The following is a 60,948-nucleotide window of genomic DNA, read 5'->3' on the forward strand; positions in this document are numbered from 1 at the left end:
TACTTTTGTCATATACTGGAATAAAGACTCTGTTTTCGTTAAGTCGCTTTTGGGTCCTCATTCACCAGCATAACAAATACACCATTGTAATATTAGTAATGCCTTTCGCTCTCCTTGCAGGAGATTAGACAGATGAACTACAGCTCCCAGATGCCCAAGTCTCAAAACATGAACCGCGGGAAAACATCAACTCGTCATTTCTTACCAATATGAACCCTTTTAGAGGTTTTCCTCTATCCGTGCAGTAATTCTTGGAACAAATACTCCATTGTACAAAATAAGTCAAGCATCAAGTTGTATTAGGGTGTACATGGTGCAACAAAATGATTACTTGCAGGTTCCTTCTAGACAATGCAACAACAATAAGAAATAATGCATTAAGAACACAAAGTAAATGGCTCAGTAGAATATAATAAACATTTTAGCATCTCCAAATGAGGTAAATCAAGGATATTAACATTCAACATGTATAAGTTATGTAAATGAGGGCAACATTGTGGCATGACAGCCACATATTTACTATACACAGGAAAGGAGATCACCGTTTTTTGTTCCAGCCCTTCACTAACACTTCATTCAACTAATTGTGGTCTAAATTGTAGACCATTAACATTTGAAAACAGTGTTTTTGCTAGACAGGAATAAAAACTTGAACACAGTGCAGTACCACGAGGAAGAAAACACCAACATCTGAATTTTACACTATATATACAGTTGATGTTGGAAGTTTCTGACATTTAATCCTTGTAAATATTCCCTCTCTTAGGTCAGTTAAAATAACCACTTTATTTTAAGAATGTGAAATGTCAGAATAATAGTAGAGAGAATTATTGATTTCAGCTTTCACATTCCCAGTGTTTCAGAAGTTTACATACACTCAATTAGTATTTGGTAGCATTGACTTTAAATTGTTTAACTTGGGTCAAACTTTTCGGGTAGCCTTCCACAAGATTACCACAATAAGTTGAGTGAATTCTGGCCCATTCCTCCTGACAGAGCTGGTGTAACTGAGTCAGGTTTGTAGGCCTCCTTGCTCACACACGCTTTTTCCGTTCTGCCCACACATTTTCTATAGGATTGAGTTCAGGGCTTTGTGATGGCCACTCCAATACCTTGACTTTGTTGTCCTTACGCCATTTTGACACAACTTTGGAAGTATGCTTGGGCGACCAAGCTTTAACTTCCTGACTGATGTCTTAAGATTTTGCTTCAATATATCCACATAATTTTCCTACCTCATGTTGCCATCTATTTTGTGATGTGCACCAGTCCCTCCTGAAGCAAAGCACCCCCACAACAAGATGCTGCCACCCCCGTGCTTCACGGTTGCCTTCAGCTTGCAAGCCTCCCCCTTTTTCCTTCCAAACACAACGACTGTCATTATGGCCAAACCGTTCTATTTTTGTTTCATCAGACCAGAGGACATTTCTCCAAAAAGTACGATCTTTGTCCCCATGTGCAGTTGCAAACTGTAGTCTACATGCTTTTTTATGGTGGTTTTGGAGCAGTGGCTTCATCCTTGCTGAGCGGCCTTTCCTTTTTTGTTATGTTAATATGGGATTCGTTTTTACTGTGGATATATATACTTTGTACCTGTTTCCTCCAGCATCTTCACAAGGTCCTTTGCTGCTGTTCTGAGATTGCTTTGCACTTTTCGCACCAAAGTACATTAATCTCTAGGAGACAGAAAACGTCTCCTTCCAGAGCAGTATGACGGCTGTGTGGTCCAATGGTGTTTATACTTGCGTACTATTGTTTGTACAGATGAACGTGGTACCTTCAGACATTTGGAAATTGCTCCCAAGGATGAACCAGACGTGTGGAGGTCTACAATGCTTATTCTGATGTCTTGGCTGATTTTTCAAAATTTTCCCATGATGTCAAGCAAAGAGGCACCGATTCTGAAGGTAGGCCTTGAAATACATCCACAGGTACACTCCAATTAAGTCAAATCATGTCAATTAGCCTATCAGAAGCTTCTAAAGCCATGACATAATTTTCTGGAATTTCCCAAGCTGTGTAAAGGCACAGTCAACTTAGTTTATTTAAACTTCTGAACCACTGGAATTGTGATACAGTGAATTATAAGTGAAACAATCTGTCTGTAAACAATTGTTTGAAAAATAACTCGTGTCCTGCACAAAGGAGATGTCCTAACTGACTTGCCAAAACTGTAATTTGTGAACAAGATATTTGTGGAGTGGTTGAAAAACAAGTAAGCGTCCCACCTGGCCTACATCCGGTGAAATTGCAGATTGCGGAATTCTAAATAGAAAATACGTAATATTAAACATTCATGAAAATACAAGTGTCTTACATTGTTTAAAAGCGTAACTTCTTGTTAATCCAGCTGCTTTGTCAGATGTCAAAAAGGCTTTACGGCAAAAGCATACCATGCGATTATCTGAGGACAGCACCCCACTTACAAAAGCATTACAAACATTTTTCAAACAAGCAGAGGCATCACAAAAGTCAGAAATAGCCATAAAATAAATCACTTATCTTTGAATATCTTCCTCTGTTTGCAATCCCAAGGGTCTCAGCTACATAACAAATTGTAGTTTTGTTCGATAAAGTCCTTCTTTATATCCCAAAAAAGTCAGTTTAGTTTGCACGCTTGATTCAGTAATCCACCGGTTTCCCTCGTTCAAAATGCATAAAAATTAATCCCAAAAGTTACCAATAAACTTAGTCCAAACAAGTCAAACAACGTTCTACTCAATCCTCAGGTACCCTAATATGTAAATAAGCTAAAGAATTTAAGATGAAGAATAGTATGTTCATTACCGGAGATAATTAATGAAGTGCGCACCACAATACTACTGCCAAAATTGGAGCCACCTAGAAAAACTACAAATTCTATCTCGTTTTTCAAAAAACAAGCCTGAAACTCTTTCTAATTTAATTTTACCTTTATTGAACCAGGCAAATCAGTTAAGAACACATTCTTATTTTCACTGACGGCCTGGGAACAGTGGGTTAACTGCCTGTTCAGGGGCAGAACGACAGATTTGTACCTTGTCAGCTCGGGGGATTTGAACTCGCAACCTTCCGGTCACTAGTCTAACGCTCTAACCACTAGGCTACTCTGCCGCCCCTAAGACTGTTGACATCTACTGGAAGCCCTGGGAACTGCAATCTCAGAGGTATTCCATTGATTTTCCCATAGACAGCCATTTCAATGAGTGGTGAGCTCAACAAAAACTAAATTTAGTATGGATTCTACTCAGGTTTCTGCCTGCCATATCGGTTCTGTTATACTCACAGACATTGTTTTAACAGTTTTGGAAACGTTAGTGTGTTTTCTATCCAATACTACCAATTATATGCATATCCTGGGCCTAAGTAAGCTTAGGGCCTAAGTAAAAGGCAGTAAGCTTCTGGGCCTAAGTAAAAGGCAGTTTACTTTGGGCACCTAGTTCATCCAAACTTCCGAATACTGCCCCCATGACTTCAACCAAAGTGTATGTAAACTTCCAACTTCAACTGTATTTGCCTTATAGATCCACAACATGTAAGATCACACATCATTCAGATTACCACAAGAAGTAAGATTCCAAGTAATTCCAATTAGAATCCCTTTTAATGAACCAAAGTGTGTGTGTGTGTGCCTAATGGTGTTTTTAAAAATTTTATTTAGCCTTTATTTAACTAGGCAAGTCAAGAACAAATTCTTATTTACAGTGATGGGCTACCTGCGGGACCAGGGGATAAAACATTTAAATGTAGGACAAAACACACGTCACGACGAGAGACACTACAACACTACATAAATATAGACCTAAGACAACACAGCATGGCAGCAACACAACATGAAAACAACATGGTAGCGACACATGGCATCTCATATGCATATGTATATACTGTACTCTACATCATCGACTGCATCCTTATGTAACACATGTATCACTAGCCACTTTAACTATGCCACTTTGTTTACTTTGTCTACACACTCATCTCATATGTATATACTGTACTCGATACCATCTACTGTATGCTGCTCTGTACCATCACTCATTCATATATCCTTATGTACATGTTCCTTATCCCCTTACACTGTGTATAAGACAGTAGTTTTGGAATTGTTAGTTAGATTACTTGTTGGTTATCACTGCATTGTCGGAACTAGAAGCACAAGCATTTCGCTACACTCGCATTAACATCTGCTAACCATGTGTATGTGACAAATAAAATTTGATTTGATTTGATTTGATTTGGCAGCAGCACAACATGGTAGCTGCACAAACATGGTACAAACATTGTTAGGCACAGACAACAGCACAAATAGCATAAAGGTAGAGACAACAGTACATCACGCAAAGCAGACACAAGTCAATCAATCAATCACATTTATTTATAAAGCCCTTTTTACATCAGCTGATGTCACAAATTGCTGAACAGAAACCGAGCCTAAAACTCCAAACAGCAAGCAATGCAGATGTAGAAGCACGGTGGCTAGCAAAAACTCACTAGAAACACCAGAACTTAGGAAGAAACCTAGAGAGGAACCAGGCTCTGAGGGGTGGCCAGTCCTCTTCTGGATTTGCCGGGTGGAGATTATAAGATTATAAGATTATAAGATGTTCAAACGTTCATAGATGACGAGCAGGGTCAGATAATAATAATCACAGTGGTTGTAGAGGGTGCAACAGGTCAGCACCCTCTACAAGCACAGTAAATGTCAGTTGGCTTTTCATAACCGATCGTTCAGAGTTAGAGACAGCAGGTGCGGTAGAGAGAGAGTCGAAAACATCAGGTCCGGGACAAGGTAGCACGTCCAGTGAACAGGTCATGTTCCATAGCCACAGGCAGAATAGTTGAAACTGGAGCAGCAGCATGACCAGGTGGAGTAGGGACAGTCATGAGGCCAGGTAGTCCTGAGACATAATTCAAACAGTTTTAGAAACTTCAGAGTGTTTTCTATCCAATACTAATAATAATATGCATATATTAGCAACTGAGACTGAGGAGCTGGCCGTTTACAATGGGCACCTTTTCATCCAAGCCACTCAATACTGCCCCTGCAGCCATAAAAAGTTAAATTAGAAATTCTAGGAACAGGAAGGAGGCCTGCGTCTTGTGACTGTAGCGTACACATAGGTATGTACAGCAGGACTAAATCGGAAAGATGGGTAGGAGCAAGCCCATGTAATGTTAGCAGTAAAACCTTGAAATCTGCCCTAGTGTAAACAATAGTTGAAAACAATAGTTGTCCTTAAACTTAAACTTGAGAAACACTGAAAGTTACAGTTGATTTGTCAGAAGACAAACCATCCACAAAGACAAACTGATATCTTTCTGACAATAAGACCTTTAACCAGGCCAGAACTTGTCCTTGTAGACCAATTTGGGTTTCCAATCTCTCCAAAAGAATGTGGTGATCGATGGTATCAAAAGCAGCACTAAGGTCTAGGAGCACGAGGACAAATCAAATCAAATCAAATCAAATGTATTTATATAGCCCTTCGTACATCAGCTGATATCTCAAAGTGCTGTACAGAAACCCAGCCTAAAACCCCAAACAGCAAGCAATGCAGGTGTAGAAGCACGGTGGCTAGGAAAAACTCCCTAGAAAGGCCAAAACCTAGGAAGAAACCTAGAGAGGAACCAGGCTATGTGGGGTGGCCAGTCCTCTTCTGGCTGTGCCGGGTGGAGATTATAACAGAACATGGCCAAGATGTTCAAATGTTCATAAATGACCAGCATGGTCGAATAATAACAAGGCAGAACAGTTGAAACTGGAGCAGCAGCACAGTCAGGTGGACCGGGGACAGCAAGGAGTCATCATGTCAGGTAGTCCTGGGGCACGGTCCTAGGGCTCAGGTCCTCCGAGAGAGAGAAAGAAAGAGAGAATTCAGAACCTTGGTGTGATGCCATTAAAAGGTAATTTACCACCTTCATGAGTTCAGTCTCAGTGCTATGATGGGGTCTAAAACCAGACTGAATGGTTTTGTATACATTGTTTGTCTCCAGGTAGGCAGGAATCATTTTTGAGAGAAATGGGAGATTCGATATAAGCCGATAGTTTTTTTTAATTTTCTGGGTGACGTTTTAGCTTGTTCAAGAGAGGCTTTATTACTGCCACTTTGAGTGAGTTTGGTACACATCAGGTGGATAGGAAGCTGTGTATTTTATTCAATATAGGAGGGCCAAGCACAGGAAGCAGCTCTTTCAGTAGATTAGTTGGAATAGGGTCCAGTAAGCAGCTTGATGGTTTATAGGCCAAGACTATTTTCATCAATGTGTCAAGAGATATAGTATTAAAAAACTTGAGTGTCTCCCTTGATCCTAGGTCCTGGCAGTAATGTGCAGATTCAGGACAACTGAGTTTAGGAGAAATACCCAGATTTAAAGAAGAGTCCGTAATTTGCTTTCTTAATAATAATGATCTTTTCGTCAAAAAAGTTCATGACTTTATCACTGCTGAAGTGAAAGCTGGGGAATGCTGCTTTTTAGTTATATTTTCGACAGTATCAAAAATGCATTTTGGATTGTTCTATTCTCCTCAATTAAGTTGGAAAAATAGGATGAAGGAGCAGCAGTGAGGCTCTTCGATACTGCACGGTATTGTCTTTCCAAGCTAGTCGGAAGACTTCCAGTTTGGTGTAGGGCCATTTCCGTTACAACTTTCTGGAAGCTTCTTCAGGGCTCAGATATTTTCTGTATAGCAGGGAGCTAGTTTCTTATGACAAATGTTTTTAGTTTTTAGTGGTGCGACTGCATCTAGGGTATTGCGCAAGGTTACTTTTAGTTCCTCAGTTAGGTGGTTAACTGATTTTTGTTCTCTGATGTCCTTGGCATCTCGCAATCTTTGGGTTGTCTGAGAATTTATAGCACAGCTTTTAATTATCCTTGGTTAGGGTCTGAGCAGATTACTTGTTGCGACTGCAAACGCAATAAAATGGTGGTCCGATCGTCAAGGATTATGAGGAAAAACATTAAGATCCACAATATTTATTCCACAGGACAAATCTAGGTCCAGAGTATGACTGTGTCAGTGAGTAGGTCCAGAGATGTTGGACAAAACCCACTGAGTCAATGATGGCTCCAAAAGCCTTTTGGAGTGGGTCTGTGGACTTTTCCATGTGAATATTAAAGTCACCAAAAATGTGAATATTATCTGCCATGACTACAAGGTCCGATAGGAATACAGGGAACTCAGTGAGGAACGCTGTATACGGCCCAGGATGCCTGTAAACAGTAGCCATAAAAAGTGATTGAGTAGGCTGCATAGATTTCATAGAAGCTCCAAAAGACAAACGCAATCATTTTTTTTGTACATTTAAATTTGCTATCATAAATGTTAGCAACACCTTTGCAGGATGCGTGGGGGATATGTTCACTAGTGTAACCAGGAGGAGTGTTGGTAAGAGTGTCCATGATTGGGTCTTTAAAGGTAGAGATAGAGATAAAACTGTCCAGTTTGAGTGTTTTTTGCAGCTCGTTACAGTCACTAGCTGTAGCGAACTGAAAAGAGGAGTGACCCTTGGATGTGTGTGCTTTGTGGACCTTTAACCCAACGTTCACAGGAGGTACATGGTTGCATAGGCCATTTGGTGTTTGAGGTGAACTGAGGACCAGGGCATTGATGGATATCAACCGATAAGAGAAGCCATAGAGTTATTATAAGATCTCCACCATTAATTTGAAATTTCAGACTGGCCTTCGATGATCGTTTGGGTTTGTGCCAAGGTGTAATGAAAATTTGGTATATAACATTCCTTCCAAATCCGAAGTGCTGGATGCCATCAAAAGTGTTTGCATCACTGAGAAGTTGCTGAGAATTTGCCGTTCTTCCATCTAGATTGCAAATGCAAATATTTACAATGATGTTTAAAACAAACCCATCAAGTAAAAGTGCTGCCACCATGCCAAACTTGACGTTCTCCATCTTCCTCATACATCCATAACAATGAGCTAATGATGCTAAATTTTTTCCTGGCATAGAAAATGCGCTTTTGTCAGGATACTATTGTTCAGAGGAGCTAGCCAACAACACAGCTAACACAATCACTTCAAACTGAAGCTGGATAGACTGCAAACCAGCTGCACTTTGTTTCGTTTGACCTTTTTTTCTACTGAGAATTATTTTTATATATCCATTAAATGATGCCAACTGATTCATGATTTTGACTGGCTGAGAAACGCTGCCTGTCTTGTTACGACCCCTGCCATGTCATTACTATGGGACAGCTGGAGGTTTATACAAATTTCCACTGTTGAAAACTAAATGTTAGTCCAAAAGAGATGTGAGAATGTCTAGATGCTTTTTATAGTGGAGATCAAATGTATACATTGCCTGGCTGGGCTGATGAGACAGCGTTTTGGCGCAGTCAGATGCAACAGAGTGAATAGGCATTTTAACGTCATAGATTTAGCCGGTGGTAACTTGCAGAATAGACATCGGCTGGAATGTGTTTATTTAATTTATTTTAAATTTATAATAACATAATTTATCATTTTGGGCTTTAAAATTGGCAAAAGGAAAATGCATTTTTGTTTCTTGCTTTGGTTTGAAAAATTCTAAAATGATTAATTTGCTCTTGTTTCGCCTTGCCGAAATGAAATGAAATATTAATTATCAATGAGTAGACGGATCAATTTTCCAATGTCAAGCTCTTTATAAAAGCCTAATCTCTGATAAAGCAAGCTAAATTACATGTTGTTTGCTTAGCTAGCTACCTTAATGCTAAATGGATAGGCTACTTCACGTATCTGAAATTACATGAACAATTGATGTTTACTGATCATGAAAATTCAGTTACTTGCTGTATAATTCTGATGATAGAGCTAATGTGGATTCTGAAACAATCTGACTATGCTCTTCAAGAAGTGTTGATATTAAAACCATAACATTTATTTAATAATCCCTTGAAAACGGCACATATTTGTCAATGGTTTTAGCAGAGCTGTGGATCTCCTTGCCCCCGAGCAGCTAAATCAAACACTCTGCACCGTATTGTGGCGTTTTATTGATAACGACCTATATGGAAATAATTACGCTCAAATGTAAAATCATTTGAATTTCTAACATCCAAATCGAGGTGTCCCACTGGGCACAAGCTGCTTGAATCAAGTCAATCTTCCCTTCAACCAACAATAAGTTCATTAATATTGTCAGGATTTGGCCAGGGTTGTTCCGGTTTTTGGTCACTAGATGCCCCCATTGTGCCTTTTGACCTTTTGTTTTCCCTTGATCCCCATTATTATTTGCACCTGTGCCTCGTTTCCCCTGATTGTATTTAAACCCTTTGTTTTCCTCTGTTCTTTGCTCTGTGTTTGTATGTTAGCACCAAGCCCTAGTACTCTTGTTGATCCCGGTGGACTATCTTGTGGAATTCTGTTTTTTGTTCTTGTTTGTTTGTTTTTTGAGTATCTTTTGAGGCTTTTTGTGCTTTACCTTCCACCTTGTGGATTTACCTTTTTTGTCTTGGAGGATTACCTTTGTTCTTGTAGGATTCCTTTTGAGGTTGTGGAGTTACATGTTTTCCTGAAGAACTTCACTTTTTACTTAATTAAATACACCGTCTCAAGTACTGCTGTGTCTGCCTCATCTTCTGGGTTCTGCCGACTATTCGTGGCTCAGTTGGTTAAGTGACTGTTTCTCACTCCGGAGACCCGGGTTCGTAACCGGGTCCTGACAAATATGACAAAATCAAATCAAACTTTATGTTAAATTCATTTCAAATTGGATTAGATTAAGTCCTATTCTTCAACTTAGATTTTGGGTTGAGATGGAGGCGTGAATCCAACATATCAATTATTAATTTATAGCCAAAATGGATATTGAATTGCGTTCCTTTAATATAATAATAATAATATATGCCATTTAGCAGACGGTTTTATCCAAAGCGACTTACAGTCATGTGTGCATACATTCTACGTATGGGTGGTCCCGGGGATCAAACCCACTACCCTGGCGTTACAAGCACCATGCTCTACCAACTGAGCTACAGAAGGTGATGTATCTTCTACTTGGATAGCTCCGTCTGTGCGATTTGGTCTGGCTTTAATTCCATTCTCAACCAAATAATCAAATCAAACATGTAATGCAATTTAAATTAATTTAGATTTGTTTTATACCTATTATTTAACTTTGATTCTTGGTAGAGATGGAGACGTGAATCCAACATTTAAATTATTAATTTGGAGACAAACAAGAATTAAAGCCAAAATCAGTGGCACAAAAGATGTATCTCCAATATTGATATTTGAGTTTATTTGTATTTTTTTTACATTGCATTGACAACCAAACACAATTCAATATAACTTTTGCAATACAGTAAATAGCCTAAAGTTAAGGCAATTTTACAAACTAATTTACAAACGAATGAAACAGTATTTATTCAAACTTAAAATGAGTAAAACATTCATGGCCACATTTGGAGGTCATCCCACTGTAACTTGAAATGTCTTCTTATGTAATCACAGAAAGCGTGCATGTTCAAAATGGCATGCAAATGTCGCAAGTCTGTGGAGATCTTCACAATTGCTATAATGACCTGTGCAGAATCTTGAACACCATTGATTACTTGCACTATGTACTTTTAATGTCATCTCAACAATCCAGGTCATGTGGTTGCTATTAGATGAAGCATAGTGATAACACATTATAAATAAAACATATGACATCGTATTACCATTTGAACTTTGTTGCGCTTTTAAATGGTTGAAAGTGCAATGATAACACATTTAGATGGCTAATAAACTAAACAAATCAGACATTGTTTTTCCATTGGAATTTGGTTGTGCCTTTAGGTGGTTGAAATCACAGTGATAACACATTGGGAATTCCACATACCTCTGGCCGTCTTTTTGAGTGGGTGAACAAATGTTGAAATCTCATTGATCAACGTCGCAACCAAATATTACCAAAATGTCCATGTTGAAATTATGTGGTGTGCCCAGTGGGGTATTTTACATCTCTTACATTTCAGTGTGGCTGCATGGGATTTATATTAATGTGACTCTGTGCAGCCAATGGCAATGTCCGCTTTAGGTATAATGCCGGGAGCCACTTGTGGATTTGACAGCTCTAATGCAGTTCCACATCCGACACCGCCAAAACAACTGCCATGCGGATGTTGGCTAAAGCGGATCTGATTGAACAGAGTCCAAATTGTTCCAAAGACTGGAAGGATGACTCAAAGTATCATGTCATATATGCACACACACACACACACACACGTGAGCACTATACTGTAATTTACTCTGGATGATCAAAAACATGCTCAAATTTACACCCTTAATGCACACAAGGCAAAGTTATTTCAGGTGGGACTTGTTGATTATGATCATATGAGTTTTTCGTCTACTAAATGCTGATATGTCTAACTATTAATCAGTGATTAGAAGTTTTGCCCGTCACTGTTAGTCTATTCTATTGTTGTCGTGTATTCCACTCCAGCCTTAACAGCCGTGTCACCATAAGATCAGAGTGGGGTGTTAAGCATTCGCCTCCGGGGTCATACATTTGAAATTGAGTGCTGCTTGCTGAAAGAATGTGCCGATGCATGGGCGGAGCAATTTTATTGACCGATTATGTGACGGCTTTCAAATTAATTGTGGGCGGGGGGACGAGTTAGCATTCAATTTCAAATGTAAGATTGAGGCCATCTGCACATATTAACATTTGTTTTGTGTTTATTGTTTGAGGTAGAGCGAGCTGAAGATATAGAAAAAATAATAAGACGTGTGTGAGATTTCAACAAGCACACGAACAAGAGTATGCTGGATTTCTAAAATGTTCTTGCTTTCAGCAACTACACTAATGATACTTTGTGAGATTTCTAGAGTGTTCTTGATTTCAAGAAGCACATAAATTAAGTATATTTCACAAGGATTTGATGAGGTACCACGTTTTATTGAATTTATAAAAGCGGTCACATTGTTTAGCCAGTGCGGGACAATGACATTGCAAATATATGGCTTCTCAATGCATTCAGAATGTGTGAAAATATATCTTATATGTGCTACACAACTGTAAAAGTCACCCATCGTCAGTCTCCTCTTATTACCAAGATTTAAGTCTAGATAATCAAAGTCAGCTTGATACCACCAACAGCCTCATCTCAGACTGACAGGAAAATAGCCATGAAAATGATTTCCCTTATTACCCAACTAGAAAAACACTTCGGTGATCCAAAATGAATAATAATGCAGATACCCTTTACATGTCAAAAATAATAGTAGGCAAGAGCGATTTATTCTGTCTACACTTTGGCTGTGCTGCTGTTCGCCTCAATGCTGACAGACAAAAAACATGTCTGCGAAGAATTAAAGACTTTCATGTTGCTGAGAGCCTATATGACATAAGATTCTGCATCCAACACTTTACCAATCCCAAACTTGACAACATAACTCTTTATTCCCTTTATTGTCATAAAATTGCTTTAGTATGCATTCCCAGTTCTCTGAGATTTTTCAATAGTTGTAACAAAATATCGAAGTCTGTATAACTTCAAAGAAAATTGGAGAGGCATGAAGGAAGTGTGGTCTAGTGACGCAATCTTGAGGAGCATTTCGGACATAGCAAGACATGACACAAATGACTCCAAACTGCAAAGCAAATATTTATGGGATCATTCTAGCGATATCACATCTCAATCAGAATGTGGGCTTCACAGCTAAACAATAAGAAGTATAAAACAATACTTTTTCCTCACAATTGTACTTTTAGAGGAAATAAAAGTAATATACAGTGCATTCGGAAAGTATTCAGACTCCTTCCCTTTTTCCATAAAAAAAAAAAAAGTTACAGCCTTATTCTAAAAATGATTAAATAAAAGCAATTCCTTATCAATCTACACAGAATACCCATAATGACAAAGCGACAACAGACTTTTAGAAATGTTTGCACATGTATTAAAAATACAGGCAGAAATACCTTTTTTACATACGTTTTCAGACCCTTTGTTATGAGACTCGAAATTGAGCTCAGGTGCATCCTGTTTCCATTTATCATCCTTGAGATGTTTCTACAACTTGTTTGGAGTCGAACTGTGGTAAATTCAATTGATTGGACATGGTTTGGAAAGGCACACACCTGTCTATATAAGGTCCCACAGTTGACAGTACATATCAGAGCAAAAACTAAGCCATGAGGTTGAAGGAACTGTCGTAGAGCTCCGAGACAGGATTGTGCTGAGGCATATATCTGGTGAAGGACACCAAAACATTTCTGCAGCATTGAAGGTCCCCAAGAACACCATTGCATGGTGGTGTGCTCAATTTTATACACCTGTAAGCAATGGGTGTGGCTGAAATAGCCAAATCCACAAATTTGAAGGGTTGTCCACATACCTTTGGCCATGTAGTGTACCTTAAAGCTAAAGCTGACAGTCTGCACTTTAACCTCAGTCATTTCAAATCCCAAAAATGTGTCACTGTCCCAATACTTTTTGGAGCTCACTGTATGGCAATGATGTCTCGAGTAATAAAATGTGAATACGGCTTTGTAACAATGTTTCATTTCAGAATATGGATTATAACACGTTGCTTCCTAAACCTGCTGCCTGCTCAAAAATGCTTTATTAACAGAGCAGCTTCGCACCTAAATTGTGCATTATCGTTCCAAGATGGCGAAGCAGTAACTCGTCCTGTCGTATCGTCTCTCTGTAAACATCGTCTCTTTTTCGTTTTAGATATTTTAGATATTTTTTTCTTCGCATATCTTTAAAAATATTTTGCTAAACCTAAGCTTCCAAATACTCTTCTGCAACCCGCCAATGTAGCTACTTTTCCTAAAGTAGTTATATTTACTTCGAAACCAAAACCGGAACCCTTCAACTGAAGCTAGCCGGCTATGCTAGCGTCTTCAGCTAACCTTTAGCTCGGAAAGCTCTCGCCAGTTCGAACAACGCGACGCTAAGCAGAGCATAACTGACCTATTTATTTTTTACCCCCGGATTCCCACCACAAACGGAACATTCTTCAGCTGGATCTTCACAACTAGCTATCGAGCTAAACAGCAACCCTGGTTGATCACTCCTGGCTAGCGTTTCCACCCATGTAGCTTGAAGCTAGCCCGGCCAGAGCTCCTAGCATACTCCTGGGCTGCAATACCTTGACTACGACCGGTCTAACGATGTCACCGCATGAAGAGGAATAAACAGACTCACCCCATCGCAACGTCCTCCAAAGGCTAACTCTCTAGCCCTCGCTATCTCCTTGCTTGCTAACTCGGCATGCTAACTGCTAGCTTGTTTAGCTTGTTTAGCCCAGAACACACCCAAGAACCTCCAGAAGCTAACCAGCTAGCTACAAGCTATTTAGCTACCAGCTAGCTAGCTACAAGCTATTTAGCTAGCAGCTAGCTAGCTACAAGCTACTTAGTCATTGTTAGTTTTCTTAACCTGGATAACACTCGCCAGCCCCCCTGCCCCTGGACTCTGATCACTTGGCTACATAGCTGAGGCACGCTGGACTGTCCATTAATCACGGTACTCGATTCTGCTTGTTTGTTTTATCTGTCGGCCCCATTGCCTAGTCAATGCCATTTTACCTGCAGTTGTTATGCTAGCCGATTAGTTGTTGTCTCACCCACTGTTTTAGCTAGCTTTCCCAATTCAACACCTGTGATTACTGTATGCCTCGCTGTATGTCTCTCCCAAATATCAATATGCCTTGTATACTGTTGCTCAGGTTAGTTATCATTGTTTTAGTTCACTATGGAGCCCCTAGCCCCACTCCTCATACCCCTGATACCTCCTTTGTCCCTCCTCCAACATATGCGGTGACCTCACCCATTACCACCAGCATGTCCAGAGATAAAACCTCTCTCATCATCACCCAGTGCCTGGGCTTACCTCCGCCATACCCGCACCCCACCATACCCGTCTGCGCATTATGCCCTGAATATATTCTACCATGCCCAGAAACCTGCTCCTCTAATTCTCTGTCCCCAACGCTCTAGGCGACCAGTTTTGATAGCCCTTAGCCGCACCCTCATACTACTCCTTCTCTGTTCCGCGGGTGATGTGGAGGTAAACCCTGGCCCTGCATGTCCCCAGGCACCCTCATTTGTTGACTTCTGTGATCGAAAAAGCCTTGGTTTCATGCATGTCAACATCAGAAGCCTCCTCCCTAAGTTTTTTTTACTCACTGCTTTAGCACACTCTGCTAACCCTGATGTCCTTGCCGTGTCTGAATCCTGGCTCAGGAAGGCCACCAAAAATTCAGAGATTTCCATACCCAACTATAACATCTTCCGTCAAGATAGAACTGCTAAAGGGGGAGGAGTTGCAGTCTACTGCAGAGATAGCCTGCAAAGTAATGTCATACTTTCCAGGTCCATACCCAAACAGTTCGAACTACTAATTCTGAAAATCACTCTCTCCAGAAATAAGTCTCTCACTGTTGCCGCCTGCTACCGACCCCCCTCAGCTCCCAGCTGTGCCCTGGACACCATTTGTGAATTGATTGCCCCCCATCTAGCTTCAGAGTTTGTTCTGCTAGGTGACCTAAACTGGGATATGCTTAACACCCCGGCAGTCCTACAATCTAAGCTAGATGCCCTCAATCTCACACAAATCATCAAAGAACCCACCAGGTACAACCCTAACTCTGTAAGCAAGGGCACCCTCATAGACGTCATCCTGACCAACTGGCCCTCCAAATACACCTCCACTGTCTTCAACCAGGATCTCAGCGACCACTGCCTCATTGCCTGTATCCGCTACGGTGCCGCAGTCAAACGACCACCCCTCATCACTGTCAAACACTCCCTAAAACACTTCTGTGAGCAGGCCTTTCTAATCGACCTGGCCCGGGTATCCTGGAAGGACATTGATCTCATCCCGTCAGTTGAGGATGCCTGGTCATTCTTTAAGAGTAACTTCCTCACCATTTTAGATAAGCATGCTCCGTTCAAAAAATGCAGAACTAAGAACAGATACAGCCCTTGGTTCACTCCAGACCTGACTGCCCTCGACCAGCACAAAAATATCCTGTGGCGGACTGCAATAGCATCGAACAGTCCCCGCGATATGCAACTGTTCAGGGAAGTCAGGAACCAATACACGCAGTCAGTCAGGAAAGCTAAGGCCAGCTTCTTCAGGCAGAAGTTTGCATCCTGTAGCTCCAACTCCAAAAAGTTCTGGGACACTGTGAAGTCCATGGAGAACAAGAGCACCTCCTCCCAGCTGCCCACTGCACTGAGGCTAGGGAACACGGTCACCACCGACAAATCCATGATTATCGAAAACTTCAACAAGCATTTCTCAACGGCTGGCCATGCCTTCCGCCTGGCTACTCCTACCTCGGCCAACAGCCCCGGCCCCCCCGCAGCTCATCGCCCAAGCCTCTCCAGGTTCTCCTTTACCCAAATCCAGATAGCAGATGTTCTGAAAGAGCTGCAAAACCTGGACCCGTATAAATCAGCTGGGCTTGACAATCTGGACCCTCTATTTCTGAAACTATCCGCCGCCATTGTCGCAACCCCTATTACCAGCCTGTTCAACCTCACTTTCATATCGTCTGAGATCCCCAAGGACTGGAAAGCTGCCGCAGTCATCCCCCTCTTCAAAGGGGGTGACACCCTGGACCCAAACTGTTACAGACCTATATCCATCCTGCCCTGCCTATCTAAGGTCTTCGAAAGCCAAGTCAACAAACAGGTGACTGACCATCTCGAATCCCACCGTACCTTCTCCGCTATGCAATCCGGTTTCCGAGCCGGTCACGGGTGCACCTCAGCCACACTCAAGGTACTAAACGACATCATAACCGCTATCGATAAAAGACAGTACTGTGCAGCCGTCTTCATCAACCGTGCCAAGGCTTTCGACTCTGTCAATCACCATATTCTTATCGGCAGACTCAGTAGCCTCGGTTTTTCGGATGACTGCCTTGCCTGGTTCACCAATTACTTTGCAGACAGAGTTCAGTGTGTCAAATCGGAGGGCATGTTGTCCGGTCCTCTGGCAGTCTCTATGGGGGTGCCACAGGGTTCAATTCTCAGGCCGACCCTTTTCTCTGTATATATCAATGATGTTGCTCTTGCTGCGGGCGATTCCCTGATCCACCTCTACGCAGACGACACCATTGTATACACTTTCGGCCCGTCATTGGACACTGTGCTATCTAACCTCCAATCGAGCTTCAATGCCATACAACACTCCTTCCGTGGCCTCCAACTGCTCTTAAACGCTAGTAAAACCAAATGCATGCTTTTCAACCGATCGCTGCCTGCACCCGCATGCCCGACTAGCATCACCACACTGGATGGCTCCGACCTTGAATATGTGGAAAACCTATAAGTACCTAGGTTTCTGGCTAGACTGCAAACTCTCCTTCCAGACCCATATCAAACATCTCCAATCGAAAATCAAATCAAGAATCGGCTTTCTATTCCGCAACAAAGCCTCCTTCACTCACGCTGCCAAGCTTACCCTAGTAAAACTGACTATCCTACCGATCCTCGACTTCGGCGACGTCATCTACAAAATTGCTTCCAACACTCTACTCAGCAAACTGGATGCAGTGTATCACAGTGCCATCCGTTTTGTCACTAAAGCACCTTATACTACCCACCACTGCGACTTGTATGCTCTAGTCGGCTGGCCGTCGCTACATATTCGTCGCCAGACCCACTGGCTTCAGGTCATCTACAAGGCCATGCTAGGCAAAGCTCCGCCTTATCTCAGCTCACTGGTCACGATGGCAACACCCATCCGTAGCACGCGCTCCAGCAGGTGTATCTCATTGATCATCCCTAAAGCCAACACCTCATTCGGCCGCCTTTCGTTCCAGTACTCTGCTGCCTGTGACTGGAACGAATTGCAAAAATCGCTGAAGTTGGAGACTTTTATCTCCCTCACCAACTTCAAACATCAGCTAGCTGAGCAGCTAACCGATCGCTGCAGCTGTACATAATCTATTGGTAAATAAGCACACCCATTTTCACCTACCTCATCCCCACAGTTTTTATTTATTTACTTTTCTGCTCTTTTGCACACCAATATCTCTACCTGTACATGATCATTTATCACTCCAGTGTTAATCTGCAATATTGTAATTATTCGCCTACCTCCTCATGCCTTTTGCACACATTGTATATAGACTCCCCTTTTTTTCTCTGTGTTATTGACTTGTTAATTATTTACTCCATGTGTAACTCTGTGTTGTCTGTTCACACTGCTATGCTTTATCTTGGCCAGGTCGCAGTTGCAAATGAGAACCTGTTCTCAACTAGCCTACCTGGTTAAATAAAGGTGAAATAAAAAATAAAATAAAATATAATGCCAGTAGTATGCATAGCCCATGAGGCATTAAAATGTACCTATTATGAAGAGGATATTCATAGAAATTTCAAGATAAGTGTACTGCTAGCCATAAAGTAGCGGTCATCCTTTTTTTCCCCAAAAAGACATCTTTATTGGATAGTTTTATATGACTATTTTTCAAATCTCTTCATGAAAACAAACAAAAAACAGAAGGAAGGTGTCTATTACAGCTAACAAGAATCTGATTTCACTTCCTTCCAATCTCAGTTCAGGCACCAGCTGAATCCAACAGAAAACCGTGCAAACAGTGTAGAAAACGCTGAGACTTTCAACAGCATCAAACTCAGCACCTGCAATGTTATTTTGCCTTCTCTTCATGGTGGTAAATTATGATGGATATCAAAGTTATGTTCTTCTTGGCTGAAGTGTGAAATACTGCTTAATAATAGATGGCTCGAGTCACCTTATGTTTCCTATCACAACTAGCTGCAGTCTATGACATCTAGAAACAGGATTATGTAAGAATTGTCATAAGTCACATTATACAAGAGAATTGACAAAGCATATTGTTGACAACCTAAACATTTTCCTCTCCGTCTCCTATCACACTTAAATGCTGAAACACACACACAAATGATTTGGTTTACAGATTCTACATCCAACACTGAAAATACATTTAGAATTTCTTAAATACAATTGTCACTACTTTGTATATTTTCTTTGTGATAAAATCTATAGTCTTTCTTTTAAAAATACCAGTCAAATGGAATCACAAAAAAGGCATATCAAATATGATCTCTGTGGATGAGGAGGTATTCCCTCACAGGCAGGTAGTAGACAGACACATAGGGACGGTTTCCCGGACAGTTTCATCTTAACCCTGGACTATAAAGCTTCTCTATTGACCAAGCTTCTTAGGCCAGGACAAAGCTTCATCTGTGTCCGGGAAACCGCCATATAATGTGCTGCCTCAGGAACACTTCTCATAAAAACAATGACATGTCTTAATTCTTGCAAGGCTTCCGGCCCAGACGGCATCCCTAGCCGCGTCCTTAGATCATGCGCAGACCCGCTGGCTGGAGTGTTTACGGACATACTCAATCTCTCCCTATCCTAGTCTGCTGTCGCCACTTGCTTCAAGATGTCCACAATTGTTCCTGTAGCCAAGAAAGCAAAGGTAACTGAACTGAATGACTATTGCCCCGTAGCACTCACTTCTGTCATCATGAAGTGCTTTGAGAGGCTAGTTAAGGATCACATTACCTCCACCCTACCTGACAACCTAGACCCATTTCAATTTGCTTACCGCCCCAATAGATCTACAGACGATGCAATCGCCACCGCACTGCTCTGTCCCATCATGACAATAGGAATACCTATGTAAGAATGCTGTTCATTGACTATAGCTCAGCATTAAACTCCATAGTACCCCCCAAGCTCATCATCAAGCTTGAGACCCTGGGCCTGAACACCGCCCTGTGCAACTGGGTCCTGGACTTCCTGACGGGGCAACCCCAGCTCCCGATCCCTTTTTTTGTTTGTCTGTTGGTTTTGTCTTATTAGTTTCATCTGTGTGTATTTTGGTTTAATTAGCTTCCCTATATGTAGTAGTTTGACCCGCCCTTCTTTTGTGCGAGATTGTTTTTTTGTTACTCTGTTGGTTTTGGTTTCATGTTTGTATTCTCCGGACTGTTTGGTCCTGTGTTTGGGCTGGTCTGTTTTTTGCGCCCTGTATGTTGGCGTGATTTACCGAACTCTGCTCTCTGCGCTTGATTCCAACAAACCACTCCTAGTAGGCTGTGACAAGCCTGCCTATCCCCTTGTACTGTTTTGGACTCGGGCCTGGTTTCTGACCCCTGCCTGGCCTGACCTCGAGACTACCTATCGTCTGGTACTGTTTGGACTCTGACCTGGTGTATGAACTCTTTCCTGTCCCCGACCTGCCTTTGCCTACTCCCTTTGTTATAATAAATATCGGCGCTCTACCATCTTCCTCCTGTGTCGGCATTTGGGTCTCGCCTTGTGCCCTTATACATAGAGCAATGACTACATGGAACTTTATTCCAAATCAGGTAACTGATGTAGGCTTGCGTGTGATGCAAGCAGTAGAATCAGATTTAAAAAGAAGATAGAAATACACCTTATGGAACAGCGGAGACTGTGAAGCAACACCCACATAGGCACAGACACATGCGCACACACACACAATAACATACACACTATACATACACGTACACATGATTTTGTGTTGTAGATATGTGGTAGTGGAGTAGGGGCCTGAGGGCACACACTTAGTGTGTTGTGAAACCTGTTATAAATGTATTCTATTTTTTTTTTATGTATAACTGCCTTAATTTTTACGGACCCCAGGAAGAGTAGCTGCTTAATGGGGATCCATAATAAATGCACATACAAATGACTGTGCTATTGTACCCAGGGGTGACACAACATGAGAATAACACACAAGCAAGAAACAAACAACTTCCTTTAGCTTCAGTCCCGTCATGCTTGACAAAACACAATCTAATCGCGTCCAGAGAAAATTCTCTGTGAAGTACAGAATACAACAAAGGAGAACAAGATGAAAAGATTTCCATTATGTATTGGGAATGATTGATCTTTGTTACTCTCCTACCCCAATCATGGGTGACCCAATCTTCAAATCCTTTTGAAATTATTTACGCAAAGGTTTGACCCAGAATCGTTGTAAAGTTTAAATGATTTCAACGGCGAGTGCAGCTCCATCAACCCCAAAGCCTTGTGCATGCATGCCGTTTAGTAACACACAAGCCTACAATCTGGCAGTCCGATAGAGAGCAATAGTAATGTCGTGTTTTTGTAGGCACTAATAACTCCGCCATGGCTCATCAAAGCCTATGGAGAAGTTCATGTTTTTTTTTCATAAACGGAAAAAAATAATTATGTGGTAAACAGGGGTTCTATGAGATCATCTTCATCAGCTCACGTCACTTTTTGTGAATTTTGAAGCATTTATATCATCAAAACCAGCACATAAAGGCTTCATAATTCATAGGCGTAAATATTGTGAAAGGCTTATCAGAGTAGACAGACTGGACTACTCGTCTCCGCTCTTTTCCGAGCCCGTTTCCATGGCGACGGCCTCGTAGCAGTGGTCCGCCGCCGCGTGTTCTGGCGAGTGGTTCATGGGAAGCTCATAACCTTTCATCGCAGAGCTCACGCGCTTGCGATTGTGTGCGCCTGGCTGGTAGAGCTGCATGGCAGGCCGGTCCTGTATGGAGAGAAAGAGGCAGAAACACAGAGAGATCTCGGTTACAATAACAGCACAAACTCACTGCTAACACAAAATGGGTGCTAAACTATACTATATTTTACTGGACACAGATTGACAAGTCCTGGACTAAAAAGCAATCTCAATGGAGATTCTACATTGCGCTTTCTTTTAATTCCAGAGGCCATATCAACAAAGCGTCTCAGAGTAGAAAATTGGTCGTGAGTCAGTGGTTCCTGCGCCACATTCACAAGCTTTGGGGTTGTAAGAATGGTTTGATGTTTCTATTCAGCACATTTATTGAATATGAAATACAGAAATATCTCATTTACATAAGTATTCAACACCTCTGATGCAATACTTTGTAGAAGCACCTTTGGCAGCGTTTATAGCTGTGAGTGTTTCTGGGTAAGTCTCTAAGAGCTTTCCACATCTGGATAGTGTTAGAATCCCCTTTGGCAGTGTTTATAGCTGTGAGTGTTTCTGGGTAAGTCTCTAAGAGCTTTCCACATCTGGATAGTGTTAGAAACACCTTTGGCAGTGTTTATAGCTGTGAGTGTTTCTGGGTAAATCTCTAAGAGCTTTCTACATCTGGATAGTGTTAGAAACACCTTTGGCAGCGTTTATAGCTGTGAGTGTTTCTGGGTAAGTCTCTAAGAGCTTTCTACATCTGGATTGTGCAACATTTGGCTATTATTATTCTCCAAATTCTTCAAGCTCTGTCAAATTGGTTGTTGATCATTGCTAGACAACCATTTTCAGGTCTTGCCATAGATTTTCAAGTAGATTTAAGTCAAAACTGTTACTCGGCCACTCAGGAACATTCACTGTCCACTTGATAAGCAACTCTAGTGTAGATTTGGCTTTGTGTTTTAGGTTATTGTCCTGCTGAAAGGTGGAATTCATCTCCCAGTGTCTCATGGAAAGTAGACTGAACCATGATTTCCTATAGGATTTTGTCTGTGCTTAGCTCCATTGCATTTCTCTTTTATCCTGAACAACTCCCCAGTCCTTAACGAATACAAGCATACCCATAACATGATGCAGCCAACACTATGCTTGAAAATATGGAGAGTGGTACTCAGTAATGTATTATATTGGATTTGCCCCAAACATAACACTTTGTATTCAGGACAGAAAGTAAATAGCTTTGCCACATATCTTGCAGTACTTCAGTGCCTTATTGCAAACAGGATGTTTTGGAATATTTTTGTTCTGTACAGGCTTCCGTCTTTTCATTCTGTCAATTAGGTTAGTATTGTGGAGTAACTACAATGTTGTTGATCCATCCAAATGTTTCTCCTATCACAGCCATTAAACTTGGAAACAGTTTTAATGTCACCATTGGCCTCATGGTGAAATCGCTGAGTGGTTAGGAAGGATGGCTGTAATCTTTGTAGTGACTGGGTGTATTGATACACCATCCAAAGTGTTAATTAATAACTTTACCATGCTCAAAGGGATATTCAGTGTCGTTATTTTTTTACCCATCGACCAATAGGTGCCCTACTTTGCAGGGCATTGGAAAACCTCCCTGGTCTTTGTGGTTGAATCTGTGTTTGAATTTCACTTCTCAATTATTGAGTGATCTTTGCAATTGTGTGATCTTCGCATGTGTGGCGTACAGAGATGAGGTAGTCATTCAAAAATAATGTTAAACGCTGTTATTTCACACATAGTGAGTCCGACGTATTATGTGAGTCGTTAAGCACATTTTTACATTTCAACTTATTTAGGCTTGCTATAACAAAGGGGTTGAATACTTATTGACTCAAGACATTTCATCTTTCCATTGATTTGAGAGAAAAAAAATAGGAAAAACACAATTCCACTTTGGCATTATGGTGTATTGTGTGTAATCCATTTCAAATTCAGGCTGTAATGCAACAAAATGTGTAATAATACATGGGGTGTGAATACTATCTGAAGGCACTGCATAACCACATAGGCAGATAAATAGTCACGGATTTTTCTTTTTGATCATTCAATTACCCCACATCATGTTATTTCAAGTTATCCTTTTGGAGCGCAATAACACATTGAAAAAAATATGCCATGCCTATAAGTTGAGCAATTTAAAGGCATCTAGGGCCTATGTTAATTAACTTTGATTGTGTTTAATGAAAATTATAGACCCTTGAAAAGTTTTATGTAACATTATCAGCAAGTGATTTGATGCCAACTGTACTGAAAGGGGACAAAAAGAAAATGCAACCTGTCTCGGAGTTTACCGTAAGAGGCCAATGTTTTTTGTGCTAGTTCTGTATCGTACAATATATTTATTTTAATCTTTGAGAATGGAACTGTCTACACTGAGTGTACAACACATTAAGAACACCGGCTCTTTCCATGACAAACTAACGAGGTGAATCCAGGTGAAAGATATGATCCCTTATTGATGTCACTTGATAAATCCACTTCAATCAGTGTAGATGAAGGGGAGGAAACAGGTTAAAGAAGGATTTTTAAGCATTGAGACAATTGAGAAATGGATTGTGTATGTGTGCCATTCAGAGGGTGACTGGGCAAGAGTCACAGGGTATGGTAGTAGGTGCCAGGGGCACCGGTTTGTGTCTAGAACTGCAACGCTCAACAGTTTTCCGTGTGTATCAAGAATGGTCCACCACCCAAAGGATCTCCAGCCAACTTGACACAACTGTGGGAAGCATTGGAGTCAACATGGGCCACCATCCCTGTGGACTGCTTTCGACTCCTTGTAGATTCCATGCCCTGCTAAATTGAGGTTGTTCTGAGGGCAAAATGGGGGGGGGGTTCAACTCAATATTAGGAAGGTGTTTTTAATGTTTTGTACACTCAGTGTATATTAATTTATCTTTATGTCATTGAAAATGGAGCCTCCAAAAGATGTGGTGGGATGCCTTCACTTATTTCAGTAGTAAAGCAACTGGGTCATTCCACCAATTTAGTACCTTTCGGGTAGTGTACCTTGGTAAAAGAAAAAGAAAATCCCCTAATTTCAACATTTCCATAAAGAGCACACGTTCAAGTTAATAAAAACATGTTTTACCATCTCAAGAAAAATACTATAGCAAGTGCTTATTAAGGAACAAATAAAGTAACAGGGTTGATTGTAACAGGGTTCATGATTTAATCTTAAATCAGCCATAAATCCCATTGTGACAGGGGTAATGGAAGCTTGTTGTGTGCAACAGGGAGGGGCAATTGACTAATTGCAAACTTCACAAAACAATTGAAATTTGTTAAAACATTTGTAGCCTGTCTTCCGATGTATGGGTAACAGGGGTGATGTGTTTTGTTCGTCCCACTTAGATGTCCACCACAAAACACTAGAAAATGGCCAAAAAGAGTAGAACCAGCTCACCTGCTTTTACACTATGATTCGACAATTACATGTTCAATGTTTCTAAGGATTTAAAAAAAAAAGGTTTAAAGGAATAGTTTGGCCATATTAAAACAACAGTTCAGTTCACATAAAAGGATTGACCTTAAAATGAGGGACATTTTGGGGTGAAGCGGGTTACAATGTTCCTAGAAGTAACAGGATGCACAGAGGGAAATGTTAAAATTCTGAATTTACTTTAGCAAGTATTCATTCATATTAAAAATCAGATTTACTGAATTTTCCATGCGGTTTTTATTAAAAGTAACTTAATTTAATATAATTGGCTTTTTAAAGTTAAAATTGGTGCACAATTTCTACTTAAAATGTCAAAGGGACGCAAAACACACTTTTTTTGTGGTACGATCTAACTATAGAAAGGCTACTAGTAAGACTAGCAGTCCATTGGCTAGTAAACCTCACTCACTATAGAAAAACTAGGTGTACTAGCAGATTTTCAAATAGTATTTTTTTCTTCTTTATCAGCTCTTAATTGAGCTTGCCTGATGCAATAGAGTACTCCCAAAAGTGCAAACCCTGCTCTCTTCTGGCACTCCAGGCAGGCTCAACCAAACCTTAAAAGGTATTTGAAAGGCAGCAAAACTATTTGAAAACAGATATGCCACCTAGGTAGAAAGGACCAAAGGGTAGAAGAGTAGCTATACATCTATACCTTGTGTGCCCCTCCTCATCCCCAATGTAGAAAGGCTAGCTATAGCTGTACCTTGGCCGGTGGTGGAAAGACTAGCTGACTATACCTTGTTTGGCAGAGCCCCTCGTATCCGGTGTGGCCCCTCTGACTGGGACGTCCTTCTGTCCTGATAGGTTAACACAGACTGAGAGACACAGGCCTGTATCAATGGGGGTTACATACAAATATGTCATATGTCAAGGTATTTATACATGTGAGTTTGTATGTCTGTATGTGTGTTATTATGTGTAGTGCACATGTACTGCAATTCTCACTGTTTTTAATACAATGTATGATGACTGTACCTTTGATCATCTTTAGCTTGTAAATCTTTCATCTCGTGGACAATAATGTTATATTGAAGTGTAAATGTCTCCACTTCCCTGCAACAGTATAGCACTGTCTGTTTGCACAGCTGATGAAACACAGACTAGGTTGTACAAGCAGTGTGACAAGCAGCTGGAAATGTGTGTGGTGGGGTTGTGTCGTAAAAAAAACAGAATATATCACAACATAAAACAACCTTTGTTTACTTGAAAATATTTTTAAAAATCGGTATAACGACAGGTTGAAATCCTCAAAGAATTCCAAAGGACACAAAACTGGCAACAATACTTGTTATATTGTACTTTCAGGAATAATTACACAATAATAAAGGTGTAACCTACTTATATGATCATTGTTCTTTAAATAAAAATCAACCACAAAACACAAAACAACAACCTACCTCTCTTGCTCACCTTGTCACTCACCTTGTTCCGGACGCGGTCCTTCCTGCTACCGACAATGTCCTCTCTGACCTCCTTGCCCACCTTGTCGCACGTGTCGTAGGAGTAGGAGCTGTGGTATTGGCAATCTTTCTTTGCCCGGTCCTGGCAGTAGCCTTTACCCCACTTGGTATCCTCCTTGCACCGCATGGACTTGTCGAACTCGTAGTGGTGGCGCTGTCGTTTCCTCTCCTCGTCTCTTCCTCTGTGGTCTTTGTCTCTCTGCCTGCGGCCGTGCTCTCTCTGCTCCTTATCGCTCTCCATCTGACCCCTAGTGGCAGGAAAGGGAAGCACAGTTAGACTGGTTATGACTAGGGCTGTGACATTACATTTTGTCAGCTGGTTATTGTCAATGCAAAAGCCTGAACTTAGCTGAATGAAATTGTAACGGCAGATCTCCTCTTCGTCTGAAGAGGAGTAAGGATCGGACCAAGATGCAGCGTGGTAAGTGTTCATGATGATTACTTTAATAAATAAACTGAACACTATGAAAAAACAAAACAATAAACGTGAACATGGATCGAAACCGAAACAGTACCGCGTGGCATGGCATGGAAACACTGACATGGAAACAAAACACCCACAAACCAACAGTGAAACCCAGGCTACCTAAGTATGATTCTCAATCAGAGACAACTAACGACACCTGCCTCTGAGAACCATACTGGGCCGAAACAGAAACCAAACATAGACTGCCCACCCCAACTCACGCCCTGACCATACAAAATAAAGACAAAACAACGGAAATAAAGGTCAGAACGTGACAGAAATAGAAAGGAGATTTTTCCCATTCCGGAGAAAGTGTGCATATGTTGTGGCTATGTTGAGTGTAAAAGTGATCATTTGAAGCAGGTCCTGTACATTACATTTAGAGTTAGTTGGCAACTTTAGTTGTGAATGATACTTCCTTAAAATGTCTTAGAAATCAAAACACATATGGGGTGCATGATGCGACTACAGGCTATTGATGATTTGAGAAAGTCGGGGGAAAAAGCTTGCTCTCTGTTCCTTGCATCAGGTTGCACAGCTGTTCTCTCATCAAGTGATCATATTTTCACCCATCAGACTATTCTCAATTGAATCTTGTCTTTACTAATATGTCAAATTAGTCTCAATTTAGAATGGCCCATTGAGCAGGGACAGGGGGGAAAACACGTCATCCACACTCGAATAGCGAAAAGTGGCCACGTGTTTTCCTGTGGTCCGTTTTTCATTTACGCCGGATAGGCTACTTGGTTAATTGGGTTTTGTAGGGGAGCTATGCTTAATATGAGCAGCTGAGAAATAAATACAAGAACCCTTATCTCACTCCAAATATCAACCACTGTTTCACTCGCTACACAACAGGCAATTTTGTGGATGCCATGGGCTCAAACTCTATTCATGCAGCTACCCAATGCTTAATTTGGGAAACCAAATGAAATCTGTCGGTAACAATGATAGTAACATGTTTTCACAACAAAACATATTTCACTGAACTGTTGTCATCCCCTCTGCACACTTGAGAAAGGAATAAAGGAGAGGAGCAGATGGAAACGATTGGTGGTGAGATATTTTGTAGCTAAAAGGTAACGTTAATATGTCAGCCTATTAATTATGAAAAATAAAAAAAATCCCTATTACTAGGCTATTCAACATCATATACAAATTTACCACAACTGTAAGAACCCTGCACAATCAATGAACCAACAACATCGCCTAGGTGTATACATTCTCTCCTAGACTCCTGGATATACATTTTGGAGTGTAGCATGAGGTAACCCAGGCCATCCAGTTTGCATAATAATACAATGTGTTTAATTTTGGAGTAGGCCTAAATGCTAGACCAATTATGTACCAAAGACATATTAAATCAGTAGGCTATGTATTGTATAACAGCACAATCATTATTTTAATTCAGTTTTTTTTCCCGAGCTTGGCCTCTTATGCATATGCATAAGCTCTAATATGCATGTGGTTGTTTTGAATTAATCATCACCTTAGAAGGCGTTGTCCATTTTGTTGTGTTAGGCTTTGAAACAACATCCACAATGACCGACCATGTTTTTCACTCAGTTTCAACCTGCTGTTGAACTTCTTTCTTCAAATGTATCATCACAGTGGGGTGAGTTTTGAAAGCATGATATTGTTTTGATAATAAGTGTTGTGATTTTCAATTGCATTTGCATTGATGTCAGAGTGTTTAAAGGGACAATAGACCCCTGAGTACCAGGCCATTAGCCACCTAATGTTCGTTAGGGTACTACCAACACATGACCTGAGTGCATAAAAGGAGATTACCGTGACTCAAAAGTCACTGTATAATTTTACTGCGGTCATGACTCATTACTGCCAGTGTGGTGTTAATAAGAACACTGCAACAGCCCTAGGTATGACACTGGAGGGGTGTGGTATCAGATTATGACCAGGCCTTGGCTAGAAACATTGGTTTTGTCACAAAACTGTAAAGGCTCCAGGTTGGTCAAAGCCAAATGTGGCATCCACTGTGATAAGGATAGAAAACTCACAGTATAGAATAAATCTCGTCCTTTACCACTAGCTAACTTCAATTTGGGTTTCTCATAACTGAGAAAAACAAAGCATCAGAGACTGATATAAAACAAAAATATCATGAATAGTGCATTAAAAGCTCCTTACGGGTCCTTGGTTTCCCTTGACTTCATGTGCCCACTGGGTTTGTCCCACTTGGCCCTCTCTGTGTCCCCACTGTCTCCTTTGTCCTTGAGCCTGTCAGAGTCCACATCATCGTCCCAGTCACTCTTCTTCAGGAGCTGAGGCAAGCCCAAAACACACTTAGTACCCAACAACTACCAACAGTTATTAACAAAACAGTCACTAACTCTAAAATCTGGTCACAGCCTTAACTCTGGGTACCGAAATTACTGTCTGACTAATAGTTAACTGGACTAACAAAATCCAGCTCACAAAGGGCTTCCTAAAAGCTTTCATTTGGTGAATGTGCATATACCACTCAAAATGGGACACGTTCCAGAAAACTAGGTGGATGTCGTGCGCCACTAGAGACCCCTTTGAAAATCATTTTTTTTATTTTGATCTAAATGTGTTTTTTTTTTGGCAGAAATGCCTTCTGGAACATGTGGACTTTCATATGCCTTAATAAAAAACATGCATGCCATCTGTAAATACAAATAAAATGGTTAAATCACGAGCCAAGTCGGTTTAGCCACAGAAAAAGTTGGCAACCTTCCTGCTAGCCATGATTGGCTGAGATAATGAGTGTGTTGGACATGCCAAGAGAGGAGTTCAGATTGGTCTGCAATGTAGCACGCTTCTGTCTATAACATGAGCTGGTCAGTATGAGTAGATATTCCTTTCTAAGATGTCTTTTTTGAAAGATACCACATAATAGAACTACATAAATGTTGCTCTCCACTTTCTGAAGGACCGAGTTTTGAAATCAGTGGAATTAGAGCATGATAGCTAAGGAGATGAGGAAATTCTGGTGTTTGTTTGCAAATATGCAGACTGAGTCAAAAAGAGACCACTGAGAAGGCTGTTGTATAAAACACCTTTCTCCAGATTACATCTTCAAACAATTTATTATTATTTTTTGTTTTTTTGTACACTGCTCAAAAAAATAAAGGGAACACTTAAACAACACAATGTAACTCCAAGTCAATCACATTTCTGTGAAATCAAACTGTCCACTTAGGAAGCAACACTGATTGACAATAAATTTCACATGCTGTTGTGCAAATGGAATAAACAACAGGTGGAAATTATAGGTAATTAGCAAGACACCCCCAATAAAGGAGTGGTTCTGCAGGTGATAACCACAGACCACTTCTCAGTTCCTATGCTTCCTGGCTGATGATTTGGTCACTTTTGAAAGCTGGCGGTGTTTTCACTCTAGTGGTAGCATGAGACGGAGTCTACAACCCACACAAGTGGCTCAGGTAGTGCAGCTCATCCAGGATGGCACATCAATGCGAGCTGTGGCAAGAATGTTTGCTGTGTCTGTCAGCGTAGTGTCCAGAGCATGGAGGCGCAACCAGGAGACAGGCCAGTACATCAGGAGACGTGGAGGAGGCCGTAGGAGGGCAACAACCCAGCAGCAGGACCGCTACCTCCGCCTTTGTGCAAGGAGGAGCAGGAGGAGCACTGCCAGAGCCCTGCAAAATGACCTCCAGCAGGCCACAAATGTGCATGTGTCTGCTCAAACGGTCAGAAACAGACTCCATGAGGGTGCTATGAGGTCCCGACGTCCACAGGTGGGGGTTGTGCTTACAGCCCAACACCGTGCAGGACGTTTGGCATTTGCCAGAGAACACCAAGATTGGCAAATTCGCCACTAGCGCCCTGTGCTCTTCACAGATGAAAGTAGGTTCACACTGAGCACGTGACAGACGCGACAGTCTGGAGACGCCGTGGAGAACGTTCTGCTGCCTGCAACATCCTCCAGCATGACCGGTTTGGCGGTGGGTCAGTCAAGGTGTGGGGTGGCATTTCTTTGGGGGGCCGCACAGCCCTCCATGTGCTCGCCAGAGGTAGCCTGACTGCCATTAGGTACCGAGATGAGATCCTCAGACCCCTTGTGAGACCACATGCTGGTGCGGTTGGCCCTGGGTTCCTCCTAATGCAAGACAGTGCTAGACCTCATGTAGCTGGAGTATGTCAGCAGTTCCTGCAAGAGGAAGGCATTGATGCTATGGACTGGCCCGCCCGTTCCCCAGACCTGAATCCAATTGAACACATCTGGGACAGCATGTCTCGCTCCATCCACCAACGCCACGTTGCACCACAGACTGTCCAGGAGTTGGCGGATGCTTTAGTCCAGGTCTGGGAGGAGATCCCTCAGGAGACCATCCGCCACCTCATCAGGAGCATGCCCAGGCGTTGTAGGGAGGTCATACAGGCACGTGGAGGCTACACACACTACTGAGCCTAATTTTGACTTGTTTTGATTACATCAAAGTTGCATCAGCCTGTAGTGTGGTTCTCCACTTTAATTTTGAGTGTGACTCCAAATCCAGACCTCCATGGGTTGATCAATTTGATTTCCATTGATCATTTTTGTGTGATTTTGTTGTCAGCACATTCAACTATGTAAAGAAAAAAGTATTTAACTTCTTGTGTCGAGCCATCCCGGATCCGGGATCGTGACTACAGTCCCAACTCAACTCATTACCATAACGCAGCGTTAACTATTCATGAAAATCGCAAATGAAATAAATCTGCTAGCTCTCAAGCATAGCCTTTTGTTAACAACACTGTCATCTCAGATTTTCAAAATATGCTTCTCAACCAGAGCAAAACAAGCATTTGTGTAACAGTATTGATAGCTAGCGTAGCATTTAGCGTTAGCATTCAGCAGGCAACATTTTCACAAAAAACAGAAAAGCATTCAAATAAAAATAATTTACCCTTGAAGAACTTCAGATGTTTTCAATGAGGAGACTCTGTTAGATAGCAAATGTTCAGTTTGTCCAAAAAGATTCTTTGTATAGGAGAAATCGCTCCGTTTGGTACATCACGTTTGGCTACCAAAAAAACCCAAAAATTCAGTCATCAAAACGCCAAACTTTTTTCCAAATTAACTCCATAATATCGACTGAAACATGGCAAACGTTGTTTAGAATCAATCCTCAAGGTGTTTTTCACATATCTCTTCGATGATATATCGTTCGTGGAAGTGTACTTTCTCCTCTGAATTCCATGGGAAAATGCCTGCAGCTGAAGATTACGCACCAATTTAGACAAAGGACACTGGGTGGACACCTGGTAAATGTAGTCTCTTCTGGCCAATCTTCCAATGATATGCCTACAAATACGTCACAATGCTGCAGACACCTTGTGCAAACGGCAGAAAGCATAGGCTCATTCAGGAAACATTCACAGCCATATAAGGAGACAATGGAAAACAGAGCCTCAAAAATTCTGCTCATTTCCTGTTTGAAGTTTCATCTTGGTTTCGCCTGTAGCATCAGTTCTGTGGCACTCACAGATAATATCTTTGCAGTTTTGGAAACGTCAGAGTGTTTTCTTTCCAAAGCTGTCAATTACATCCATAGTCGAGCATCTTTTTGTGACAAAATATTGCGCTTAAAACGGGCACGTTTTTTAAATCCAATAATGAAATAGCGCCCCCCATAGGTTGAAGAGGTTAATAAGAATATTTCATTCATTCAGATCTAGGATGTGTTATTTTAGTGTTCCCTTTATTTTTTGAGCAGTGTATATATATGAGTAGTGTATATGGGGCGGCAGGATAGCCTAGTGGTTAGAGCGTTGGACTAGTAACTGGAAGGTTGCAAGTTCAAACCCCCGAGCTGACAAGGTACAAATCTGCCGTTCTGCCCCTGAACAAGGCAGTTAACCCACTGTTCCTAGGCCGTCATTGAAAATAAGAATTTGTTCTTAACTGACTTGCCTGGTTAAATAAAGGTAAAAAAATATATATTTTTTCTATATACCCTTTTCTCCCCAATTTCACAGTATCCAATTGCCTTAGACCACTGAGCCACTCGATAGACGTAGCTGGTAAATTCGCTCTGGCTATCTACTCTGATTTCAGAACACTCTCGTCTGAGTGTGCCAGAGCGCAGAATAACTGACCATTTGTGAACACTCAACACCTGTTGAATATGGCCGGTGTCAGCAAACGTTGGCAAAAAAAACGTATTTAAATTGTTGCCAACAGCACAGTTGCAGTAACTAACGCTCTGGATAACATAAAAAAGCCTAACCAGCTCTGCTAGAGTGAGAGTGAAAAGCTCTGAATTTATGAACGGACAATCTGGCAATGCTCTTAGTTTACGAATACCCAGAGCGCACTATGAGCACACTCTGGCACCGCAGATTAAATTTACGACACACCCGTAGTATAAACCAACTTTCAGTCTTGAAATCTTTAGTTGTTTAGTATATGGCCTCACATTTGAATCCTTAAAGAGATGGGTGGGGCTAAAGGTTAGAGGGTGGGAACGATGCTAAATGGGTGTAGACAAAGTTGAGCTCTCCACTAGGTGTACCAAACCATTCAAGGGCCATTTTCTCAAAAGGGAGGTTACAAGTTTATCAACTTTCATAGCAGAATTACGTTAACCATTGTTCCTCAACTGTAGTGTATGATATACCATTTTCTAGCTCTGTGTCTCCGCTTTAATCCAATGTAAAAAACACAATATAAAATGTTGGTACATAAGACAGAATCGAATGGGTCGGTCACAAATGTTATTTGGTTTTAACTTTGTGTCAACAGAACCAGTGACCACCTTGATCTTGATCTCCTTCTCCGATAGTTTCTTCTGTTTATCCGCCTCCTTGCGTTTGCGTCTCTCCTCCTCCCTCCGTTTCCTCTTCTCCTCCTCCCTCTGCCGTTTCTTCTCCAGCTCCCTGCGTCGACGCTCCTCTCTCTTCTCTTCTCTTATCCTCTACAGAGAAATTGCATATTTTTTGAGAGTTGATCTACATCTGGACAGGAGTCCACAAAGGGCAACGGTAAATGCATTATTTCTCACAGTTACATTACTCTTACATGCTTCTCAAGTTTCTTATTCTTGATGTACTCCAGAAGAGGTGTTGTTCTTTTGGCTGAAATTCAATCAGATATAATGTAAAGTCAGATTGATTGATTGCCTGACTTATTGGTTGATAGACTGACTGACTGATTGATCCAATACCTATGAGTTTCTTTGTCTTGGCCTCTATCTCTCCCAGCAGGGTTTCGGGGTTGGCCATGGACTTCTCCTCATCACAGGAGTAGTTCTCCAGAAACCGCCGGTACTCCGGGTCTGCAAGGGGGAGAAGGGTAAGGATGAGTCAAGAAGAGGGAGGATGTCAAAACAGTCACTTTGTTACAAAAGGATGTAGTGGTAAAGAAAAATGTGGGTAAAGATTGAGTTTAAAAGCTCAAGATGACAGGCGGTAACGTTATTGGGCGGGGCCACGCTAATGGTGATTGACATAATAGCTGCGTATCTCTATTCACAAAATAGAAAAGTATGTTACGTTTATCCTTCACTGTATCCCAATTTGCCCAAGATAAAAATACAGATATTTCTGCGCATTTTTACATAGCTGAGTGCCAACTCCGCTGCTGTGCTCAGTGCCCCGCTGCCGCTCCCCCCTCCTTGATCATATTGTAAACAAAACTCTTTGAACTATTCCCTCAGTAAGCTATTAACAAGGTCGAGGAGTAAAGGATTACATGTAATCTGTTACATGTAAGGGATTACAAAAAACTAACAGTAATCTGTGGCATTACCAGCAAAAAGATAGTAATCAGATTACACAAACTTTTGAAAAACTATATTTAAAAAAAACATTTATTAATTTAACCTTTATTTAACTTGGCAAGTCAGTTAAGAACAAATTCTTATTTGATTACTTTGAGGATTACTTTTAAATTCAGAAAGGATGTTTGCGAGAAAAACAAACATCTTTGACACTTCTCTGTTTTCTCAATGACATTCAAATCAAATTTTATTTGTCACATACACATGGTTAGCAGATGTTAATGCGAGTGTAGCGAAATGCTTGTGCTTCTAGTTCCGACAATGCAGTAATAACCAACAAGTAATCAAACTAACAATTCCAAAACTACTGTCTTATACACAGTGTAAGGGGATAAATAATATGTACATAAAGATATATGAATGAGTGATGGTACAGAGCAGCATAGGCAAGATACAGTAGATGGTATCGAGTACAGTATATACATATGAGATGAGTATGTAAACAAAGTGGCATAGTTAAAGTGGCTAGTGATACATGTATTACATAAGGATGCAGTAGATGATAGAGTACAGTATATACGTGTGCATATGAGATGAATAATGTAGGGTATGTAACATTATATTAGGTAGCATTGTTTAAAGTGGCTAGTGATATATTTTACATCATTTCCCATCAATTCCCATTATTAAAGTGGCTGGAGTTGAGTCAGTGTCAGTGTGTTGGCAGCAGCCACTCAATGTTAGTGGTGGCTGTTTAACAGTCTGATGGCCTAGAGATAGAAGCTGTTTTTCAATCTCTCGGTCCCAGCTTTGATGCACCTGTACTGACCTCGCCTTCTGGATGATAGCGGGGTGAACAGGCAGTGGCTCGGGTGGTTGTTGTCCTTGATGTTCTTTATGGCCTTCCTGTAACATTGGGTGGTGTAGGTGTCCTGGAGGGCAGGTAGTTTGCCCCCGGTGATGCGTTGTGCAGACCTCACTACCCTCTGGAGAGCCTTACGGTTGTGGGCGGAGCAGTTGCCGTACCAGGCGGTGATACAGCCCGCCAGGATGCTCTCGATTGTGCATCTGTAGAAGTTTGTGAGTGCTTTTGGTGACAAGCCAAATTTCTTCAGCTTCCTGAGGTTGAAGAGGCGCTGCTGCGCCTTCTTCATGATGCTGTCTGTGTGAGTGGACCAATTCAGTTTGTCTGTGATGTGTATGCCGAGGAACTTAAAACTTACTACCCTCTCCACTACTGTTTAATCGATGTGAATAGGGGAGTGTTCCCTCTGCTGTTTCCTGAAGTCCACAATCATCTCGTTAGTTTTGTTGACGTTGAGTGTGAGGTTATTTTCCTGACACCACATTCGAGGGCCCTCACCTCCTCCCTGTAGGCCGTCTCGTCGTTGTTGGTAATCAAGCCTACCACTGTTGTGTCATCCGCAAACTTGATGATTGAGTTGGAGGCGTGCGTGGCCACGCAGTCGTGGGTGAGCAGGGAGTACAGGAGAGCTTTCAGAACGCATCCTTGTGGGGACCCAGTGTTGAGGATCAGCGGGGTGGAGATGTTGTTGCCTACCCTCACCACCTGGGGGCGGCCCGTCAGGAAAGTCCAGTACCCAGTTGCACAGGGCGGGGTCGAGTGTAGCATTCTGCCTGGGAGCAAGACATCCTGGTCCGTGACTGGGCTGGTTTTCTTCTTGTAGTCCCTGCCACATACCTCTTGTGTCTGAGCCGTTGAATTGGGATTCTACTTTGTCTCTATACTGACGCTTAGCTTGTTTGATAGCCGCGGAGGGAATAGCTGCACTGTTTGTATTCGGTCATGTTACCAGTCACCTTGCCCTGATTAAAAGCAGTGGTTTGCGCTTTCAGTTTCACACGAATGCTGCCATCAATCCACGGTTTCTGGTTAGGGAATGTTTTAATCATTGCTATGGGAACGTCATCTTCAACGCACGTTCTAATGAACTCGCACACCGAATCAGCGTATTCGTCAATGTCGTTATCTGACGCAATACGAAACATATCCCAGTCCACGTGATGGAAGCAGTCTTGGAGTGTGGAATCAGCTTGGTCGGACCAGCGTTGGACAGACCTCAGCGTGGGAGCTTCTTGTTTTAGTTTCTGTCTGTAGGCAGGGATCAACAAAATGGAGTCGTGGTCAGCTTTTCCGAAAGGAGGGCGGGGCAGGGCCTTATATCGTCGCGGAAGTTATAGTAACAATGATCCAAGGTTTCTCCAGCCCTGGTTGCGCAATCGATATGCTGATAAAATTTAGGGAGTCTTGTTTTCAGATTATTCTTGTTAAAATCCCCAGCTACAATGAATGCAGCCTCCGCATTGAAAAAAGACGCAAATTCAAGTTTGTTCCACCTGAGCAAGTTTGACCACAAGTCAGAGACCACTTTGATGACACACCAAATGGGTTTGATGGATCGCTGTAAAAGAGCAGGAATGTCCTTTTGTTGGCTACAGTTCAAGCTATGTCTTCCAATGGTGCGACTGCTGTCGGCATCCAAAGATTATCCAACTTGAATAAACGCTTGGAGGTAAGTATGAGTGCAGTGGTGTAGTCTACGTCGATACGGATATCACTTATTATTGATATCTGCATAGAACATTAATGTGAATCACACTGCTGCTCTCTCATTTAGCTATTTGCACCTTACAGATTGTGGTTGTTCTGGATGGCTGTTCACAAATCTAAATGTGTATTTGAACCCAATAATGGTTGAATTCAAGAACTTTAAGTTGACTATCAATCATTGTTTTTGAAACCGGTGGACAGCCAGTGAAAAATGCACTCTTGCAACAGCTGCATAGTGCGGATCCCAGCCTATGGAATAAAAATCCATAGGCCTAATGGACACATGCTCAAACTCGCACACTTGTATTAGACTTAAAGCGGCAATCTGTAGTTGCTACATCTATTTTGGACTTAAAAATTATATATATTACACATACACTGATTCTTGAAGAATATAACTTAGAAATGCCTCATGAGCTTAGTTCAACTGTCACACTCCACGAGAACCCAACATATAAGCTTATTTTTATCCAGTGTTTGTAAACATGGTAAATGTATATCATGTAGATCATGGATATCATGAGGTATGGTTACATTTCTCCACACCCATCCCTCAGCTTTTTACCAAAACAGAGGCGGGGCACCCCATTTGGTTATTGTTTCATATATTGATTCGGCCTTTAAACAGCTGCAATATGATCAAAGTATCAAAGTGTCACCACCAACAAAAAGATAAACAATAGGCCTATAGCAAATGCCACATATGGCATTCCTTTTTCACATGTAAATAGCACTTTCAGTAGTGCTCAAAGCATGCCATTCCATGAGCGCAGCATTTATTTTTCAACTCGAATCAATGAGCCCAATCAGTCCTCCATGACAACAAAATCATAAACAACAGAGCACGGCTGGTTAATAAGTCCTTAGTTGAAATGACTGGAATTCTGGTAGACTTTGGTTTTTAATGTAAATATCTAATTTAATCGAATTATTATTTGTAGTAGAAAGCGATGGGTTCGAAGAAGCCGACACAACCAACCCATGAAGTACAATTTAACATCCATATACAGCCAGCTTTGTAAACTTCAACATTTATTTATCCTGCAATGTTGTTGTTCAATTGGTAACATACATGTTTGTCTTCTTCTACTGCCTCTTGATGGGAAAGTAATCTAAAAGTAACTGAATGTAATCAGATTACGTTACTGAGTTTGGGTAATCTAAAAGTTAGGTTACTGATTACAGTTTTGGACAGGTAACTTGTAACGGATTACATTTAGAAAGTAACCTACCCAACCCTGGCTATTAAGCATAAGCGCAATTTCCAACAAACTACAAAGATAAAATAAAATTCCAACTTTGCATTACATGCCCCAGTAAGCATGAGCTTGATGTCATGTTCCTTTTGCAGGAGGGAAGTAGGCTACATGAAGCTATTTACATGTTTTACACAGAATAGGCATAAATTCTTGACATGTTCATGCAAACTTTGTTGTCAGTATTAGAGACATAAGCTTGATACAAACAGGCAGTCTAGCTATTTCATGCTCTTTTTAGCTGCTAAGTTACATGCAGTTATTTACTCTTGCCACTATACAGCAGCATACACTGAGTGTACAAAGCATTAAGAACACCTTACCCACCCAGCCTACTACCATACCCTGTTCAAAGGCACTTAACTCTTTTGTCTTGCCCATTTACCCTCTGATGGCGTTTGACAACCCCCCTGATGGAATCGGTACCAATGCCTCCGTATTCCACCCACTCTCGGTGACGAGGATGCGGAACTCAATGGCGAAGTCAGCCACTGGTCTGGCCCCTTGACGGATGTTGAACAGTCGGCTGGCCGCGTCTTGTCCACTGACTGGGTGGTCAAAAGACTCTTCGCAGTGAAGGCTAATATGGAGCTGCAGAACGGTGGCTGCTGTTCCCACACCGCCATTGCCCACGTCAGGGCCTTGCCCGAGAGTAGAGAGATTATGTAGGCGTTCATGGCCCGATTGGTGTGGAACAAGGAGGTGAGGAATCCCTTGCGTCCTCCTGGGTGGCCGTCATACCACTCAGGGGGCTGGGATCTTGGGTTCCAAGTGCAGTGTTTCTGAAGGAACTATGGAGAAACCTGTAGCACTGGGTGATGAGACTTGGGCATTGGCTCCTCCTGAGTTGGGGTTGGACTGTGGTTGGAGGGAGCCGGTAAGTGCCCGGAGGGTTTCTGATATCTGGAAGAGTTGTTCTTGCAGCCTCCCAAGCAGTGCTCCTTGGTGGGTTACAACATTCTTGATCTGGGTTATCTCTGCTGGGTCCATGTTATTGGCTGAAGCTTGCTGTGACATGGTGAGGTTGGACTCAGGTGCAGAGAAGACACCAGACGGGGAATCAGTGGTTAAGGATAAAAATCATACTTTAATCGGAAACGGTAATGGAAGGATCACAGTAACACTGAAAACTCACTCAGGAGACAATGCAGGTGGCACACAATTCAAGCTTCAGCAAAGACCAACAGAAAACATACCTCTTAAGTTCTTACGGCTGAAATCACGTTAACGGATCGATTTGACAACAGCCAGTGAAAGTGCAAGGCTCCAAATTCAAACAAACTGTCATGTTTTGTCATTAATTATCATGTCTTGTCCCTGTGCTTCCCCTTCTATTCGTTTCCCTCTGCTGGTCTTATTAGGTTCTTTCCCTCTTTCTATCCCTCTCTTTCCCCCTCCCTCTCTCACTCTCTCGCTCTCTCTTCTCTCTATCGTTCCGTTCCTGCTCCCAGCTGTTCCTATTCCCCTAATCATCATTTAGTCTTCCCACACCTGTTCCCGATCCTTTTCCCTGATTAGAGTCCCTATTTCTCTCCTTGTTTTCCGTACCTGCCCTGTCGGATCCTCATCTATAATTCACCGTGCTGTGTCTATGTTTTGCCCTGTCGTGTCGTGTTTCCCTCAGATGCTGCGTGGTGAGCAGGTGTCTGAGTCTGCTAGGTTCAAGTGCCTTCCCGAGGCAACCTGCAGTTCTCGATCAAGTCTCCAGTCTGTTCTCGTCTTTACGAGTAGTATTATGCTTTTTGTTTTGTAAAGTTTCTTACTGGATTAAAAACTCTGTTTTCGCCAAGTCGCTTTTGGGTCCTCATTCACCTGCATAACAGAAGGATCCGACCAAGGAATGGACCCAGCGACTACAGAGGCTCGTAACACTGCCGTCGAGATCCAAGGAGCCATGCTCGGCAGACACGAGCAGGAATTGTCTGCTGCTCGCCATGCCGTGGAGAACCTGGCCGCTCAGGTTTCCGACCTCTCTGGACAGTTCCAGAGTCTTCGTCTCGTGCCACCTGTTACTTCCTGGCCTGCCGAGCCTCCAGAACCTAGGGTTAATAACCCACCTTGCTACTCCGGGCAGCCCACTGAGTGCCGCTCCTTTCTCACCCAGTGTGAGATTGTGTTCTCTCTCCAACCCAACACATACTCTAGAGAGAGAGCTCGGGTTGCTTACGTCATTTCACTCCTTACTGGCCGGGCCAGAGAGTGGGGCACAGCTATCTGGGAGGCAAGGGCTGATTGTTCTAACAATTACCAGAACTTTAAAGAGGAGATGATTCGGGTTTTTGACCGTTCAGTTTTTGGTGGGGAGGCTTCTAGGGCCCTGGCTTCCCTATGCCAAGGTGATCGATCCATAACGGATTACTCTATAGAGTTTCGTACTCTTGCTACCTCTAGTGACTGGAACGAGCCGGCGCTGCTCGCTCGTTTTCTGGAGGGACTCCACACAGTGGTCAAAGATGAGATTCTCTCTCGGGAGGTTCCTTCCAGTGTGGACTCTTTGATTGCTCTCGCCATCCGCATAGAACGACGGGTAGATCTTCGTCACCAGGCTCGTGGAAGAGAGTTCGCATCAACGGTGTTTCCCTGCTCCGCATCGCAACCATCTCCCTCCTCTGGCTCTGAGACTGAGCCCATGCAGCTGGGAGGGATTCGCATCTCGACTAAGGAGAGGGAACGGAGGATCACCAACCGCCTGTGCCTCTATTGCGGATTTGATGGACATTTTGTTAATTCATGTCCAGTAAGAGGCCAGAGCCCATCAGTAAGCGGAGGGCTACTGGTGAGCGCTACTACTCAGGTCTCTTCATCTAGATCCTGTACTACTATGTCGGTCCATCTACGCTGGACCGGTTCGGGTGCTACATGCAGTGCCTTGATTGACTCTGGGGCTGAGGGTTGTTTCATGGACGAAGCATGGGTTCGGAAACATAACATTCCTTTCAGACAGTTAGACAAGCCTACGCCCATGTTTGCCTTAGATGGTAGTCATCTTCCCAGTATCAGATTTGAGACACTACCTTTAACTCTCACAGTATCTGGTAACCACAGTGAGACTATTTTTTTGATTTTTCATTCACCTTTCACACCTGTTGTTTTGGGTCATCCCTGGCTAGTATGTCATAATCCTTCTATTAATTGGTCTTGTAATTCTATCCTATCCTGGAACGTTTCTTGTCATGTGAAGTGCTTAATGTCTGCCATCCCTCCCATTTCTTCTGTCCCCACTTCTCAGGAGGAACCTGGCGATTTGACAGGAGTGCCGGAGGAATATCATGATCTGCGCACGGTCTTCAGTCGGTCCCGAGCCAACTCCCTTCCTCCTCACCGGTCGTATGATTGTAGTATTGATCTCCTTCCGGGGACCACTCCTCCTCGGGGTAGACTATACTCTCTGTCGGCTCCCGAACGTAAGGCTCTCGAGGATTATTTATCTGTGTCTCTTGACGCCGGTACCATAGTGCCTTCTTCCTCTCCGGCCGGGGCGGGGTTCTTTTTGTTAAGAAGAAGGACGGTACTCTGCGCCCCTGCGTGGATTATCGAGGGCTGAATGACATAACGGTTAAGAATCGTTATCCGCTTCCCCTTATGTCATCAGCCTTCGAGATTCTGCAGGGAGCCAGGTGCTTTACTAAGTTGGACCTTCGTAACGCTTACCATCTCGTGCGCATCAGAGAGGGGGACGAGTGGAAAACGGCGTTTAACACTCCGTTAGGGCATTTTGAGTACCGGGTTCTGCCGTTTGGTCTCGCCAATGCGCAGCTGTTTTTCAGGCATTAGTTAATGATGTTCTGAGAGACATGCTGAACATCTTTGTTTTTGTCTATCTTGACGATATCCTGATTTTTTCACCGTCACTCGAGATTCATGTTCAGCACGTTCGACGTGTTCTACAGCGCCTTTTAGAGAATTGTCTCTACGTAAAGGCTGAGAAGTGCTCTTTTCATGTCTCCTCCGTTACTTTTCTCGGTTCCGTTATTTCCGCTGAAGGCATTCAGATGGATTCCGCTAAGGTCCAAGCTGTCAGGGATTGGCCCGTTCCAAGGTCACGTGTCGAGTTGCAGCGCTTTTTAGGTTTCGCTAATTTCTATCGGCGTTTCATTCGTAATTTCGGTCAAGTTGCTGCCCCTCTCACAGCTCTTACTTCTGTCAAGACGTGTTTTAAGTGGTCCGGTTCCGCCCAGGGAGCTTTTGATCTTCTAAAAGAACGTTTTACGTCCGCTCCTATCCTCGTTACTCCTGACGTCACTAGACAATTCATTGTCGAGGTTGACGCTTCAGAGGTAGGCGTGGGAGCCATTCTATCCCAGCGCTTCCAGTCTGACGATAAGGTTCATCCTTGCGCTTATTTTTCTCATCGCCTGTCGCCATCTGAGCGCAACTATGATGTGGGTAACCGTGAACTGCTCGCCATCCGCTTAGCCCTAGGCGAATGGCGACAGTGGTTGGAGGGGGCGACCGTTCCTTTTGTCGTTTGGACAGACCATAAGAACCTTGAGTACATCCGTTCTGCCAAACGACTTAATGCCCGTCAAGCTCGTTGGGCGTTGTTTTTCGCTCGTTTCGAGTTTGTGATTTCTTACCGTCCGGGTAGCAAGAACACCAAGCCTGATGCCTTATCCCGTCTGTTTAGTTCTTCTGTGGCTTCTACTGATCCCGAGGGGATTCTTCCTTATGGGCGTGTTGTCGGGTTGACAGTCTGGGGAATTGAAAGACAGGTTAAGCAAGCACTCACGCACACTGCGTCGCCGCGCACTTGTCCTAGTAACCTCCTTTTCGTTCCTGTTTCCACTCGTCTGGCTGTTCTTCAGTGGGCTCACTCTGCCAAGTTAGCTGGTCATCCCGGTGTTCGAGGCACTCTTGCGTCTATTCGCCAGCGCTTTTGGTGGCCGACTCAGGAGCGTGACACGCGCCGTTTCGTGGCTGCTTGTGCGGACTGCGAGCAGACTAAGTCGGGTAACTCTCCTCCTGCCGGTCGTCTCAGACCGCTCCCCATTCCTTCTCGACCATGGTCTCACATCGCCCTAGACTTCATTACCGGTCTGCCTTTGTCTGCGGGGAAGACTGTGATTCTTACGGTTGTCGATAGGTTCTCTAAGGCGGCACATTTCATTCCCCTCGCTAAACTTCCTTCCGCTAAGGAGACGGCACAAATCATTATCGAGAATGTGTTCAGAATTCATGGCCTCCCGTTAGACGCCGTTTCAGACAGAGGCCCGCAATTCACGTCACAGTTTTGGAGGGAGTTCTGTCGTTTGATTGGTGCGTCCGTCAGTCTCTCTTCCGGGTTTCATCCCCAGTCTAACGGTCAAGCAGAGAGGGCCAATCAGACGATTGGTCGCATACTACGCAGCCTTTCTTTCAGAAACCCTGCGTCTTGGGCAGAACAGCTCCCCTGGGCAGAATACGCTCACAACTCGCTTCCTTCGTCTTCTACCGGGTTATCTCCGTTTCAGAGTAGTCTGGGTTACCAGCCTCCTCTGTTCTCATCCCAGCTTGCCGAGTCCAGCGTTCCCTCCGCTCAAGCGTTTGTCCAACGTTGTGAGCGCACCTGGAGGAGGGTGAGGTCTGCACTTTGCCGCTACAGGGCACAGACTGTGAGAGCCGCCAATAAACGCAGGATTAAGAGTCCAAGGTATTGTTGCGGCCAGAGAGTGTGGCTTTCCACTCGCAACCTTCCTCTTACGACAGCTTCTCGTAAGTTGACTCCGCGGTTCATTGGTCCGTTCCGTGTCTCCCAGGTCGTCAATCCTGTCGCTGTGCGACTGCTTCTTCCGCGACATCTTCGTCGCGTCCATCCTGTCTTCCATGTCTCCTGTGTCAAGCCCTTTCTTCGCACCCCCGTTCGTCTTCCCTCCCCCCTCCCGTCCTTGTCGAGAGCGCACCTATTTACAAGGTACATAAGATCATGGACATGCGTTCTCGGGGACGGGGTCACCAATACTTAGTGGATTGGGAGGGTTACGGTCCTGAGGAGAGGAGTTGGGTTCCGTCTCGGGACGTGCTGGACCGTTCACTCATTGATGATTTCCTCCGTTGCCGCCAGGATTCCTCCTCGAGTGCGCCAGGAGGCGCTCGGTGAGTGGGGGTACTGTCATGTTTTGTCATTAATTATCATGTCTTGTCCCTGTGCTTCCCCTTCTATTCGTTTCCCTCTGCTGGTCTTATTAGGTTCTTTCCCTCTTTCTATCCCTCTCTTTCCCCCTCCCTCTCTCACTCTCTCGCTCTCTCTTCTCTCTATCGTTCCGTTCCTGCTCCCAGCTGTTCCTATTCCCCTAATCATCATTTAGTCTTCCCACACCTGTTCCCGATCCTTTTCCCTGATTAGAGTCCCTATTTCTCTCCTTGTTTTCCGTACCTGCCCTGTCGGATCCTCATCTATAATTCACCGTGCTGTGTCTATGTTTTGCCCTGTCGTGTCGTGTTTCCCTCAGATGCTGCGTGGTGAGCAGGTGTCTGAGTCTGCTAGGTTCAAGTGCCTTCCCGAGGCAACCTGCAGTTCTCGATCAAGTCTCCAGTCTGTTCTCGTCTTTACGAGTAGTATTATGCTTTTTGTTTTGTAAAGTTTCTTACTGGATTAAAAACTCTGTTTTCGCCAAGTCGCTTTTGGGTCCTCATTCACCTGCATAACACAAACAGAAATCTCATAATTAAAATTTCTCAAACATATTATACACCTCAAAGTATTATACACCATTTTAAAAGATGAACTTGTTGTTAATCCCACCAGTGTCCGATTTCAAAAAGGCTTTACGACGAAACCATACCATGCGATTATGTTAGGTCAGCGCCTCACATAAAAACACAGCCCTTTTTCCAGCCAAAGAGAGGAGTCACATAAAGCAGAAATAGAGAAAATGAATCACTAACCTTTGATGATCTTCATCAAATGGCACTCATAGGACTTCATGTTACACAATACATGTATGTTTTGTTTCATATTTATATCAAAAAATCTCAGTTTACATTGGCACGTTATGTTCAGTAATGTTTTGCTTCCAAAACATTAGGTGATTTTGCAGAGAGCCACATCAATTTACAGAAATACTCATCATAAATGTTGATGAAAATACAAGTGTTATCCATGGAATTAAAGATATACTTCTCCTTAATGCAACCGCTTTGTCAGATTTCAAAAAAGCTTTACAGCGAAAGCACACCATGGAATAATCTGAGTACAGCGCTCAGAGACCAAAACAAGCCATAACATAAGTCAGATATAGCATTATAAATATTCACTTACCCTGGATGATCTTCTTCGGAATGCACTCCCAGGAATCCCAGTTCCACAATACATTTTTATTTTGTTTGATAAAGTCCATAATTTATGTCCAAATACCTCCTTTTTGTTCGCGCATTTAGTTCACAAATCCAAATTCACAAGGCGCAGGCACTAGGTTCAGACGAAAAGTTAAAAAAGTTATATTACAGTTCGTAGAAACATGTCAAACGATGTATATAATCAATCTTTAGGATGTTTTCATACATCTTCCATCATGTTCCAACCGAACAATTCCATTGTCTTTAAAAATGAAAAGGAACGCAGCTCGCTCTCACGGCACGCGCGCGAGACTTAGCTCATGGCATTCTGCCAGACACTTGATTCGAACAGCTCTCATTCTCTCCTCCTTCACAGTAGAAGCCTGAAACAATGTTCTCAAGACTGTTGACATCTAGTGGAAGCCTTAGGAAGTGCAATATGACCAACTTGTACACTGTATATTGGATAGGCAAAGACTTGAAAACCTACAAACCTCAGATTTCCCACTTCCTGGTTGGATTTTTTCTCAGGTTTTTGCCTGTCATATGAGTTCTGTTATTACTCACAGACATCATTCAAACAGTTTGAGAAACTTCAGAGTGTTGTCTATCCAAATCTAATAATATGCTTATCTTAGCTTCTGGGCCTGAGTAGCAGGCAGTTTACTGTGGGCACTGTATTCATCTAAGCTACTCAATACTGCCCCCAGCTATAAGAAGTTAACAGGGAAATATTAATGAGTAAATAGGACACACCTGAGTGTCATTAATGTCTCTAGGACAGCCTCTGCCGCCCTCTGGTGACAGGTGGAACCATGACATAACGATGATGATGTAGCCTATGTAGTCACCTTATATTTCTGAACAGCTGAAATAAAAATCCTGTGGCGATTTGAACAAACATTCCAAACATACACTGTATATTATGAAGGCTATAACCCTTCTCTAGCTTTCTGTTTTAACAGATATTGCAGTTGCACAAGCAGGACGCAGTCCCTACACTTTGGTGCAAAAACAATCAGTTTTGTGTGATGATGTAGGCTAATCTTTGTACTTGCTGCCATATCGTAGTTCCTGAAAAAATACACTACTTGTCTGCCTGTCTGCCTCCTGTGCAGCTTAGCCAACGTTGGCAATGCTGTTAAATAAATAACGTTCAATCGCTAATTAGACTACGTGTCTGTGTCTTGCTGCGTTCCACCTCTGGGCAGCCACACGTTCTAGGCAACCGAGAGTGTATCCAGACTGATAAGAGTCTGACAGTGGGCGAGTTTACATGTCCTGGTAATCTGTCTGGCCCTGCGGCCTTGTGAATGTCGACCTGTTTTAAGGTCTTACTCACATCGGCTGCAGAGAGCGTGAACACACAGTGATCCAGAACAGCTGATGCTCTCATGCATGTTTCAGTGTAACTTGCCTCGAAGCGAGCAAAGAAGTAATTTAGCTCGTCTGGTAGGCTCGTGTCACTGGGCAGCTCACTTGTCTGACCACATGCATGATGACGGGTTTCTCACACGACTGGCCTATCTGGGTGATGTTTTTTCTCACCTGAATGATCTGAATCTAGGATTACAGAGACTCTCCGGCAAACTATATTCAATGTGCGGGACAAAATTGAGGCTATGATTAAGAAGTTGGGGCTCTTTTTCTGTCTGCGTTAACACACAGGTCTTTCCATCATTGTATGATTTTTTCTGCGTGTGCAAATGAACTCAAGCTTACGGACAATGTCAAATGTGATATAGCGAAGTACCTGAGTGAGCTGGGAGCGATATTATGCAGGTACTTTCCCGAAATGGACGACACAAACAACTGGATTCATTATCCCTTTATTGTCCTGCCTCCAATCCACTTACCGATATCTGAACAAGAGAGCCTCATCGAAATTGCAAGAAGCGGTTCTGTGAAAATTGAGTTTAATCAGAAGCCACTGCCAGATTTCTGGATAGGGCTGCACTCAGAGTATATTGCCTTGGCAAATCGCACTGTTAAGACCCTGATGCCCTTTGCAACCCCGTATCTATGTGAGAGTGGATTCTCGGGTCATCACTAGCATGAAAACTAAATACAGGCACAGACTGTGTGTGGAAAATGATTTAAGACTGAGACTCTCTCCAATACAACCCAACATTGCAGAGTCGTGTGCATCCTTTCAAGCAGACCCTTCTCATTAACCAATGTTGAGTTATTCACAATTTTGAATGAACAAAATAGTTTTATATGTAAGATGGCTAAATAAAGAGCTAAATGTTTTATTATTATTATTTGTGCCCTGGTCATATAAGAGCTCTTTGTCACTACTCACGAGCCGGGTTGTGACAAAAACTCACACTCATTTTTATGTTTAATAAATATATCATATAGTGTAGTGTGTGTGTGGCAGGCTTACGATGATGGCAAAAAACAACATTTGAGAGTGCGCTGACCCTGATGCTAGAGGGAGTACGTAGCTGGAGGTTGAGTGTTTGAAGGGGTACGGGGTCTATAAAAAGTTTGTCAACCAGTGTTGCAGAGGAAGGTGTGCTACATACCCAGAGCAGACGGGAAATACCAGGGCTCAACAGTACAAGGTGAGACCCTGACGAGCTGTGCAGTTACCTCCCGGTTACCCAGCCACAGCCTGTCACTACCTGCAACCCTTCACTGTGACAACCGTCAGCACCAGATTCAAGCCTTCGTGGACTCCGGGCCGCAGATAATTGCATTAATCAAGACTTCGCCAGAGAATTACCAATCCCCTTCGTGAAATGTCCCATCCCTCTGAAGATTCAAGCCCTCGACCTGGCTCCGGCCACTACTCTCCTGTTCCACGGGACACATACTAGACTGGGGTAAGAACTGCCCCACCTAGAGCCTCACCGCATCCCCCTGCATCCAGTGAAGACCAAGATTTCTCTGCTCTCCCTCCCGAATATTTCAACCTCCAGGAGGCCTTCAGTATGAGGCAAGTCGCCACCCTCCCTCCTCATCGTCCATACGACTGCGCCGTAGAACGCCTACCCAGCTCCACCCCTCCCTGGGGCCGTCTTTACTCCCTCTCAATCCCTGAAGCTGCAGTCTTGGACAATTACATCCGGGAGTTGCTGGGAGGCAGGTTTCATTGGCTCCTCAACACCCAATTCTTCACCAAACTGGACATCGCAACGCTTACATTCTGGTGAGAATCAGAGAAGGAGATGAATGGAAAACTGTCTTTATTACCCCTAGTGGCCACTATGAGAATTTAGTCATGACATTCGTATTATCGAACTAACCGGGAGACTTCCAAGCATTGGTTAATGACACTCATAGGGATATGTTTAATCGGTTCTTCTTTGTTTACCTCGATGACATCCTGATCTTCTCCAAGACCCTTCTGGAACAGTTCGTCGGACGGTATTGGAAAGCCTTCTGCTCCCTGTTGGGGGCGTTGGTGAGTCTGTCCTCGGGGTTCCACCCACAGTCGAATGGGCAAACCGAGTGGGCCAACCAGGAGCTGGAGAAGTTCTTCCACTGTTTCGTTTTCCCCCAGGCCAGCAACTGGAGCAAGTTCCTCGTCTGGGCGGATTGTGCTCACAACACAGTACTGAGTTGGATTGTCGTCATTCGTGACGGTTTAAGTTCGTTCCAACCTCACCATGTCACAGGTTCAGAAGGTGAGTAAAAGAGCAAAACGTAAAGGAAGGAAGAGTGTGAGAGCAGCAGCTATGTTAGAAAAACGAATTTGTGCGTAAAATATCACATGCGCAGAACGTGATCTCGATCCTTAGCTTTGAGAAAGAGATTTCCGGATGGGTGGGGCGTGGACGAAAACTCTGTATCCATATCCACAACCTATATTTTATATTTGTGTTATTCAGCAGATGCTGAATCAATGCATGAAGTACAATGAGGGGTCTGAAAACACATACTATAAATTTAAAAGGAAGCTTGGGTGCCAGTCTCTGTCTGTCTGTCCCAACGTCTTTTGACAATGAATGCAGAAACAATCAGGTATCCAAGCTGTATGTCTGGATAGTCCAGCACCTACCTTCTTCAATGCTTCCAGCTTTGGAATCTTTCTTTTTGAGCTTCTTCTTGGAGACTTTCTGAAAGGGGGCAAACTCTACCACAGCTGGGTACTCCTGGCCTGAGCAAATATTGACATAGAGACAGATAATCATTAGACAACACCTGACACACAGATCAAACCACTACCATGGCACCTGTGGCTGTACAAGGATAACCCTCTTGTCTTATGAAAGATTAGAGCACACACACCTACAGAGAGAGAGAGAGAGAGAGAGAGAGAGAGAGAGAGAGAGAGAGAGCCATCATTGTTTGTCACCATAAACAAATTCCCATGGAGCATCACAACAAAACACTGAACACTGACCGTTGGGGATGCTAAAACACATAGCCTAACATATTTATTGAATTATATACTGAACAAAAATATCAACGCAACATGCAAAGTGTCCCATGTTTTATGAGCTGAAATAAAATATTCCATAGACAAAAAGCTTATTTCTCTCAAATGTTTTGCAAAAATGTGTTTACATCTCTGTTTGTGAGCATTTCTCCTTTGCCAACATAATCCATCCACCTGACAGGTGTGGCATATCAAGAAGCTGATTAAACAGCATGATCATTACACAGGTGCACCTTGTGCTTGAGACAATAAAATGTGCAGTTTTGTCACCTGTCTCAAGTTTTGATGGAGCGTGAAATTGATATGCTGACTGAAGAAATATCCACCAGAGCTGTTGCCAGAGAATTGAATGTTAATTTATCTACTATAAATGTCACCAGCCACCCAGACAGCTGATGAAACTGTGGGTTTGCACAACCGAAGAATTTCTGCACAAACTGTCAGAAACCGTCTAAGGGAAGCTCCTCTGAATGCTCGTCACCAGGGTCTTGACCTGATTGCAGTTCGGCGTCATTACCAACTTCAGTGGGTAAATGCTCACCTACGATGGCCACTGGCACACTGGAGATATCATGGTTTCAACTGTACCGGGCAGATGGCGTCCTGTGGACGAGTGGTTTGCTGAATGCAATTTGAATACACTGGAAGCTGTTGAAATTGTTGCAAGCAGCGTTTATATTTTTGTTCAGTGTATATACCACCACCTACTTTCATGTGCTGAAAAACATTCTAACATTGTGTAAACACTAACTGCTAAGCACTAACACATTGGTAATAAGGAATATTTAGGATAGGTTTCCAGGACACATATTAAGCCTAGTCCTGTACTAAAAAGCAAGCCCAATAGAGAATCTCCATCAAAAATGCATTTTAGTCCAAGACTAGGCTGGTGTGTCTGGGAAACTGCCCCATGACGTTTATATTATAGGTCTCTGTGAAAAAGGTACCTTTGTTATCAATGAAAACATAGCCATCAAAGCGGTCTCTGAAGAGCAGGATGTCTTCGGGGTTTCTGAAGTTAATGTAAACTCTGGAGAACAGGTGTGGATAGAGGCTGCGGGAAATGAGCAGGTTATCTTAGAAACCCATTCCACGAGAGGAGCCTATCTAGAGTGTGGGCATAATAGGGTGACTCCATAGGCATGATGATGACATACTCTTCTTCAGTCCCTGCTTTTAGGTGGTAGCCTAATAATTAGATGGCTGTGCTAGCATCCTTTCTTTATTTTGGCCAGATAATTTTGAATTTATCCACTCAAGCTGAATAGGTTTCAACAGCAGAGGTTAGGTGAAGTCAATTGTTTGATAGGGGGGAATGTCAATATCACGATGCAGCATGAATCTGAGAAAAACACTGATCTGTGCTGTCAATCTGGCATTTCGGGCAAAGTTAGCTTAGTGGGCCCGTCTAACTTGGGTTTTTTGATAATTAGCCGGTTAATGGCGGGCCTCAAGGGGGGACAAAAATGGGCAGATGTATTTTATATTTATTATGGCTCCCCATTGCCAAGGCAGCAGCTACTCAAAGCCAGTGATATGTCGCTAGTAAAGATTGAAAAAAGTAAGGGGCCTAGACAGCTGCCCTGGGGATTTCCTGATTCTACCTGGATTTTGTTGGAGAGACTTCCATTAAAGAACACCCTCTATGCAGAGGCCTCGAAGAAAGAAATGGGCCGGTGTGGGGTCCCAATCTGCCCCTGGTAGGCACTCTGTCCCAACACATGGTGTCATTGCATTAAATGTTCTAAATATTCACCTTTGATCAGCAGGGAAGAACTCGAAGTAGTCATAGGATGGAAGAGGACTGAGCTGTTCTTCCAGCTGGTCCTTGGACAGGTTGGGTGGAAGTCGCCTTATTACTACCTGGAACCGAGAAGGACATAAATGCACAAACACAGAATAGTGGGTTGAAATTACACAAAAATTGCCAAGACATCAAAGACATTCAAGGTCATGAGCAAAGTTGGAAAGTCTTCTTTATCATAGCCCAAAGGCCGGCAGACAGCAATATTGAGTTTAGTTATCATACCATCCATGTCATGTTTTGTCTTATATTGTCTTGTCATTTTGCTTTTCCCTCTGTTCGTTTTCCCCCTGCTGGTCTTTTTAGGTTCGTTCCCCTTTTTCTCTCTCCCTTCCTCTCTCTCTTCTCTCTATCGTTCCGTTCCTGCTCCCAGCTGTTCCTATTCCCCTAATCAATCATTTAGTCTTCCCACACCTGTTCCCTATCTTTTCCCCTGATTAGAGTCCCTATTTCTCCCCTTGTTTTCCGTTCCTGTCCTGTCGGATCCTTGTATATTGTTCACCGTGCTGTGTCTTTGTATCGCCCTGTCGTGTCGTGTTTCCCTCAGATGCTGCGTGGTGAGCAGGTGTCTGAGTCTGCTACGGTCAAGTGCCTTCCCGAGGCAACCTGCAGTTTATTATCGAGTCTCCAGTCAGCTCTCGTGATTACGAGTGAAATTGTTTTTATGCTTTATTTACCGCTCCGATTTGTCTAGGAGTATTGCTATTTCCTTAAACTGGATTAAAGACTCTGTTTTCGCCAAGTCGCTTTTGGGTCCTCATTCACCAGCATAACAATCCAAATGCATTGTATGCAGGTCGGCAATACATTTGTATCCCTATTGGATCGTTCGTACCTAAAAAAATATACGTACATTTAGGCTGCATAGGCTTTGATTTCCTCAACTTAATGGCGATAAACCAGAAAAAAAAGGGGAAAATGTGCACTTTCCTTATGACACACCATTTTCCACCACCATGATAGAGGCTAAATACTAATCCTGGATATTGTGTATCATAATCAGCCAATCAGGTTAAAACTATCAGAACAGGGGTTCTGTTTCTTTTAAGCCCGCTGCGTAAGCAGCGTCACAAATGTAAATCAAGACTGTACGGTCGTGGCCAAAAGTTTTGAGAATGACACAAATATTAATTTCCACAAAGTTTACTGCTTCACTGCTTCAGTGTCTTTAAATATTTTTGTTGCTATGGAATACTGAAGTATAATTACAAGCATTTCATAAGTGTCAAATGCTTTTGACAATTACATGAAGTTGATGCAAAGAGTCAATATTCGCAGTGTTGACCCTTCTTTTTCAAGACCTCTGCAAGCCACCCTGGCATGCTGTCAGTTAACTTCTGGGCCACATCCTGACTGATGGCAGCCCATTCTTGCATAATCAATGCTTGGAGTTTGTCAGAATTTGTGGGGTTATGTTTGTCCACTCGCCTCTTGAGGATTGACTATAAGTTCTCAATGGGATTAAGGTCTGGGGAGTTTCCTGGCCATGGATCCAAAATATTGATGTTTTGTTCCCCGAGCCACTTAGTTATCAGTTTTTCCTTATGACAAGGTGCTGCATCATGCTGGTAAATACATTGTTTTGTCACCAGACTGTGTGTAGGTACCATTCTTTATTCATGGCTGTGTTCTTAGGCAGAATTGGGAGTGTGCCCACTCCCTTGGCTGAGAAGCAACCCCACACATGAATGGTCACATGATGCATTACTGTTGGAATGACACAGGACAGATGGTAGAGCTCACCTCGTCTTCTCCAGGACAAGCTATTTTCTGGATGCACCAAACAATCGGAAAGGGGATTCAGAAAAAATGACTAGCCCAGTCCTCAGCAGTCCAATCGCTGTACCTTTTGCAGAATATCAGTCTTTCCCTGATGTGTTTCCTGGAGAGAAGTGGCATCTTTGCTGCCCTTATTGACACCAGGCCATCCTCCAAAATTCTTTGCCTCACTGTGCGTGTAGATGCAATCACACCTGCCTGCTGCCATTCCTGAGCAAGCTCTGTACTGGTGGTGCCCCTTGATGATCCGATAAATAGTTGATTTAGGTGCAATCTTACTGGCAGAAATATCCTTGCCTTTGAAGCCCTATTTGTGCAAAGCAATGATGACGACACGTGTTTCCTTACAGGTAACCATGATTGACAGAGGAAGAACAATGATTCCAAACACCACCCTCCTTTTGAAGCTTCCAGACTATTATTCGAACTCAATCAGCATGACAGAGTGATCTCCAGCCTTGTCCTCGTCCACACTCACACCTGTGTTAACGAGAGAATCACTGACATGATGTCAGCTGGTCCTTTTGTGGCAGGGCTGAAATGCAGTGGAAATGTTTTTTGGGGGATTCAGTTCATTTGCATGTCAAAGAGGGACTTTGCAATTAATTGCACTTCATCTGATCACTCTTCATAACATTTTGGAGTATATGCAAATTGCCATCATACAAACTGAGGCAGCAGACTTTGTGATAATTAATATTTGTGTCATTCAAAACTTTTGGCCACGACTGTACTCAGAGCAGACCTGGTTGTAGCTAGATATTTTTATATTAGATTAGATGTATTTGCAGAGTACAGTGCTATTCGTAAACTACGAGCTCCAACAGCAGAGGCCCAAAAGAGAAGTGAATGAAACAATGATTTAAAATATAAATATTGGTAAATACATATAGTACCAGTCAAAAGTTTGGACAAACATACTCATTCAAGGGTTTTTCTTGATTTTCACTAATTACTCCATTGTAGAATAATAATGAAGACATCACAACTATGAAATAACACATATGGAATCATGTAGTAACCAAAATAGTGTTAAGCGAATATTTGAGATTCTTCAAAGTAGTCCTCCTTTGCCTTGATGACAGCTTTGCACATTCTTGGCATTCTCTCAACCAGCTTCATGAGGAAAGATTCAACAGTCTTTAAGTAGTTCCCACATATTCTGAGCACTTGTTGGCTGCTTTCCCTTCACTCAGCATCCAACTCATCCCAAACCATATCAATTGGGTTGAGGTCGGGTGATTGTGGAGGCCAGGTCATCTGATGCAGTACTCCACTCTCCTCCTTGGTCAAATAGCCCTTACACAGCCTGGAGGTGTGTTGGGTCATTATCCTGATGAAAAACAAAAGATAGTCCCACTAAGCACAAACCAGATGGGATGGTGTATTGCTTCAGAAGGCTGTGGTAGCCATGCTGGTTAAGTGTGCCTTCAATTTGAAATAAATCAGTGTCACCAGAAAAGCACCCTCACACCTCCTCCCCCATGCTTCACGGTGGGAACCACACATGCAGAGATCATCCGTTCACCTACTCTGTGTCTCACAAAGACACAGGGATTGGAACCAAAAATCTCAAATTTGAACTCTGATTTTCACCGGTCTAAATATCCATTGCTCGTGTTTCTTGGCCCAAGCAAGTCTCTTCTTATTATTGGTGTCCTTTAGTAATGGTTTCTTTGCAGCAAATTGACCATGAAGAACTGATTCACGCAGTCTCCTCTGAACAGTTGAACAGTTGATGTGTTACTTGAACTCTGCGAAGCAATTATGTGGGCTGCAATCTGAGGCTGGTAACTCTATTGAACTTATCCTCTGCAGCAGAGGTAGCTCTGGGTCTTCCTTTCCTGTGGTGGTCCTCATGAGAACCGATTTCATCATAGCGCTTCATGGTTTTTGTGAATGCACTTAAAGAAACTTTCAGTTCTTGAAATGTTGCGTATTAACTGACCATGTCGTAAAGTAATGATGGACTGTCGCTTCTCTTTGCTTATTTGAGCTGTTCTTGCCATCAAATGGACTTGGTCTTTTACCACAACAACTGATTGGCTCAAACGCATTAAGAAGGAAAGAAATTTCACAAATTCACTTTTAACAAGGCAAACCTGTTAATTGAAATGCATTCCAGGTGACTACCTCATGAAGCTAGTTGAGAGAAAGCCAAGTGTGCAAAGCTGTCATCAAGGCAAAGGGTGACTATTTTAATATGTTTAACACTTTTTTATGTGTGTTATTTCATAGTTTTGATGTCTTCACTATTATTCTACAATGTAGAAAATAGTAAATGAGTAGGTGTTTCCAAACTTTTGTTTGTCCATTGTGGGGGCAGGGTAAATGCCAATGGAGGGGGCGGTAGGTAGCTGTCTAGTGGTGGCTTTTCAGCAGCCTGATGGTCTGGGGCAGAAACTATTGGCCAGTCTTACAGTTGTTGTAATGCTCCTATAATCAAAATAAAATAAAATTGTATTGGTCACATACACATATTTAGCAGATGTTTTTGCAGGTGTATCGAAATGCTTGTGTTCCTAGCTCTAACAGTGCAGTAGTATCTAACAATTCATAACAATATACACATCTAAAAGTAAAAGAATGGAATTAAGAAATATATCTATATTAGGAGAAATATTGGAGTGGCATTGACTAAAATACAGTAGAATAGAATATAGTATATGAGATGAGTACAGCAGTACGTAAACATTAAAGTGACTAGTGTTCCACGTCTGAGTGATGAAAGCAGGGAGAGATGGTAATGTTGCCTACCTTCACCACCTGTGAGTCGTGTCAAAGAAAGCGTAGCATTTTAGCTAATTCGAACCCTTTTCCTAATCTTAACCTAATTCTACTAACTTGCCATGTAAATTCTCCTAGCCTGCTCCGTAAGTTCTCCTCACCTGCTATGAAAAGTCATTTCTGCTAGTCAAAACTGGCAGACCTGCCCTCAGAACAGTCTTTGTTTCTACTAAAGCGATACAGTGCTGCGTCAGAGAGGAATATGCCAAGCGAGAGGGATACCTGGACCCAAAATTTGTCTTCTCCAGCAGGTGCCGTTCATTCTTTTTTTTCACTCACCAAGCAAGGAATATTTGTATGGAGGTCAATGAGAAAGTGTTGAATTTAGTTAACAAAAAATGTCATGGCTTATTTGCTACGAGTGGCTTATTTGATCTAACAGAAGTTTGGGAATGATAAGGTTGCTAGAATTATACTGAAATCAGTAGGACATGTGACAACCCAGCAACTTTATGAAAAAACTATTTATATTGGAGTTGTGCCTGGTTGTCACTAATTATCATAGCCACAGACATGAACCCTGACCTATTTCTACAATTTCTGTTCTTAAAATGTGAACCTAGTCCTAACCTTAACCAAAATGCTAACCTTATGCCTAACCTTAAATTGAAACCAAAAAGCAATTTTTTCTGGAATTTTTACGATATAGCCAATTTCGACTTTGTGTCTGTGGTAGAGGTCTTGATGGGTCCACCAGATCTGACATTCCGAGATCCAATCCAGGGACCCGAGCCGGTCCGGATCCAAAATGCTTAGTTTTGTCCCGGATCTGGGTCGGGTCTGACATAATTGTCAGGGATCTCCATCTGTGCAATTAAAAATGTATTTACACAATTTGACCCATCCTCTGTTAATTAAATGTGTGACTGAGGTGATGAGAACTGTGTGAGCTTGTTATGACTAACTATTTCAGGGCAGGCGGAGTACCTGCTAAACAGAAAAGTGCAATTTTGGTAAAAGTGTGTAAAATGTGTAAAAGTCTGTGTAAAAGATTTGTGGCCCGTCTGTACAGTCAGTTACACATGCATTACGATGCATTTTATTGATAAGGAGTGGGAGGCAAGGATCTCTGTACTTTGTTTTGCTCATCTTTCCCTCGATCATGACAAGTCTCCCAGTCCCTGCCGCTGAAAAACATCCCCTCAGCATGATGCTACCACCACCGCATGATGCTACCATCACCATGCTTCACCGTAGGGATGATGCCAGATTTCCTCCAGATGTAACACTTGGCATTCAGGGCAAAGAGTTCAATCTTGGTTTCATCAGACCAGAGAATCTCGTTCTCTGTTCTGCCTTTTACTGAGGAGTGGCTTCCATCTGGCCACTCTACTATAAGGCCTGATTGGCAGAGTGCTGCAGAGATGGCGGTCTTTCTGAAAGGTTCTCTCATGTCCTCTGTCAGAGTGACCACCGAATCCTTTGTCACCTCCCTGACCAAGGTCCTTCTCCCCCGATTGCTCAGTTTGGCCAGGTGGCAGCTCTAATGAGAGTCTTGGTGGTTCCAAACTTCTTCCATTTAAGAATGATGTGAGGCCACTGTGTTCTTGGGAACCTTCAATGAGGCAGAAATGTTTTGGGACCACATCTGTGCCTCTACACAATCCTGTCTCGGAGCTCTATGGACAATTTCTTCAACCTCATGGCTTTGTTTTTGCTCTGACATGCACTGTCAACTGTGGGACCTTATAAAGACGGGTGTGTGCCTTCCCACATCATGTCCAATCAATTGAATTTACCACAGGTGGACTCCAATCAAGTTGTAGAAACATCTCAAGGATGATCAATGGAAACAGGATGCACCTGATCTCAATTGAGTCTTTTTATTTTTAAGGCTTTAACATAACAAAATGTGTAAAGTCAAGGGGTCAGAATGCACTTTACCTCTAGGCAGTATTTTCTACGGCACTATTTTAGAGGGAAAGTTCACCCAAATTAATTCATTATTTACATGTTGGTTTCATATGGAGACCGCAATCCATCATATGGTTAGCCACTGCCACCAACCATTAATATTAGCATGTTCTAACCAAAAAACTGCAATTCAATGTCCCCTAGTTAGAAAACTCTAAATCCCATGCCCAAATAATCTCAAAGTAATTTAAAGTAATTCAAAGTAGCTAAAATTTAAAATAATCCCAAACCCACCTGACCTGTGACTTGTATTTATTTATTCCAACCTGGACATGGGCCTAAACCATGTGACAATATATACAATTGCAGGAAATTAGCTTTAAAACAAATATATTTTTTTCATAGGAGGGGGACCCAGGACCACAGTTTCGGGGTGGAGCCAGTGAAATCTCACTCTAAGACATATTCTAAAGTTAGCCACCCCCGGAAAAGTACACATTTTCCCGTCTTCTCGAGATTAAATAAAGTTAAGGACGAACTCGAAGTCTATGCAGCCTGAATGGAGAATGTTGTAGGTACAAACAGGTCGACAGGAATAATAATGTATTGCCGGCAACATACAATGTATTTGGACGTTAAGGTACGACTCAATATCGCCATCTGCCGGCAGTTGGGCCATTTTTATTACTGAATTCTACACTGCGTTTCGGAGGTTGTTTTACGACATAATGACATGTTCATATCTAGTAATAATCAACTTCCGTTGCCTTTGACAGGTAGGCCCAAATACAGTCAACAAAACACAAGTGTGCGCTTGTTTCCAGGCGCTGGTCATTGCATTTAATCTTTGGACACCGGTGCAGACTACTTTTGCCTTTTTATCAACATAGCATAAGCTACAGTAAATAGCTTTACATGCATACACCTACGACAGTATTATGGCAAATTACAGCTATATTGCTGGGCACAAACAAGCATGCATCAGATCTGCTGTTGACATACAGTATATTGAATGCGCCTGTCAATGCAGAGCGTTGCATGGCTACGCATCCTTCTCGCGTTCGCTGTCTGTGGTGCTGATTATCTTGCTCCTCATATCTGCGATCGATAGCAATAACAAACACACCATCAGTGCTCTGCCTACCTTAGTAAAGACCTCCTTCTTCTCTTCTTTCTGCTTTGAGTTGACGAAGACGGCGTCCTGTCCCCTCGGAATATCTCTGAATTGTATTTCGACGACACTTTCCTCCCTGCCCCCGGTCATTTGGTCCGTTTCAGACCTCATCTTTCTCCCTCTCCTGTGGAAGTCATTTTCCCCTCGCGAGAGTTCCAAGGTGAAGAGCTCTGCTAGAGCTGATGCTGCTGTGTTTATGCGGTGCGCTATCTTCTCGGTAATCACACACCATTCACGCAAATTATTTACGTATGTTTTGCATTAAAAAAGGCCTATTGGAAAACACCTTGTTCATATAATAAGGACGACCTGTACCAAAATAAAAATTTGGTTCAATTAATTCGGCTACAATAGTTTATCATTAAACAGTCTACAGGTCTGAGCTGCGAATTGGCGAATATTATTTTGATTGGCTGGTCGGTGGTGTGCAGATTAGTGAGAGAGTAGTGTATCAAGCCTTATAAAACCGTCACAACAGAAGTTAAACGTGATCACCTGTGTTTTATGTAGATCTCCAAACTATGAGGTTGAAACCGATCAATATCTGCACTTGCAGGCCCGTCCAACATCACTACTCTGGACGGTTCTGACTTAGAATATATGGACAACTACAAATACCTAGGTGTCTGGTTAGACTAAACTCTCCTTCCAGACGCACATCAAACATCTCCAATCCAAAAGTTAAATCTAGAATTGGCTTCCTATTTCGCAACAAAGCATGCTTCACTCATGCTGCCAAACATACCCTTGTAAAACTGACCATCCTACCAATCCTCAACTTCGACGATGTCATTTACAAAATAGCCTGCAATACCCTACTCAATAAATTGAATGCAGTCTATTAGTGCCATCCGTTTTGTCACCAAAGCCCCATATACTACCCACCACTGCGACCTGTACGCTCTCGTTGACTGGCCCTCGCTTCATACTCGTCGCCAAACGAAAAGTCCCCCTTATCTCAGCTCGCTGGTCACCATAGCAGCACCCACATTCAGCATGCGCTCCAGCAGGTATATCTCTCTGGTCACCCCCAAAACCAATTCTTCCTTTGAGTTCTCTGCTGCCATTGACTGGAACGAACTACAAAAATCTCTGAAACTGGAAACACTTATCACCCTCACTAGCTTTAAGCACCAAGTGTCAGAGCAGCTCATAGATTACTGCACCTGTACATAGCCCATCTATAATTTAGCCCAGACAACTACCTCTCCCCCTACTGTATTTATTTATTTTGCTCCTTTGCACCCCATTATTTCTCTCTACCTTGCACATTCTTCCACTGCAAATCAACCATTCCAGTGTTACTTGCTATATTGTATTTACTTTGCCACCATGGCCTTTTAATTTTTTGTTACTTTAACTCCCTTATCTCACCTCATTTGTTCACATTGTATGTAGACTTTTTTTCTACTGTATTATAGACTGTTTGATTTACTCCATGTGTAACTGTGTTGTTGTATGTGTCAAACTGCTTTGCTTTATCTTGGCCAGGTCGCAATTGTAAATGAGAACTTGTTCTCAAGTTGCCTACCTGGTTAAATAAAGGTGAAATAAAATAAATACAAAAATTGTGAAATTGATGATAAG

At 42.6% G+C, this 60,948-nt stretch overlaps 1 protein-coding gene across 4 annotated transcripts; it reads right to left on the minus strand.

The window, feature by feature from the left end:
* Nucleotides 1–20,509: 20,509 nt before the first annotated feature.
* Nucleotides 20,510–60,014, minus strand: upf3a (UPF3A regulator of nonsense mediated mRNA decay). 4 transcript variants are annotated; one of them, XM_046328874.1, is made up of 11 exons: nt 59,332–60,014; nt 51,720–51,826; nt 50,911–51,017; nt 49,583–49,681; nt 33,937–34,047; nt 33,792–33,847; nt 33,529–33,687; nt 28,931–29,064; nt 26,279–26,564; nt 25,594–25,671; nt 20,510–21,474 (listed from the first exon to the last, which is right to left on the minus strand). In XM_046328874.1, the coding sequence occupies exons 1-11, from the start codon at nt 59,470–59,472 to the stop codon at nt 21,301–21,303; spliced, it is 1,452 nt and encodes a 483-aa protein (XP_046184830.1). In that variant the 5' UTR covers nt 59,473–60,014; the 3' UTR covers nt 20,510–21,300. The 4 variants fall into 4 exon arrangements, with proteins under 4 accessions (XP_046184830.1, XP_046184665.1, XP_046184748.1 ...); XM_046328709.1 differs by having other exon boundaries at nt 25,594–25,686; XM_046328792.1 differs by having other exon boundaries at nt 26,267–26,564.
* Nucleotides 60,015–60,948: the final 934 nt, after the last annotated feature.

Source organism: Oncorhynchus gorbuscha, linkage group LG01 (assembly GCF_021184085.1).
Source record: "Oncorhynchus gorbuscha isolate QuinsamMale2020 ecotype Even-year linkage group LG01, OgorEven_v1.0, whole genome shotgun sequence".
In the NCBI taxonomy this organism is placed as follows: domain Eukaryota; kingdom Metazoa; phylum Chordata; class Actinopteri; order Salmoniformes; family Salmonidae; genus Oncorhynchus; species Oncorhynchus gorbuscha.

Bases quoted from the DNA above. Each gene is read 5' to 3' on its own strand.
- upf3a (XM_046328626.1), bottom strand. From the start codon at position 59,472: ATGAGGTCTGAAACGGACCAAATGACCGGGGGCAGGGAGGAAAGTGTC. The intron at 51,018-51,719 runs GTGAATATTTAG...CATTTCCCGCAG, and splicing joins TTCTTCCCTGCTGATCAAAG to CCTCTATCCACACCTGTTCT. The intron at 49,682-50,910 runs GTACCTTTTTCA...ATATTTGCTCAG, and splicing joins TGTTTTCATTGATAACAAAG to GCCAGGAGTACCCAGCTGTG.